The sequence below is a fragment of the Gobio gobio genome (assembly GCF_949357685.1).
Source record: "Gobio gobio genome assembly, chromosome: 1".
Lineage (NCBI taxonomy): Eukaryota > Metazoa > Chordata > Actinopteri > Cypriniformes > Gobionidae > Gobio > Gobio gobio.
In genome coordinates, this window is record NC_137097.1 from 11,411,561 (window position 1) to 11,483,649 (window position 72,089).

General features: G+C 38.7%; 1 protein-coding gene across 1 annotated transcript; it reads left to right on the forward strand.

Annotated features, from left to right (window-relative positions):
• The first annotated feature begins 8,087 nt into the window (after window positions 1-8,087).
• Window positions 8,088-35,780, forward strand: LOC307131156 (uncharacterized protein). Its single transcript, XM_079824644.1, has 3 exons — window positions 8,088-8,388; window positions 9,829-9,901; window positions 34,097-35,780. The coding sequence occupies exons 2-3, from the start codon at window positions 9,891-9,893 to the stop codon at window positions 35,691-35,693; spliced, it is 1,608 nt and encodes a 535-aa protein (XP_079680770.1). The 5' UTR covers window positions 8,088-8,388; window positions 9,829-9,890; the 3' UTR covers window positions 35,694-35,780.
• The last annotated feature ends 36,309 nt before the right edge of the window (window positions 35,781-72,089 follow it).

A 72,089-nucleotide genomic window follows, 5' to 3' on the forward strand; every position in this document is an offset into this window, starting at 1 on the left:
AACGAACTAACAACACACACACACACACACACACACACACACACACACACACACACACACACACACACACACACACACACACACACACACACACACACACACACACACACACACACACACACACACACACTCTAAAACATTGCGGGAGCATTTCAATGAGCAATGGAGTAGCGTTACATGGACGTAGGAAAATTAAGACCCGTTTAAAATTATTTAAGACCTAGAACTCAATACTTCAGCGAATTTAAGACTTTTAAGGCCTTAAAATTTAGATTTTGAATTTAAAGACATTTAAGACTTTTTAAGATCCCGCGGGTACCCTGGAAAAAACGCTCTCACAATATACAGAAAACTAGCCTTCTTCAATCTGTCTCTCTTCTCCAGTGGGTTGGGCTAATCCAAAAGTGAAAACAATGGGGGTGTTCTGAAGACAGTTTGTTACCTGTGAAACAGGGGTGCTCTGACACCCCCATTAGCAATTAGTGCTTTCCACCTGATGAAATGAACGCGGCACGGCAAAACTGATTAAATGAACGCGGCAAAAAATCGACCAATCAGAATTTTGGTCGAGCCAGAACGTATCGACTAATAATCGACTAATCGACTGGGAGATTACAGCCCTAGTCTGATGGACAGGTTCTCTCCCTTATCAATGGGAGTCCTTTTTATAGAATTTTATATCGCTGCTGTTTTTCTAACATTTTCTAACAAACAACTGAAAATTATAGGCTAAGTGAATGATCGAACACACAAGCAGGCCCAACACCTAATTGCCTAACACAGCTGTCAATCAAATTAATCAAAAATGATTTGAGATGTTATAATAATTTTGTAATTACAATACAATTATTTAACAAATATTATTTTTGTATAATAAACATGCAAATGCTTCCCCCCCATCTCATGTTGCTGTTCAAAGTAGAAATTAATGAATATATGGTTAATAATAAAATAATGAATGTTTGTTTCTTTACAGACATTTGTTTATAGACTACAAAAGATTTGTGTGAAGATTCTGTGAAAATGCTACTTTTCTGTTCTACTACACTAATATTATACAGGTTATAAAAACATCACAAAAAAAAACATGAGGGTGAATAAAATTTTCTAAAATTACTTTGAGTTATTCCTTGAAACATTATCATCTGTAAAGTGTACTGCCACAATTTCATAAAAGGAACCCAAAACAGCATTAGTGGGAATGCAATAGTAACAGGAGAGCATTGTAACCCTCACAGAAAGTTACCCTCTTCTGCTGTTCCTTGTTTGCTCATTAGTTCTCTGTGTATATAGTAATATAGTTTCTTTAGAACCTTGTCTAGTGTTGCATAATGTTTGCATAATTTCTGCTGCATTTTAGTTTCATTTTTAATGTCACGTGATTTAAAGGAATCAGATGAATTTACAGCAAGTGCTTTGTATGCAAGAAAACAAATTCTTCTCCACATTAAAAAAAATTACACTTAAAAAGTGCTTTTACTGATAACCATTTATTGCAAGTTTCTATTTGTTAATCTTATGATATGCACTTCTACACCTTTAAAGGGTTAGTTCACCCAAAAATGAAAATTCTGTCATTAATTACCCTCATGTCGTTTGACACCCGTAAGACCTCCGTTCATATTCGGAACACAAATTAAGATATTTTTGTTGAAAGCTGATGCTGAGAAAGGCTTCAGATAGGCCTCCATTGGCATTCAGTACATTTACACTCACAAGACCCATAAAAGGCACTTAAAACGTCGTTACAAAGTCCATCTCACCACAGTGGCTCTACAATAATTTTACGATGCGACGACAATAGTTTTTGTGCGCAAAAAAAAAAATCAAAATAACGCCTTTATCCAACTTGTTCTTGTCTTCCGTGTGTGCCTCCACGACGCATGCGCGAGAATATGACGCAGATCCGGCGTTCGGACACATGACCCAGAAGCGATTTGTTTACAAGCAGAGGAAGACGCGCGTGTCTAAGCTGTTGAATTCTACATTGATCGTGCTTTAGGTCTCGGCGTAGTTCTCAAATGGGGTTAAAGTGTGTATTTCATGGATTCCCGAATGCCGGCGCTACGTCATATTCTCGCGCGTCGTGGAGGCACACACGGAAGACAAGAAGAGGTTGAATAAAGTCGTTATTTTGATTTTTTTTGCTCACAAAAACTATTGTTGTCGCATCGTAAAATTATTGTAGAGTCACTGTGGTGAGATGGACTTTGTAACGACGTTTTAAGTGCCTTTTATGGATCTTGGGAGTGTAAATGTACTGAGGCCTATCTGAGGCCTTTCTCAGCCATCAGCTTTCAACAAAAATATTTGTATCTTCATTTGTGTTCCGAAGATGAACGGAGGTCTTAAGTAGTGCTGGGCGGTATACCGGTTCATACCGAATACCGGTATTTATTTTTGTTATGATATGAATTTTGATGATACCGCAATACCGGTATATGTCGCTAAACAACGTTCGGAACGCGGCGCAGCGCGTCATTGTTTGAGAGGGGACCGATTTCACTGTTGCACTGTACTGGTGAGAGCAGTCAGAACACAGCTGAGATCGCATCTAAAGCCTATGGCTGAATCCGAATCTGAAACCCCTATACCCTCGTTCACTTCCCTACGTTATCACATTATTTGAAGGAGTGAATGAAAACGAGTGCGTGAAGTCGGACAACCGTTGTGTGTACATCGGCTGGACACTCGTTATTGCGGTGTGATGTGGGATAGACTGAGTGCACTCAATAACATCCAATGGTTTCGGACACCACTACAAAGCGCTGTCCCCTCCAAATAATGCCCTATTTGAAGTTATAGGGGGCTATTTCTGATTCAGCCCTTGATTATAGCGGAGAAACTACACGCGGCGCGCGCGAGAGAGCAGTTTCTGCGCGGAGCGCCGTGATGAGATTAACAGCGTTCTCCTCATGGATCATATTGCACATGTATAGACCGGTGCGAGCGCGTTTAAGTTTTTAATGGATATATTTCATATACTCTAGTGCTCTGAACAAGTACCAGAAGCGTGTATGCGCACATATTTCATCACATCTTCAAATTAAATGTGCACTGATTTGGCTACACTGAACCATATGATCACGACCACTATGACACGATCGATTATTCTGCTATACAAAAGACAATGAATGATGCAAGTTAATAAATAAACTGACAATTCAAAGAAGAATGGGCAAAAAAGTAACTGCTTTATTCTTTCTGTTAAACTGATGTGTGTCATTTGTTCAGAGAGTGCTCTTAAATGTATTGCAAATATCCGCGTTTCTCCCTCGTTTTGTCAGTTTGTTGTTATATAGGGTTAGATTTTTAAAATGCTTAAGGTGCCCTCAACTCTGTTTTTTTTTTCTATCCGTGGTCATATTTTAATATTCATGTGCCTGTAATGCGTGTGTTGCAGGTCTATGTTTTATTGTCTCTCCATAGCATAATTTTGTGGGGCTTTGCAAACCTGTATTAACTCTAGTGTGGAGTTTTTCTACAATATTCACCCGTCATGACAGTAAAATAGGGCATTCCAGTCAATCTACTGCAGTATTTACTCTCTCAATCAGTAGAAAATGTGGTTAACACCCGGTCATGCATAGGGGAAAAAAATACCGGCATATACCGTGAAACCGATATAATTTAGAAAAATACCGTGATATACATTTTTGGTCATACCGCCCAGCACTAGTCTTAAGGGTGTCGAACGACATGAGGGTGAGTAATTAATGACATAATTTTCATTTTTGGGTGAACTAACCCTTTAATTCATCTCTGTTAATATTAATTTCAACATTGTCTAACACATTAAGTAACAGTTTATAATAAGTATAAAGAAATAAAGTACTTACAAATCCTTAACCAACTATTAGATCGTAATTAATTCATAGTTTATATATTGTAGTCTATCCATTGTTAAAGGTCCCATGGCATGGCATTTTTCTATTATTTTATGATGTTTCCTGAGGTGTACTTATATTGTTAGTATGATTTTTACATCATAAAATGTCATAATTTAGAAATAAAAGGCATTTTTTCAATACTGATGTTTGCCCTGTGGCTGAATGCCCTGTTTCAAGAGGCGTGTCTGCTGTGAGACTTTAGTAAAAACAACCACTGTTGTGATTGGCTGACATCTTTGCATTTGAAATGAGTGGAGGGGGCGTGGTTTAACGAGGTCTACGAGGCACGAGCTGCTGCCAGAGAGACGGATGGACCTGAGTTCACTTCACATCAGTTCTCAGCATGTCTCCGTTCAGTGAGTGAACTGTTGTAGTTACTAGCATATACTTCAGGTTATTAGTCTATTTCTAGTCGGAGGGGCTGTCACTCATGTCAGAAAGTTAGTAACTTTAGTAAATTATGGATCAGCGCTGACTGGAGACGCGAACCGTTTAGAACGATTCAGTCCGATTTGGTGAACTGATTCGGTTCACTAAAAAGAACCGGTTCAAAAGAAATATCGTTCGCGAACCGGACATCACTAATGACTCACTGGCTAGCCCGGATATGCTCACGCTTACCCCCCTTCTGCTTAATCTCACGCCGCGTTTGGTGCCTCCGCTGTGGGCCAGATGCAGTACTGGGGGTCGGTGATGTTGAAGGCCGACCGGTCAGTGCAGCCCGAGCTTCGGCGTGTGTGAGGTTTATCTCTAAAGATGTTACTCTGCTGATGTTGAGCAGAAACTCATGACTGTATGCTCATTTTAGAACCGATAGACGCGACGAGGACGTACAAAAACACTGACTCACAAGATAGAAAACACGAAAACACCGTTCTGTCGGGAGAGAGAGAAGCCGCAGCGTGTGCACGAATAATAAATTAGCTACACATAAGAAATCACTGATCACAGATCAGAAGGAACTGAAAAAAGGCTTCTGTTTTCATTTGTGCATCCAAACACTGAGAAACTTGCCAGCATTCACTCGTTCACAAGCCATGATCTCTCGAGCGATTGCAGCCAGATTCTCTGGGCGGAGGAAAGGGAGGTAACCGTTCCTGCTTAGACGTCAAACCAGGAGACTTCAGGATTGGCTCGTCTGGCCTGTCATTTTCTCAAAGGCAGAGAAAGACAGCCAGAACTCGGTTTTACACCGATCAACATTTCTGTCCACTTTGGGACAATATTCAGGCTAGGGGAACTCATATTAATGTTGAAATACCTCATAAAATGAAAATTTCATGCCATGGGACCTTTAATATATTAAAAGGCTCTATACAAATAGTTCTTCCTTCATTAAAAAAATACTAATATTTATTTAACTCACAAAAATAGATAATGTTGCATATGCTTTAACAAATGATTAACCTTATACAATAAATGATGTACAGTATTTAAAACCAGTAGTAAATTAATTGTTAATTGGTTATTAGGAGTAAATAGTTCTCAATTTAGGTAATTGAAAATCAAAAAATCTAAAATTCTCCAAAAAGCTTTTGTTTGTTTGCAGAATGACCTGCAAATCTATTCCATCTCTGACATTTTCTGACGGTCCTGCTTTAAAACCCTTAATAGCACAGAATCTGCTCTTTTAAAAGTTTTAAATTATATTTTAATGTCCACAGACAGTGGTGATACCATGGCCTTCGTGCTCGTAGATTTGAGCTCAGCTTTTGACTTTGTGGATCACAGGATTCTTTTATTTCTGCTTGAACAGTCGATTGGCATCACAAGTATGGTATTGAAATGGTTCCAATCTTTTCTGTCAAATAGAAGTTTTTCCGTCAATTTTGGTGTCCATTTATCCTGTGGCTCACGTCACCTGTGGTGTACCCCAGGGATCGATTTTAGCACCATTACTACCTATGGGATCAATTATGAGTAAATTTGGGGGGGGTTTTTTGTACCACTGCTATGCGGACAATACACAACTCTATATACCTGTAAAACGCAAAGATAACTTGGCATATATGAGACTGGAAGCCTGCTTGCACAAACTTAAATTGTGGCTCACAAATAACTTCATGTTACTTAATGACAATAAAACCCAAATCATTCAATTTGGGCCTAAAGAGCACTCCGATGAAAACTCTGTTGACCTCAGCACCCTTACTCCATATCTAACTTCTTATGTTAAAGATCTAGGATTCTTACCAAATTATAGCTTTAAATTAGATAAACAAACCAACGGCATAGTTGGTACCAGTTTTTACCAAATTTGACAGTTAGCCAAAGTTAAAACTTTCCTAAGCAGAAAAAGTTTTGAAACTCTCCTTCATGCTTTTTTCTCAAGGCGACTCAACTATTGCAATTCTTTGTATTCTTGGTTACCTCTCTCTTCCATCTCTTGCCTTAAAATGGTAAAAAAAAAAAAAAAAGCGGCTGCCCGTCTACTTACGCAAGGGATGTTCCAATACCACTTTTTCCAGAAAAAGTCCATTACCAACACATTTATTTTTTGTAAAATACATGTATCTTTATTGCATTTTTGATTTATTACTAATATTTGGCAGAGGAACCAAAAGAATATAAATAAAATGCGTTGGCTTAGCAAATAGATATTTCCTTCAGTTAATTTCATGCCTAATTATGCCTGTTCAAATGTATTGGAGCTTTATATGAACTTTCACTGTTCATATTATTGCTCTATCATATTTTATCTTTAATAGCACAGTGAATATTTTAACATTTTCTTTTCAACTGTTTAAGTTAACTTAAGACATAACCGACTATATTTCACAATGATACTTGCCTATATGGGCATTTTGACATAATTTTTTGTGTTAATTTGTTCGTTAAAGCTCAAGAAGACAGAGAGAGAACTTTATTCACGTGCTGTCTGAGGCAGCTCAGGGCGCTCGCTTCGGATGTCTGCCCAAAGAATACATCTTGAAAACATAATTTGATTACATTACTGTAGAACCACTCGCTATACATAAATCATGTAACAGGTCATGCTTTTACTTGCACATACAATTTAGTTTTAATTCAAACAACACGTGTGCTGGGTGAATGATTTGCAATCAAGAGTTGTGTGCATGCTCTCTCTCTTTACCATCAGTTAACGTTAGTAATATGCTTCTCATTTTACTTTCTTTGCTATTGCTATCAGCCAGAACTACAATCTTCCAGCGATGTCTTACAATCCTTCCAGATCACTCAGATCCCAAAATGGAAATCTTTTGTTGGTACCACAATCTTGCCCGCAACGCAGGGGAGACCGAGCCTTCGCAGTAGCTGTGGAACAGCCTGTCACAACCTGTCAGAACTGCTTCTACATTAGTCAAATTTAAATCCATGTTAAAAACGCATCTTTTTTCTCGTGCTTTAACTCTTTGTAATTTGTATGTTTCTTGTTTTTTTGTGCAGCACTTTGGCCAACTGAGATTGATTTGAAATGTGCTTTATAAATTAAATGGAATTGAACTGAAGTGCTTTAAACCACTTTATTGGTGGGTTTCATGTTTTATGGAGGCTTTGCATAGATTTCTTTACACTGTAGGCCTAAAAACTGTATATTGCATCCCCTAACACTAAGCCAAATTTACATAATTTAACCACGTGATGTCATGAGCATTTGCATGTATTTTTTCTACATTGTCTATCACATGTGCAATTTACTTTTTTTTCTGCATAGACATAAAAACATACAGTTTTGACAAAATGAGAGTTTTATTTATTTTTAAATATATATATATTAATTACAGTGACAATGAATGAAAAACACACTTCTTAACTTTTCTCATAGCTGTATCCATGTTGAAAAGGTGGTGGTCATTGCATGCATGTGACATGCATTCTTGTTCGTTAAACAAATCAGATGTTCAGACATGATAAGCAATGCAAATAAAAAACAAATTTCTTCTGTGAGCTGCATCCTGCTTTTATGAAAATCTTATATGCTTTCACAATTTTTTATATCCCCAATGTTCTAACACGACACTTTGTTTAAAACTTTGTATTAGCACTTTGTTATTGCCTCCTTAAGATGAATCTTGTTTTCCTATGTGTAAGTCGCTTTGGATAAAAGTCTTTTATTTCATGTCTGAAAGCACACACATATAGTTGAAGATGTGTTGCATTGCATACTCACCAATTGGATTTGGTTGGGAGGGACCTAATTCTTCATAACATAGAGTAGTATTTTAGCTGGACATTATTCAGCCAGAAACTCTTCACAGACTCCAGGTGTGTACAAATATTTATACCTCTGTTTTTTCTCTTTTGTTTTGTTTTGATTTTTTCCTTTCTTGAAATTATTTAACAGGGCATTATATTACATAATATTACTCTTGCACACATATACAAATACATTGGTTGTTTAGTAGTACTGCACTGTTTTACAAATAAGCAAATTTAAAATAAAATAAAAAATCTGAGGAAAAAAAACCTTTTTGTTGTCAGTAGATAAGTTGAGATCTTCTGTGAGGTTCAGTTCGGCAGCGGTTACATATTCCAGGTGAGCTGAATTAACATGAACAATTTTTACATTTTAAAAGGTGAAGATTTTAGGTAATTACAGTTATGTGATTTTGGTAATACATTAATAACACAATAATGTGAAGGACTCCAAATAGAGTATGTGCACAAAGTTTTATATTAATATTTAAATACAAATGTGTAACAAAGAGAGTATTGGCATTTTCAGTTGTGAATGTTTCCTTGCTGTAGCAGGAAATGAGAAATTTACTATTTTGATGTTGTATTGGTGCATTTTTATTGGTAACACTTTACAATAAGGTTCATTAGTTAACATTAGTTAACCACATAGTTAACATACACTAATAATGAACTGCACATCTACAGCATATTAATCTTTGTTAATGTTAATTTCAACATTTACTAATAAGTTATTCAAATCTAAATGTGTATTAGTTAACATTATTTAATGCACTGTGAACTAACATGAACAAACACTGAACAGCTGTATTTTTATTAACTAACACCAACAAAGATTAATAAATACAGTAACACATATATTGGTAAGTTCATGTTAATACATGAAACCTTATTGTTAAGCGTTAACATTTTATTAATAGCATATACAATATCACAAAAACCTGACAGATTTTAATAAAATGTGTGATTTAAGTGAACAGTGTGTGACTACACATATATTCTGTTATGCTGTGAAATGTATTGTGTGTACAAATCTTGGCCTGCTTCCAAAGTAAATTTAAGTAAATAGCCAGTTATTTTTAGAACTTAGTGCACACAAAACACTGCAATGATATACATCTAGGCTACACAAACAAAAAAGAAATATATGTTTATCCCATGTTTAGTTAAGAGTAAGATTTTACATCTAATATGATTTACATTTTCAATATCTGCGAGATCAGTATTTTATCCAATTTATTATCACAGGGACAAAACATACTTGTCATATAACGTGTGTGAAGACAAAGAGAGAATACGGCGAGAATCTAATTGTGAGCTGTATTTAATAAAACATTGTATGTATAACACAACATTGTATGTAAAATAACAGGGTCCAAAGGTAAATCCAAAACAAAAAATATAGGCATATCCAAAAGAACTCAAACACAACTGGATAGCTACCCAGCTAGCAAATACATTTTGGAATAATTCTGTTAGTTCGTTCAAGCATGAAAGAGAACTCTTGCAGCCGTGCACTCCCTGTGTGCACGAGTGTGTGTGTCTATCAGTATCTATTTATCACAGACACTAGATTAACAGAAGCGCGACAGAACAGATTTAAGTTCTTATTTTTCCATCTGATCACTCTTGAATGGTTTAATAGCAATTTAATGAATGATAACATGATTATATACTGTAACATATCCTTGCTTTTAACAGAAAATATTCAGATATAACCCCCTTTGTAATCGTTAACATTTTCACAAGTAACTGTAATTCAATTACACTTTTTTTTTAGTAGACTGGAGAGTGACAGAGAAGGTCTTCTGTGAAGTCGACAAATTTAATCGAGTGATCACCATGAATTCCAGGTAAGTAGAAATGTATGCGCTTTCTGCAAGAGATAAATCATGCGGGACAATTTAAAGGGGGGAGGGGGGTGTCCACTGTATAGAGCAATACTCTAATAATGGAATGAAATTAGTGGGCTAAAGTCAGTCACACCTTGACTTTCTTCCAAATAATTGAATTCATAAAATTATTAATACAGGCATATAGTTTCTGCACATTTTTGTTTTTCTGAATTGTGTGAAATGGCTAATAAAAATAGGTATCATGATCACCATTGGTGAATTGGTTTCGTCTTGACTTCTGGTCTTGAGTGACAGTGTTGGGGCAGGAAATCTGTTGATTGTCAAGTGCCTAATAAATACAGATATGGAAAGAAAAAGGTCAACGCCATCAGGTGCCCAGTTTAGAAAAAAAACGAAAAGAGGAGAAAAATACAAAAGATAAAGGTATGCAACTATGTTCTCTCTGTATGATTATTACGGTATCCATGTTAAATGGCCAATTCCGATTTTTAGACTACACTGAATTTTTTTTTTTTTTTTGATGACCCGCTTACAGGGCCGGCCCGTGGCATAGGCGGAATAGGCAAAGGCTAGGGGCGCCATTCATCCATAGGGGCGCCAAAATGTATTACTGATACTATTTTATTCATATTAATTTGAAATATTACCAAATAAAGCGCAAAAAAACGTAACTAAGTCCCCCGCATCTTCCCGGTCCGCCTCATCAATCTCCCCCGCCGCGCTACTTGAAGTGCATCAGAAATATAACACGTGATCAGTTTAACGTTGGGAATTTGTTCGCCTCTCGCCATATCTAATGTAGACAGGATTGCTTTCATTTTTTAGGGTGCTTTTCAGGGTGCATTTTCCAGGTGTAGACACGGTGAAAGTTGCCTGATTATTTATGACGGATTGCCGAATTGTAGTGTCATAAAAAACAGAAGCCCTCTGATGCAGGGAAGATAAGGGAAACACTGCAAAAATGCTCTTCTTATTTAGTATTTTTGTCTTGTTTCTAGTCTAAATATCTAAAAATTCTTAAACCAAGATGCATTTACTAGATAAGTAAAATTATATTTTTTCTTAAGTGAGTTTATGCTTAAAACAAGCTGAATTATCTGCCAATGAGGTGAGAAAAATAATCTTGTTTCTGATTGAAATCTTGTTTCATGTTTCTGTCCCAAACAGAAATAAGATCATTTTTCTCACGCCATTTGGCAGATAATTGTGCTAGTTTTAAGCTAAAACTCACATCATTTTGATTCCCCCCCCCCCCCCCCCCCCCCCCCCAGAAAACAAAGAAAAAATTATCTAATGTCATTTTACTAGTAAATACATCTTGATTTAAGAATTTTTTGATGTTTGGACTGGACACAAGAAAAAATTACTAAATAAGAAGAGCATTTTTTGCAGTGTAAAGACAGGTAAAGTGATGTAATGAATGAACTGTTTATTTAATTGCATAGTAGTAAAATACTAATGTACGCTAATTAATTCCAGTTTTACCTTAAACTATATGCAAGCAGCTGTTCTGGGTTCTCCAGTGGCCACAGATAGTGTATTTTGTCAAAAAATAATCATATCTGGGGGGTTTTAAACGCATGTAATATCACTTTTTTTAATAGCCTAATGTTTTTACTCTACAGTTGTGCAGTTTTAAGGGGACATATGGACATTTTAAAATGTATTTGTCGAAATTAGTAATGATATTTATATACAGGTGTATTTAAAATTGCAACATTTTATGTAATTTTCACATTAAATATCTAAATTTCTCAGTTTAATTCATGGTGAAAACATGAATGTGCATATTAGTGGAAGTTTAGTGCCATCTATTGGAAAACAAACACTTTTGCTAGTTCTCAATAGTTTGTGCATGAATGCTAGATGCAATTACTTGTTATTTGTGTTTAGGCTGTAATGTGGCGTAGGTGCTATTTTTGTATAGTTTAACTATCATCAGCCTTTTAAAAAAATTAAATAATAATAATATCATGAACATAATGACGGGGTAGAATGGACTGGACATCTTATAAAACAACAACAATAAAAATTAAAAAACATCAATGCATTAAAAAAATAAAACAGTACTAGTGTTTCCGCAACTTAGACTGAAAACATGTAGTGCTAAACCTTGATACAAGAGGCACCAAGTAAAATCTTGCCTAGGGCAGCAAATTGGTCAGGGCCGGCCCTGCCCGCTTAACTTACATCATCTTTAAAAAGTGACTTGTATCCGATATCTGCATTTACACAACACTTGGCGAAACAAGAAAAAAAAAAAGCATTATGATATCGTGAAATCAATTTCAATAGCACATAGAGTTTTATTTATTAACATGTAATATATAAAAACTATTGTAATGCAATGGTTTCATCCTCCTTGCATCAAAATAATTATTTAGTAGCCTACAAATTCTTCACGACATGTTTTTGTGCATTTTATTTTGTGCTTTCACTGGAACGAATAGTCTCCACAACGGGACTGAAGCGTGCATCTGTGCACAAGCCGCTGTCACTGACAACGACGGGGAGTAGGCTACTCAGCAAAAGCAACACATTTATTTTAAACAAACGAGCGAGATTAATACTCTGCTAGTTAACTAGAGATGTTTAATTTGTTATAGATGTATCTGAACCACGATCTGATTCAAAAAGTCACTTTTTCAATTACGTACGACCATGGGTGTCACAAGGCCCCAATTAGAGGGGCTTCAGTCCCCCCAAAAAAATATGTGATTAACTTTTAAAACATGAAACTGGCGGGAGGCTTCGGCTTCGTCCCAGTCTGCGTTATCAGTATGTTCTTCAATCCGCAGCGGCGCCGAGCAGAGCACACGTCAGAAGCAGAGGTGTATGTGTGTTCATCTGAGCCTCATTGGTCTGTCACCGCTCGTCAATGTCAAAATATTTGAGAAAACCAATCAAATCAGAGTAGGCGGGCTTTATGTTCACACAGAAGCTGATGAAGGGTGAATTTTAGCAGCGCGTCTCGACACATTTCATATTTGATCTCCTTTAAAGTCAGAAATGTTGAACAAATTACAAAAATATTCTGCCAAATGAATGAACTTTTGTCTAATTTCGTCATTTTTTATTGAAAATAGTCTGTAATGGATTCATAATGTAGTTAACAAACAAAGAAATATTAACAAATTAACAAATATTATCTAACAACGCTCGAAGGAGGTCTTGTCCGGGGTGCAATTCAATGTACAACCGCCACTGACTCGACTCTGGCTTCGATATTTGACTACTGTTTATGATAAAACTTAACCTGACAAGCCAGACCCACATCAAGATGTTGGGTCTGGAAACTCACCATTGACAGGGCTCAATCCGAGGGATGGGATAAACGGTTGTCTTTCAAATTCCCTCTGCACGCAATTGGATAGTGCCATGACCGCCACAACCAACCAGTGCGAAGAAGAAGTGAAGCCGAGCTAACGTTAGTTGATAGACTTTCGCCGTATCCGGTAGGCAAAACTTCGAACATATCTTCTTTTCTTAAGAATGACTTCAGTGCCGTTCTTTTCTCAAATGAAAGCTTAATTCCAAGTCTTCCAGAGTCATGGCCAAAGCCGATTCAAAAGACCGCTGTTTGTCAGCTTTGTTTACGAGTAGCATGCAGAACCTCCGCAACTCTGCCGTGACGTGCCGTCATTATGTTAAGCCCGCCCACCGACTCTACACACGCTGTGATTGGCCTGACCAGAGTTTGGTTTTTCCAGCTCTCAGCTCTACCGAGAGTTGCTAGACTACACTCGCGGCAAAATAAATTTTCTGCCGTTAAGGAAACTCGCTGGCTGTTTAAAGGGAGTTTGGAGTTAAAGTGTAATATTAATCTTTTATATTGTATTAAGTAGCTTGATGCTAACTGTAGCTCTAATGCACCTGTCACACCAGGAGCTATATTTTATTTCACATGAGCTACCAAAAGCATGCTTTTTTGTTTGTTTGTTTGTTAGCTAATAATACTTCAGATAGTAGGTTTTAATGTAAAGTGTGATGAATGTGGGGTTGATGGCCAATCCAGAATGCCTGAATAGGTTATAATGCTTGAATAGAAACAAAATAATTACTATAAAAGGATAATGAGGTTTAAGTCATTCATGACAGACGTGAGTAAAAACAGAGTATGAATTAAGCAGTTGAAAGACTAGTTAGAAGACTGCAAGCATGTGTTTTGCAAGCCAATAACAATGATAACATCTTATCTTAGCATTCACTAAAAACTCACATGACATAGTCTTACAATATGCTTCGTAAAATGCATCATTTTAGAGATTTCATTCTCAGATTTGAAGCAAAAAGAAATGAAGCATGGAATAGTTGTGGTTATAAGTTGTTATACTACATTCACATAATATTTTATACATTTAAAAAGATTTTATTAATATTTTTTATTTTTGTTTTAATGTTTGAGCCTATACGTACATAGAACAAGCTCTAAATTTACTCACGTATTATAAGCCTTCTCTAAAAGATAAGTTTTAAGTTTTACTTTAAATAAAAATTCTGTAGATATTAATCGAATCGATAGCGGTAGGCTATTCCACAGTTTAGGGCCGACTATGGCAAAAGCCCGGTCTCCTTTTCTTTTGAGATGTCATCTAGGAACCTTCAGTAGCGTTTGATTTGATGACCTTAAACATCTAGCAGATATGTTAATAGTCACCAGATCAGAAAGATAGGAAGGTGCCAGCCCATATAAAGCCTTAAAAAAAAGTAAGATCTCTATTTTAAAGCACACCGGCAACCAATGGAGAGAGAGTAAGACGGGGGTAATATGCTCATATTTGCGTGTGCCCGAGAGAAGTCTCGACTGCTGCATTTTGGATTATTTGCAAGCGGTTAATATAGGACTGACTAATACCTATATATAATGAATTACAATAGTCTAAACGTGAACATATAAATGCGTGCATTAGTCTTTCCAACTCAGTAGGAGTTTAAACGTTTTTAACTTTAGCTAGTAGTCGCAGCTGGAAAAAGCATGATTTGACTACTGCATTAATCTGTTTATGAAATGACAAGGCAGAGTCAAAAATGACACCCAAGTTTTTGACAGATGGCTTTACATAAGCAGCTAAACTGCCCAACACTTGATTTAAGCTGCCAGAGACAGCTAATGGTCCAAACACAATTGCCTCAGTCTTACTCTCATTAAGGTTTAAGAAATTATTGGACATCCATGCCTTAATGTCTAATAAACAAGCAGTTAAAGCACAGAGACCAGAATTATCATTATGCTTAATAGGCACATATATCTGAGTGTCGTCTGCATAACAGTGAAATAATGCTCCATGTTTTCGAAAGATTTAACCCAAAGGGAGCATATACAAAGAAAACAAAATGGGGGCAAGGATAGATCCTTGGGGAACCCCGCAGGACAGGCGTGATTTAGAAGATAAATATCCATTTATATATACAGAAAAAGATCTATTGTTAAAATAAGATTTGAACCAGTTCAGTGACCTGACCTTGAATACCTGCACAATGTTCAAGATGAGTCAACAGATAATAAAATAGCATTGAACACTCTTAAAAGAGCAGTTTTTGTACTGTGCTTTTTTCTAAAACTAGACTTAAAAGATTCAAAAACTCCATTTGACTCTAAAAAATGCAATAATTGGACCGAAGCTACCTTTTCAAGAATTTTTGAAATAAAGGGTAAATTAGAAATTGGCCTAAAATTTGAGAGAACTGTCACATCAAGGTTGGATTTTTTTCAACAGAGGTTTAACAACAGCATGCTTCAAATATTCTGGGACAAATCCTAACGAGAGACTCTTATTTATAATTGCTAGTATATAAGGTCCAATGACATCAAAAACCTGAATAAAGCGGTGCGCAGGGATAATGTCAGATACAGATGAGGCTAATTTTAACTTCATAACCAGTTCCTGAAGAGAGGTTAGCGATATAGTTTCAAAAACATTAAAAGATACAGTACAATCTTGAAGGGGGGGGGGGGGGGGGGGGGTCTAATGTTGCGTATTTTGTTTGTAAAGAACCTTAAAAAGCGTTCACACACAGTGGCTGGGTCATCAAAGTGCAGATCACTAGAAGGATTTATAACGGAGTTAATTGTTGAGAAAAGAATCTTAGGTCTTTGATAATTTATAGCTATAATGTCAGACAAATACTTTGATTTAGCCTCCTTCACAGCCCTTTGATAATTAGTTAATGAAGTACGTAATATTTCTAATGACACATGCAACTTATCTTTTTTCTATTTCCATTCTGCGCGCTGACATACTTGTCTCAGGGCCCGTGTATCATTATTTAGCATTGGTTCTGCCTTACTTTTTCCAAAATGGAGCAATAGAGTCTAAAATTTCAGTACACGTAGAATTAAATAACATAAGTTGCTGTTCATCATCCAGATTTTTTGAGGGACAGTCAAAAGAAACCAGTTTACTCGACTCACAAATGTGGGATGCAAAATGCTCATTAAAAGTAGTTCTAAACATACGCAACCAAATAATAGGTTTCTTTTCTTTAACAACCTGGGCCCGTATTCATAAAGATTCTAAGAGTCCTCTCAGAAAACTCCTATTTTATCGTTCTCTCTCACTCACACACACATTATATATTTGTATATAAATCCTTTTATTATTTACCATGCTGTTCATTTCCTGTAAGGTATTTGATTGGCTTAGAATTATAAACATTGTTCCACTCTTTCCAATTACACTGATTGCTGGCATGTCTATTTAATTGGTGGTTTGAAAGTTGGGTTTAATGCAAAAAACATGATCCCTGCACGATCTATAGCGTCTTATTAAGTCACTGTCATCCATTGTCTGCAACACATTTCTTCTCCCTCTTCGTCTTTCTGCCATTTTCTCCGCTGCTAAAGAGACCCTTAAGCCTCTTAAAAGTCCTTGTCCGTGCTCCTAACAAATTTGACCTTAAGACCTCTTTTAAGGGTTAAGATGCTTTCTGAATTACTTTTTTCTTTACTAGGATTTTTTACTTAATTTTAAGAGTGAACGCCCACATTTCAAAGAATTTTCTTAGAATTTTGTCACTAGGAGCTACTCTTTGCATTAAGATTCTTTATGAATACGGGCCCTGATCTGCAATAGAGAAAGTGAACAACACAGGTTTGTGATCCGAGAAACTTAGATCACAGATTTCAAGGTCATAAATAGTGACACCATATGACAAAATAAGATCAAATGTATGGCCGAGTAAGTGTGTAGGCCCTGTAACCATTTGGATTAAGTCAAACGAGTCAATAAGGCTGATCAACTCTTTAGCCAGTGGATTTGTATCACAGCAGACATGAATATTAAAATCACCCACAATCAAAATTCTATCAAACTGTGTAAAAATCCCACCTAAAAAGTTGGTAAACTCATTTATAAAGTCTTTGTTTGGTTTTGGGGGACGGTATATAACAGCAATCGCTATGATTTTTACCTTTTTCAGTTTAAATAACAGTACCTCAAAACTGGAGAATCTCTCAGAATTTAAAGTCCGACCGGAGAAGCAGCTTTTAAGAACGCAAGCTAATCCGCCACCCTTTCCAGTTCTTGCACAGTTAAAAAAAGAACAGTTTGAAGGCACAAGTTCAGAGAAAGGACTCACGTCCTCAATTGGCAACCAAGTCTCAGTTATGAATAAAAAGTCCAGCTCGTTTGTTCTAAAAAAGTCATGTAAAATAAATCTGTCTTGTTTACCACCGATCTTGCATTTATAAGGGCCATCTTAACTTGTACTGACTCATCAACGAGTCTGTGCTGCATGATTTAGTGGACGTATATTTCTGTGGTTTATTCCTCCTCAACGAAAGCGAAAAAGGGTCGACCGACATTGTGCAGGGATTTGTAGAATATCTGGTAACACCGGTTGCATATACTGATGAGTAGCCTCCACAAATCGCTGCGAGACGAAACAACCGCTGACTGGCTGGCACACAGACTCACGCGTTAGCTGCATTTTTAGCTTAACAGCAAATCCTCCCCGCTTTCCTCTTCGTCTGCGGCGTGTCCTCTGAGGAAAATCCCATGGCGCTCTGCGCAAGCAGGCTGGAATAGACACCAGTACAGGTGGAGGTGGAAGTGGACAGTTAAAATAAGTTCCCCTCGAAGCGGTGTTAGATAAAGTTTCTACTCCGCTCCGTATATTAAGGAACGCTTGCTGATCATAGACCACAAGTGTACGAACAGTTTGCGCCAGGAAAGAGCATAAACAAGCAACAAACAACACGGAGAACACAAGAGAGCAGGCGCCATCATGCCTCCAAGCATCAAGTCAGGAATCTTCTGACTACTCACATATTATTGTAGCAGAGTTTCAGACTTTGGCCATGAAAATGTTACAAGTAACAGAAATAAGCTCAATTGTCAGAGCATGTCAAAACACCTTCAGGGCCCAGAAAACAGCTCAGGGTTCAGAAGGTTACTGTCACATTTAGTTACCATATATTTGCAGTAGTTTATATCCAGCTGGACACTTTTAACTTTTTTTAACTGGAAACCGTCTGTAATTCGGGTTGATCGTAGTGCCCGACGAGGCCTTTCGAGGATCGAGGTCGTAACCGGGAATGGGTGCTTTCTTTTCGGGGCGCGCCGCTCGGTCATCTCTCTGCTTGGGGATGAGACGGAGCCCCCAGTGTCCGAGCCTCCCTCTGTACCGCTCATTACTTTTCATACACGAGAAGCGCGTTCCTGGACACAAGAAGTTACCGTGGTAATTAACAATACCTTAACGTGCTGACTTATGTGGACTAATTTTTATTTGAGGAAATCTGTTTATAATATAGGCTAAGCTATTAGGTTTGAATTGATTGGTCCTGCACTGTCTATTGATTCTATTGACTGTTGATTTATCATTTGTGAGGCGCCATTTAAGCACTGAATGAAGGAATGACGGGCGCACCTCTCGCTCCTTTGTAACATCGCGCAAGGCCAATAAGAGGGTGACTTCTAGTGGAGAAGACTGGTAATTAGATTTACGTTAAATTTATGTTCAAATTTTACAAAATAAATATGGGGAAAAAATTGATTCTTGGCCTTTGAGAATCGCTTTTGAATCGACCACATTTTAAAAAACGATTAATCGAAAAATCAATATTTTTTTTTGCCCAGCCCTATTTAATATACATATACTGTGTCTAATTAGAATGCTATGCCTAAGTGTGTAAAGATGGCCATCTTTAAGCATGACCGTTTGGATTTATATGAAATGGTAACACCATTTGTGTCCATTAACTAAGGTTAAGAAAAGTATTGTTCATTGTTAATTTCAACATTACTAATAGATTTTCACATTTTAAAGTTGTCTCTTACATTAAAGGGTTAGTTCACCCAAAAAAGAACATTCTGTCATTAATTACTCACCCTCATGTCATCCAGTTTTTTTATTGTTTGCGTGCTGGAGATAACATTAGGCGATTACGTTGTGTGTAGTGATGTTAACATTTAAGCTAGCCGGTGAGAGAAAATGGCACTATCAAAAAGTCTAAAGAGGAAAGGCGACAGAGAAAATGGGGCATACAAAGAAGAATGGAAAGACAACTGCGTTCATCCTACCTGGTTTTGTGAATGTAAAGCCGGTGTGTCTCATCTGCAACAAAGTTGTCGCCGTTTGAAAAGAATATAATATCAGACGGCACCACGAAGCATGGCACCTTTTTTGCTGGTTGTCTTGTCAATATTTTTGATAAAAAGGAAGCTGAATTTGAGTTGTTATTGGTCACGTGTTGGTGCTGATCCCCCGCGTTATAAGCAAACGCTTCAATGGTTCACTGTTTGTTTTATCATACTATACATTTCATGACGGCTATTTTAGAGGCGTGTCTAGCGATCCATTCCACCGACTCTTTTGAATGTCTTTCAGAACTTTTCAAATGAAAAGCCCACAATTCATCCCAAAATAAACACATTGCTGCAAAAACGTTCTCGTACTTTTTTTGAAGGCAAAATCACTAAATCTTGATAGTGAGTAACTGTTGTTGTTGTAATCTCTCCGGTTCGCACATCCCGCTCCAAATGAACCCGGGTCTTTCTGCATGGGAGTCGGACGCTCTAACAAGGAGCCTAAATGCTGCGACCTTTAGCGTCAGTCACTGTTACAGTCAAAGCAGTGAGATTTACCTGCACAGCTCTCGCTAGCTGGCCTCCGTTACACTATCATGACATGAGAGGAGTGAGATTTACCTGCACAGCTCTCGCTAGCTGGCCTCCGTTACACTATTGCTGGCGGGCCAATTTTGGCCCGTGGGCCACCAGTTGCCGACCACTGCTGTAGAATCACAGGGCTGCTCTAATCAATAAAGTAAATTTAACTAGGAGATTCAGATCACAAAATTATGATAGCGTCAAAACATAACCAACAACATCTGATTGCATTTTCTCTTGGCATGTCTTGCTGTAATAACTTACAGCAGCCAGAGAAAATCTAATGCTATAAAGTCAAGGGTCAAGAGCCCAACTAAAGCAAACACTGATCTACATAATGGTAGCCTGAAAATGGTGACTCTGTCATTCTGTGATTCTGCTGGTTAATTGTGATTTCACTTTTTAACTTTAGTTGGTGTGTAATGTTACTGTTTAACCCTCTGAAGTCTGAGCTGTTTTGGGGCCCTTTAGAAGTTTTGACATGCTCTGACATTTGTGCTTTTTTCAGTTGCTGAAATTACACTGTGTTCAACACAAACTGGGCTACCATAATATCTGACCAACATGTATGTACATGCTTGTATTTTTGAGAGAAAAATGTTTATGCAATGAATTATTTTTTATTAAATTAAAATTAAGGCCTCAAAACACAATAGATATGTGTCCACAAGACTTTTGACAAATGAGTGTTGTTGCCTTGAGTTTTTGCTTCAAACTGATGTGAGAATCATTGAGCTTACTCATTCACATAAAACGTCTCGGGTTACAACTGTAACCCTTGTTCCCCGAGAAGGGAATGAGACACTGCGTCGTCGAGTGACAACACTCTGGGAACGCCCACAGCGTTACCCATCTGAAGTATGAATGAAATCAAGCCAATCTGATTGGTGGTGCGTCATGACGTAGTAGATGACGGCATACCCGGAAAATACATAAGGGACGCTGATGCAAACACACAACAGCACTTGCGATGAAGCGAGCGCTCTGACCGTGATGGGTGTGGCGATGAGACGCAGTGTCTCGTTCCCTTCTCGGGAAACAAGGGTTACAGTCGTAACCCGAGACATTCCCCTTCGAGGGAAATCGCACTGTGTCGTCTAGTGACAACACTCTGGGAACGTTAATACCCACTAGGCCACACCGACATCACCCCCGTCCTAGTGTGAAGCTGGAGACCAGGCACACTAGGACGCGAGCACTCTAGCACCAGGCGTCACCGGGAGGTGCAGACTGTAAAATCTTATGAAGGTGTGCGGGGTGGCCCACCCGGCCGCCTCGCAAACCTCCTGAAGCGAGACGCCAGAAAGGAGGGCCACTGAGGAGGCCATGCTGCTGGTGGAATGGGCCCTCACGGCCATGGGTGAAGGCAAATTGCGCACCCTATAAGCCGCGGCTTTAGCCTGGACAATCCAGTTACTGATCGTCTTAGTCGATGCAGGCATCCCTTTCTTGGGTGAGCCAAAGCACACCAGCAATTGGTCTGACCTTCTCCACTGGGAAGACTTCTCCAGATAAATACTTAAGGCTCTGACAGGACAGAGCAGGTGAAGTCTCCCCTTTTCCGCCGTCAGGTGGGGAGGAGGATGGAAAGCCTGAAGAACCAGAGACCGTGCCCCTTGAGATGGCACCTTGGGTATATAGCCCGGTCTAGGATGTAAGATGGCCCTAACTCCGCCAGGGACAAACTCCAGGTAAGTTGGCGTGACCGCCAAGGCCTGGAGATCTCCCACTCTCCTGAGAGAGGTAATGGAGAGGAGAAAGGCCACCTTAAGGGTCAGGTTCTTTGGCTCAGCCTACTCCAGTGGCTCGAAGGGGGCCTCAGCCAACCCTTCAAGTACCATCGCCAGGTCCCAGGTTGGGACTCTGGAGCGAGCCGCGGGCCTCATCCTCCGAGCCCCACGGAGGAACTGTACAACCAAATGTTGCTTCCCCAAGGGTCCATCCCCTAGAGGTGCTAGGAAAGCCCCAAGGGCAGCTACGTACACCTTCAGGGTGGACGGGGTAAGACCAGAGGAGAAGTGATCTTGGAGGAACTCCAGCGCTGAAGCCACTGGGCAGTTAACTAGGTCCACCTCACACACTCTACACCAAGTGGAGAACACGTTCCACTTGAGGCTGTACAGTCTCCTGGTGGAAGGAGCCCTGGAGCTAAAAAAAAAAGTCTCGAACACCTCTGCTGACAGGCCCGCCTCTAGGTACCGAGCCCCCTCAGGGACCAGACCCAGAGGCTCCATAACTCCGGCTGAGGGTGAAATATTGTGCCCCCTGCCTGCGAGAGCAGATCCCTCCTCAGAGGGATGATGAACCCCCCCTGATGATTGAGATAGCGACCAGGCTAAAACATTACAAAAATTATACAAAAGTATCACATAATGATACAGTGAGACATGTACCATATAGAGGTGTAAAGTACTTGAGTTATTTAACTTGATTACTTTACTTAAGTATTATTTTGGGGGATTTTTACTTTACTTGAGTACAATTAAAAATCAGTACTTTTACTTAATTACATTTTTTTAAGTACAATTTTATTTACAGTCAAAAAGTACTTTTTTGGAGATCACTTCATTCTATTTTCCCTTGCTATTACCAAACCAATTGAATTGCGCTGATGCCCAGTTTAATTTAAATGTTTAATTTAAGTGTATTTATTCTGCCAATGAGATTCATTTTCACATTCCAAGAAATTGGTCAGACATGTTAATTGGTCCTTTGGAAGTGACGTCATGTTGCATCAATTACCACAATGCAGCACCTTGACCTGGGCTGAGTTTCCCAAAACCATAGTAAGCCTAAGTCGATCGTAGAGACCATTGGTGGCAATTTACCTATCGGTAATCCCCTCCCATCAAATGCAGATGAGCCAATGGCAGTTGAGTATCAGCTGCCCTGGGACCGGAACTCGAACATCTTTAGGTGTCAGCGCCATAGAGAAACATTGGAAAATCCGAAGCTCTCATCGGTTTGATGGTGTTTATGCTACAAAAATGGTAAACGTCGTGCCTGAGGTACTGCAACACTGATTCCAGGGATCCTGAGAGGATTTTCTGGTTGTCATACTCTCATTAAGTTACGATTAAAGTTAGTAATTCCCTGCTAACGTACAAACTGACTAACTATAACTAACTGTTCTCATGCAACGGTGTAGGTCAGAAACACGAAGGTCTACATTTCAGTGCATCTCTCCATATTAAACTGATTAAATGTGAATTTATGTAATCTTACCCTGCTGTACATGAACAGTGTCGATCCTGGATGTTATCATCTGCGATCGTAACAAGAGGCTTCTCCCATTTGCATTGAGATCTGTAAACCATCGCTTCCAAATTCCAAATCTCTCACCATATTTATTTTATTCCCATTTTATTTCTGTGAGTTTAGATATGTTTAAAGGTCTGCATAATATCTGTCTTATAAGGACTTCTATTTTGACGGGTATTATAGTCTACGGGTAGTAAAAGGAGAGCTCGCACTCGCAGTTTATCAGAGTTGTTTTGCAGATACAAAGTTCACCACTTTGCAGCGGCAGTGGCTCAGTGGTTCATGTAGGTTGTCTACAAACTGGAAGGTTGGTGGTTCGATCCCCGGTTCCACCTGACCAAGTGCCGAGGTGTCCATGAGCAAGATACCTAACCCCAGCTGCTCCCGACGAGCTGGATGGCGCCTTGCATGGCTGACACTGCCGTCGGTGTGTGAATGTGAGGCAAATGTAAAGCGCTTTGAATGGCCGTAGGTCTGTTAAAAGCGCTATATAAATGCAGTCCATTTACCATTCACCAGTTATTAACTGCACCCCCGAAAAGCATAAGGTCTGTGTATATGTTTGTTTACTGTGAGTGTTTTTGTGTAATTTGCTGTGTATGTTAAAGGTAATGCCACGGAGAGAGGGCTAGAGAGAGAGAGTTTGTGAATGAGACGTTAATGCGCACTTCTTATGCTTTGTTTGTTTGTTCAGCTCTTACAAGGATTTTTTTGAGTGAAAAACGATGTAATAAACTTCATAAACCATCAGTAAAGTTTGGCCATCATTCTGACAGGGTATACGCTACATTCTGTGTCCAAAAACATCTTGGGATAAGGTTTTCACACTGACAGCTGTACATTGTAAGATATAGCAACTTCGTTTGTTTGTCCGAGTTAGCAACAGTAACTAAGGGGGGCGGGGCTTACCGATAGGTCAATTGTTCTACGATCAACTTAAGCTTATGATGGTTTTGGGAAATGCAGCCCTGGAAATTAGAATGAGAGGCTTTTCAGCACTGCAAGATAGCTTTTCAGCCCCAAAAGACGCTTGACACTCACAATTTTGAAAATCAGCTTCTGCTTAAAGGGATAGTTCACCCAAAAATGAAAATGTGATGTTTATCTGCTTACATACATGTAGGTGTCTTTGTTTCTTCAGTAGAACACAAATGAAAATGTTTAACTCCAACCGTTGCAGTCTATCAGTCGTATAATGCATGTGAATGGTACATGACTACTTGCATCATCTATGAGAGTAAAAAAAACCTGCACAGACAAATCCATATTAAACTCTGCAGCTCGTGACAACACATTGATGTCCTAAGACATGAAACAATCGGTTTGTGCGAGAAACCAAACAGTATTTTTATATAATATTTTTACCTCAAAAACGATCTATGTCCGACACACGTCCAACGCGCCATCACTTCTGGTAAGTGTGGTCAATGTACATAATAATATTAATAATAATAATTTGTTACATTTATATAGCGCTTTTTTGGGTATTCAAATCGCTTTACATATAGAAGGGGGAAATCTCCCGAACCAATACCTATAATAGAGTGATGAAGCCAATCGGTATATGGGAATGATTAGGAGGCCATAATGGAAAGAGGCCAATTTGGCCAGGATGCCGAGGTTACACCCCTACTCTTTTTCCGAAGGACATCCTAGGAATTTTTTTAAGACCACAGAGAGTCCGGACCTCGGTTTAACGTCTCATCTGAAGGACGGTACTCTTTGACAGTACAGTGTCCCCTACTGGGGAGTTAGGACCCATACAGACCACAGGGTGAGCACCCCTCCTGGCCTCACTAACACATCTACCAGCAGACACCTGGTTTTCCCAGGAGGTCTCCCATCCGGGGTACTGACCATGCTCAGCCCTGCTTAGCTTCAGTGGGAAACCAGTCTTGGGCAAAAGGGTGATATGGCTGCTGGCAAATGATCAGACAGAGTGCCGGAAGTGATCACTCGCACGTATTTCTATGCCAGATTGTGTACATTGACCTCACTCACCGGAAGTGATGGCACGCTGAACGGGTATCAGACATAGAACGTATTCGAGGTAAAACATTTTTACAAATACTCTTCGGTTTCTCGCACAAACCGATCGTTTCGTGTCTTAGGACATCAATGTGTCATCACGAGCTTAAAGGTGAATAAAGGTGTATCAAAGCATTTCCCTCCAGTCCTATGTAAACTATGGCCCGCAAAGTTTTTACTTAATACGTTATCATATCATGAGATGGCGGAGCACAAGAGAACAACGGAGTCTGAAGTAACTTAACTGATCGCTTTTGTGATCTCGCTCGCCTCAATCTGCTTAATCCTGGTGATGTCAGTGCCCTAAACGATCATATAATGGATTATTTCACATCCAGAGATGAAGGATCGGATGAGGAAGTTACTGAAGAGGAGTCAGTTTAGCAATGCTGCAGGTGCGCTGTGCTTGCTATTCTAAAAATTTACACTAGCTGTGCGATCTAAACATACAACAGGTGATCACAAGTTCAGAGACAGCCCATGATAAACAATAGAAAACGTATTTCACTACTTACTAAATTGCTCTTCTCTTCAGAGTAACGTTAGCTATTCCCCTTGTGTAGAGATGCAGCTGATAAATTCTAGTTTTCATATTTTCATATTCAGTTCAGACCTTTATTTTGAAATAGCGATGAACACTGAAAAAAACCAAACAAAGATTTGTAGACAACCAATTTGTTTTCATGCCAAGAGTTCAAAATATAACATCCAGTCAATTTTTTGAGATAAAATATTCTCGAAATGTTTTAAATATAAAGGGAAAAAATATATAGATTTGCCATTTGAGATGCAGCAGTATAATGCACATGTTCTTTTATATTTATTAGAGGTTGAATTCAAATCAAATACTGCTAAACTGCCTATACTACTTCTGAATAGGATGTCTACTTCATAAAATGTATGAAAATTATGCAAATATATGGTTCAAATAACTCCAACCATATGGAAATGGTGGCGCCCTTATATGGTTAGTAATGGAGCTTGGATGTCATCTAGAGGAAAAGTTTGGTACTGCGCCCAAACAAACTCTTACTGAAAGCTAATTTTTTCATATATCAACCTAAAACTTTGAACACAACTTGTTCATGTTTATGGCTTTGATTGTCTTGTAGTTTTAGAGTAAAAAATGTTTTTGTAAAATACATATTAGTATAAAATATTATTATAAAATATATATTTTTACTTTTTCTTAAACTTACATTTTTATAACTTTTTTTCTATTTTATTTTCATAATTTATTTGACATCTACAATAATAAAAAATGCCAAGTGTCTTCTTAAAAACAAGACCAACCTTAGGTCTATATTCCACAGCATGTTTGAATTACAGCCATTTAAAGTTGGATAGTGCATTTTCATGTCTATGTGAAAAAAGGGGTGGCGGTTATTTAAACCTGTTTTTCTTAAAATTCCGTTCCTAAAAATCATAGCGATCAGCCGACTTTAGATATCCATAACTTCTGTTTCAGACAAGCCTTGAAAGAAATGAAAATATATTTGAAAAGGGCTTGGCCCCAGCTTTCATATGGTATCAAAAGCTGTAAAAGGTAAAATTTCTCTATGTGTTGGGTTTTCGTAGATCACATCACATTTGGTGCCAAAATATGGAACACCAAAAGGGCCGTAATCTGTATAAAGTTTTCCTCTCTCTCACCCTCATCGGTGGGGTGGCAGTGCCACTGGCAGGCCACCTCCGCCCTGCGCTATAAGTGCACGAGGGTAGTTCTGAGCCGAGGTTGAGCTGCGCACAGCGCTGGCCCTTGGCCAGACGATGTCTACCCTGGTCCAAAAACACCATTGACCCGGATTTGGTCAGGAGCTGCTCTTCCCCCGGAGGAGGGCCGGGTGGAAAATCATTGGTAATTCTATTTTGCCACTGGTGTTAAAAACAGCCAGTGGTACCCAAATTCTCAAGAGCAGTTCCAATACCTCTGGGTCTCAGGAGTTCAGGAATGGCAGCGTGTGATGCTACAAAGCCTCGTCGCTCTCATTCCCCTCCCGACAAGAGGGTGAGAATGACAGTGTGTGATGCTACAAAGCCTCGCCACTCTCATTCCCCTCTTCTCAGCGGTGCGAGGAAGACAGTGCGCGACGCTATGCCTCACCGCTCTTGTTCCCCACTGAGGAAGGAGGTGAGGCAGGCCCTCCTTCAATCGGAGAGTGCGCTTGGTGGTGTATGACGCTCCCATGCCTTGTCACCCTCTGGTGCCTCTCCAAATCGCCAACAGGGGGTGCCAGCTGTGGGGACGCACACAAGCGGCCTTCCCACACTCGCACACCCCCTCAGCGGAAGCAGGTAGTGTTGCACAGCACACTCAGACCCCACTTCAGGCCGCTACCATGCCGTCCGAGTCGGGTCCCTGCACGCCGCTACGCTGCCCCGCTGCAGGTACGTCTGTGGTGCTGTTGGTCAGCTTGCACGATCTCTGGGAGCCTGGATAGTGCTTCCCAGCCCGTCTCACCGGCTCATCAGTACCATCAGACTCAGCTATACGATTCAGTTTGCCCGCGGCTCCCCCAAGTTCAGGGGCGTTCACTTCACCTCCGTGTCGAAGGAGGATGCCCCTGTGCTCCAGGCGGAGATCGCAGTCCTACTGGCGAAGGACGCGATAGAGCCGATCCCTTCAGCTGATGTGAAGTCTGGGTTTTACAGCCCGTACTTCATTGTACCCAAGAAAGACGGCGGGTTATGGCCAATCTTGGATCTGCGATTCTCAGAGCTGGACAGTAACTAGGTACATTTAATTGAGTACTAGGGATGCAACAATACAGTTAGTCCACGGTTCAATACATACCTCGGTTTTTACCCACGGTTTTCGGTTCGGTTCGGTTCTGATGGCTTGTCACATACATTTTTTGTTATTCTATTCTTAGGCGACAGGAACAGCAAGAGGTTAAAGAGAAAAAAGACTATTTTTTTTTGCAATACTCTTTCTTTATTTTACTTAAAAGAATTGAAAAACCTTTCTTAAACTTAAAACTTTACTTTAAAAAAACCCTTGTACACATTCCTAGTGTATTGTATAATATAAAATAAATATATATAAAGATTTACACTGGCAGCTCAGAGCTGTACAGCAGCATTTAAGTATGAAATTGAATGAATGAATGTAAAAATAAAACACTACATAGACTTCACTATAAAATATACATTGATTCTTATTAAAGCTACTGTATTAGTTCTTTAGTCAAGAGCAGTGAGTGATTTTGTATTTGTCTTTTGTTGTTGTATTAACATTAAAGGGATAGTTCACTCAAAAATGAAAATGTTGTCATCGAGAAATGAATATAGATTTGGAACAATATTAGAGTGAGTAAATAATGACATCATTTTAGAGGTGAACTGTCCCTTTAAGGACCGCGTGTTCACTACTGCCCTGTTGTCAATTTAAGACCTCCGTGCATCTAATATACAGACAAGATTGCGATTTTACTTTCACTTTAGACATAACCGACTGTGTTTATGTTAACCTTGTGTGTATTTGACAGTTTTAGCGCAGTAAGACTACTTAGTCCAGTAATCACGTGTTTGACAGGCTTTTAGTGCGCGCGCTCTGAAAAGTGCATGTTAAAACCACGCACGCGAATGAAACCGGCAAGGCTTTAAAATGCATGCAAATAATGAACTTTCTTGATTGTGAATAACTATAGTGTTCCGTGAGTATAACTCTACCACTAACGTGTGATGTGAATGTATGTCGCGTTGTTCAGTATATTGGGATAGAGGCAATTGATAATTTGTGAATTGATGAATTTGTAGAAAAATAATTAATTAAATGCGAAACTGAAAAAAACTAAATTCACAAGCGCGTATTGAACCGTGAATGCCGTACCGAATGGTTCAATATTATATTGAAAATTGTGGCATCCCTATTGAGTACTGTACTTTTTACAATTTAGTTGTATCTGTACATTACTTGAGTATTATTTTTTTGGGAAACTTTGACTTTAACTTCTCTACATTTGAAAGACAAATATCGTACTTTTTACTCCACTACATTTCTATAAAGGTCCTCAAAGTCGAAAGTCGTTTCTGTTGCAGCTTTGAAAGTCAGTGGAGGATTTTTTTCTTTTTTATAGACAGCCTATCAGTAATTACTGTTGTATAAGGTCATGTGAAGTTTCCCAACATTTTTTGAACACTGATCAGTTTATAGCAAAATAGAAGAAGGTGGTTCCTCTGCGCAGTGTGTGCACCCATGGCCATACTTAAAAAGTATGTTTCAGTTTTCTGAAAAAATTTAAGATTAGTTTCGGAAAGATTAGTTAGAATATCGGATGTGTATTGGTGTATTGGATCCCTGCATTTGGCCTTAAAGTGACAGCAGCTTTATATAAAGAGCTTTGTAACTTTTAAATGAGTTTAAGGTAGTCGTGCCTATGCTAGCATGTCGGATGGAGCATCACTGATGGCTTAAACCACCATAGTGGCATAATGTTCATTTATACAGCAATGCAACAATAATAAAATAATGCATTGACATAAAAAAAGAAAATTTACTTTTGATATGTAAGTACTTTTAAAAACAAATACTTCTGTACTTTTACTTAAGTAAAAATCAGTTTTTAGAACTTTCCCTTGTATCGGAGTAATATTTGACTAGTAGTAGCCTACTTTTACTTTTACTCAAGTAATAGAGTTGTGTACTTTGTCCACTTCTGGCGATTCTAGAACCGGTCCCTTCACAGGCTGATGTTCAGAATGCCAACGCAGAAACGCATCTTCAGGTGCATCCGTCCCCAAGATTGGTTAGCAGCGATTGACCTGAAGGACGCGTACTTTCATGTCTCGATTCTCCCTCAACGCAGACCGTTCCTTTGCACTGCGTTCGAGGGACGGACATATCAGTATAGAGTCTTACCCTTCGGGCTGTCCCTGTTCCCCCGTGTCTTCACGCAAGTCGAGGAGGCGGCCATTGCTCCCTTGAGAGAGCATGGGGCACCTCAGCTGGGTGGGGATTCAGGTCAATGGAGAAAAGAGTAAAACAAGAATTAGAGAGGCAAAATTAGAGTCATTTTGTGGCTCGAAAAATAATAATTCCCATTTGTAATGCCATTACCCACTGGTGCCTTTATGGCTCTTTAATCAATATACATGTTTCTAATCTAGTTGCTCAGTTTTGCATTTTAATAAATATTTAGATATGATCAAACACTAGATTTCTTTAAATGTGAAAATTGTAAAATGTTAATAACGTACATATCCATATTTCCTTATATGTACAGTAGGCTATGAATTGATACTGAAATCGAAATCGATATACGGTCAGCCCCTCAATACCCCCCCGCACATGTTTTTCACAAGTCATCGGTTAATTTCCACTTCAACATTTTAGTCATGCATGACTGTATTTGAATGTATTTGCCCTGTTTTGATCCATTTTCCTGAGAAATTTATTTATTTTTATTTTATTTTTGTCTTCATTATTTTGTTTTAAGGAGATAAAATGGTGCTAATCAACCTTGATTGACATGGCAATATAATTATATATATTTTTTTTTTATTATTATATATTATATATAATTATATTATGGCAGTTCAAATTTTGGGCGTTTTTTTCTTAGATTAAGTGGGTTTTAGTGAGCTTTTGGGCTGGAAATCGTCAACCCAATCTGGCAACACTGTGAGAGAGCTCTGAGATCATCATAAGTGACGTCCAGCAAAAAGAACACAGACAGAGATCGCTTTGAATGTCATTCAGCTCTTCAGATCAGCATAATTCAGTGAGAAATTAATAGAAATGTTATTCTGTATGACATATTTTGCAAACGTGATCATAAATCTATATTTGTCCCAATATGCGCACTGTTTCACAAAGAGCCCGAACGGATGCCGTTTAGTGCATGTATGTGACCACAAATAAAACGGCCTGGCTTTTGATTCTTGTTGATATTTAATTCAAAATATTGTTCATTACAGATTGGTTATTTTGCACTCCTGACATAAATTAAGAAATGAATGACACTGTAACATCGTTTTATCATAAACAGTGGTCAAATAACGAAGCTGGAGGCTTTAATCTTTATAATTATACCAAGTTTTTCCAGATTAAGTTAGAGTGTGATGTTTTAACGAGCAGTGAATGTTGAACGACAGTAATCTGGGGCCGTCGGCAATACCTGACTGCAAAGGGGTTAAATAAACACCACTCTGTGGTTATATGGGAACCACCAGCAGGGTGTTAGAGTTAATTAAGGTAATTAAGTGATTAATTGAGGATGATTGTTTGATTATTGAAGACACCTGAATCACTGAAGGAAAGAGAAACACAAGAACTACAACAGACTTCCAGCCTGAACTGAAAAAGCTCTCTTATTACAAACCAGACTGACAATATTTATTTTATTTGTCTACTGTTCTTTTTGAGAATTAACAGAGATTTAGATGTTGATGGTTTATTGAAAACTTTCGGTCGCCATTATGGTGAATAGTGTTTCCTTTAGTTGGGCAGTTTGACTCTTGGCTTTGTATGCAAGTTCTCATATAAACCCAAAGTGGTGTTAATTCAACTGTCAATTTAGTGTGTTAAGGCTACAGGCAGGTGAGGGTTTCTTTCAGGGTTGGAGCCAAACTCTTCAGGACAGCAGCTCTCTAGGACTGAACTTGCCTACCGCTGCTCTAAGTAGAGGGAAACAATGGTGTAATTGTATCGTAAGGACCAACTATATCTTTAAAGGTACAGTTATATGTTTTGTACCCCAAGGAACAAAATTGTACCTCCACTGTACCTTTTTTCCTGAGAGTGTAGCAGTGACAAACCCTACCTTGCAAACTCTCTCTAGAACTCTGGGGAAAAGTGTACAGACGTAACCTCTGCCATGTCTGTACCATGGCAAACGGAACTAGATGTGTAAGGCAAAACCAAAACAGATGCCCCAGCATTGTTCAAATATTTAGATATGCACTGATCAGAACAACTTAAATAAGCCACATCAAATTAAATTATTTTTTAACTATGGCTGACACATATACATTGGCAGCACAACTGTTATTATTTAATAACAAAGTTCTTTTCAGCAGTTTCAGTCAATGTCTCATTACTGTTTATTAGCAGGCAGACTTAAATTGTTTAAGAAATAGTCTTACCGATTTGATTAAGACAAATGGCTGAAATGTTCATGATAATGGAAAATTGTAGTGTTTAAATTGTTAACTCAAAAGTAAGTTTTGAGTTAAAGTAATTTTATATATTTTAAATTGTTATGTAGCTTAATGCTAATTGTAGCTCTAATGCACCTGTTGCGCCAGGAGCTTTATCTATTTAATCTATTCTGTTATAAGATTTCACATAAGGTTCCAAGAATATGCTTTTTTTTTTGTTTGTTTCTTTTGTAGAAAGACTTCAGATAATATGTGGCTTAGTGTAGTGTGGGATGAAAGTGGTGTTTTGGCCAGCCATAATGCCAGAATAAAGGTGATAGTGGCTGAATAAGAACAATAGAGCAAGTCCATCTCGCCAGACATTAGACAATAGACTGCAAATGGGTGTTTACAGGGCAATAACATATTTGATTAGTATTTATTAGCCATCTCCAAAAATCCTCAGATATCATCCTCAGATTTGAAATGAAGCATGACCACACTTGTGGCTTCACTTTAGTAGTTGTGGTTATACGTTGTTATACTACATTCACATAATATTTTCATACATTTAAAGATATATTCTTAATATTTTTTATTTATGTTTGAGCTTATATATCTCCATATTAATAACAGTCTGAGTAATTCTGAGTCTTGAGCTGTAAACTCTCAAGTGTTCTCTTTCTAAATATATGTTGGTTATGTGTATTCAGAGTGACTTGTGAGCAGCAGCCTTTTTATTTTGGGAGTGTCATTTATGCCTCACTTACCAAATGGGGGGTGTCTGGTAAGGGGTTAATTCACGGGACCGGACACCAGTTATTTTGCCAAGAGATCTCTTTTATTTAAATATATGCCAACACATAGGAGAGAAAGAAATTTTTCTTGACAAAAAGCTTGGTTTAAGCTGTTACACTGTAAAAAATGTTTTGGTCATAAATATTTTATCTTTGCTCTGTGAACAGTGACAATATATTTTTATTTTGTTACTGTACTAATCTTATTGTTACTTATTATTTTGAACTGAAAAAATCGTCACATTGCCCCAAGAGAAATAGCAGTGTCCGATTCGTGAACAAACTGATTGTTTTCAATAAACTGGTTAGCAAATTGCACTGAACGATTCACACTGAAGGAGTCGCACTGAACAAGAAGAATGATGACATTATGTTTCATTATTTTCTTTCCCTGTTTATCAGTGTAAAGCTGCTTTGAAACAATCTGTATTGTATAAAGTGCTACAGAAATAAAGGTGACTTGACTTGAATATGTTCACCAGTAATGTTTTTTTTTTTTTTTTTGTCCTGTAAGGCACGTTTATAAAAGCTACTTATATGTCAAGAAAAATGTTGAACAAACAATAGTCCTGGCTTAATGTAAGAGCTTTTTGTGAAACCAGGACTTTATTTTGTTATCTTCAGTTGATTTCTTTTAAGGCTTTGGCCGGAAGTCAGTTGTAGTTGTGTTCTTGTTTCTCTTCAGTGATTCTACTTGTTAACAGCAAATGTTCATCACTAATGGTCAATCAACATTCTGTTAATCAATTACTTATCTAATGAACTCAAAAACTGTTAAATGTGGACAATTAGGTTTTAACAAGTAGGCTTTAATTAATGTTAATTAGGCCTGCCTTGATCTCACACATAATGTTTTTTTTATGGGTATTTCTATTCATAGAACATTTAGAAACATTTACCTCCTTATTTTACAGAAAGCCAAGTCTTCCACCACGCAGACACACTCTTATTCATGAAGGTCCTCCAAAACGATTCAGGCTACATACAGAGCGAAAAGTGCTTGATGATAATGGGAAAATACGAAAATGGACTTTTGGGTTAAAAGACATCAGCAAACAAAACAATATTGTTCTGCTAGTAGGAGAAACCGGTGCTGGCAAGACGACTCTCATTAACAACATGGTCAACTACTTACTAGGAGTGAAGTTTGAGGGAAAAGAGTGGTATGAAATCACAGAAGAAGCAGCCAGAGACCAATCAGAGTCACAAACCTCTGAAATCACCATGTATGAGGTCTGTCCTTTAAAGAGTGCCATGTCTCTCACCATCATTGATACTCCAGGTTACGGAGACACTAGAGGACTGGAAAAAGATCTGGAAGTTGCTGAGAATTTATCTATGCTGTTTCAGAGCAATGATGGAGTTCGTGAGATTGACGCTGTGTGTTTTGTGATTCAAGCATCTAAGAATCGTCTCTCAGACAGACAGCATTACATTATCAGTTCAGTTCTGTCTTTGTTTGGAAAAGACATTGTAAACAACATTGTGTTTTTAATTACACACTCTGATGGTCTGCCACCCAAAAACGTCCTCGGTGCCATTAATAAAGCTAAAATCCCTTGCAGACGAGACCGCAATGACCAACCTGTTTATTTCTTATTCAACAACCGGCAGGCCGACGGCCGTCACACTGGAGAACGCCATGTTCGTGCACAAAGAGATGCCTGGGAAGACAGCATGGAAGAGACAAAGCAATTCCTACAGTCTCTGGATAAAAAGAACAGAAGAAGTTTAGAGTTGACTTCAGATGTCCTGAGAGAGCGCATTCAGTTCGAAGCATCCATTTGCAACTTACAGCTGCGAATTCAGGAGATGGAACTGAAAAAGGCTGAAAAACTTCAGATTCAGGAGACAATAAGACAAAACCAGAAAAAGATTGAGGAGTGTGAAAATTTTACCATTAAAATCAAACAAACTGTCAAAGAGAAGGTTCCTATTGAAAGCACATCATGGAAGAGCAGGAAGGCGACGACCTGCACCGTCTGTGAGGAAAACTGCCACGAGTTTGACTGCTGGTGGGTTTCTAATCCCAGCAAATGTGAAGTCATGAAAAATGGATACTGCACCGTGTGCACAGGGAAGTGCCATCACAGCAAACACGTCAAAGAAAACAAGAAATATGTCATCAACTCCTCAAGCTTAATTATGGAATTCAATGATTTTAAAAATGAATATAAAAAAGTTCAATGGCAAACTAAGAGGATTTCAGCTGTAATGGATTATCTTGACCAAGATCTGAAGGAAATTGAAACCAAAAAGGATATTCTTCTGTTCAATGCTTTCAAGACCATCAAGTATCTGTCTCAGATCGCATTAAAGCCAGACTCAGCCTTCACTCTTCAGCATCTGGACTTCTTCATCCCCAGAGTGAGGGAGGCTGGGAAAAAAGACTGGGTCCAAGAGCTGGAGGAAATGAGGAGAACCGCTGAAGCAGAAGAGGCAAATAAAGATGCTCTCAGTTACCTGAAAGCTGGTATGGCAAAACTTGAACTTTTCTTTGGTGGGCAATGAGCAAAGATGAGTAAAGATGAATCAATGAAAATAAAGAAATTCACTTACAATCAATGAAATCAATGCAGGTGACTTTATGTAGATCTGAGATGTAATCATAGTATCGAGCTGTTTTGGTGTTTATTTAAAAGGTGATCCAATCCGTTAGTTCATGAACTGTAATAATAAATAAATTTGTGTTGTTATTTTGGGGGTATTGGGTCATAGTTTTAACAGAAAATGCTGCATCCATGAACACGGATGCGATGACCAGCAGATTTCGACAGAGAGGTTATGATTCGAAAGTTTTAACAAGGGCCACAGAGAGAGTTTAAGGAGAGATCAGACAAAAATTAAAATTAGCCCATGATTTACTCATCCTCAAGCCATCCTAGGTGTATATGACATTCTTCTTTCAGACGAACACAATCCGAGTTATATTAAAAAAGTCCTGACTAATCCAAGCTTTATAATGGCAGTGATTTTAGCTCTGTTTTTGAAGTCCATAAAAACTGTATCTGTCCATCAAATAACTGCTCCATGCGGCTCTGAGGTGTTAATAAAGGCCTTCTGAAGCGAATCGATGCGTTTGAGTAAGAAAAATATCAATTTTTAAAACTTTATAAAGTAAAGTTCCAGCTGATCGCCTTCCGTGGAAAAGTGTTGAAAGTACCTTCAAGATGTGTAAGCAACGTCTGACGAGTGTACCTTGTAATGGAAGCCTTTTGAACAGCAGAGGCACTTTCAACACTTTTTCCATACATTGAATACGGAAGGCGGTCGGCCGAAACTTTACTTTATAAAGTTTTAAATATGGTTATTTTTCTCACACAAACGCATCGATTCGCTTCAAAAGGCCTTTATTAACACCCCAGAGCCGTGTGGAGCAGTTTTGGCTGAACTATTCCTTTAAATCTATGGATAGGAAACAACTACTGATTAAGAAGAAGAGTGCAACAATGTTCTAAAACTTCTAATCCGGTTTTCTTTTCAACAACTTCCAGCCGTGAGGCAACACAAATCAAACGTATTATAAATTCTAATTGGAACTTCACTGAAAGTGATAGCACTCTAAGGGATGTTTTGATAGAAAAACCAATGGTTAGTTACTGTACACACAGTACTGATGTGTCTTCTGGGAAAGTGCATCCAGTTAGGTTTTTTATTAACTGCAATTCCTCATATATTTTTATATAAGTCAAATTAACAGGAAATTGCATTTAGAATTTCTGAACACAAATATTCTATTTGTGTGTACCCATGTGGTAACACTTTACTTGAAGGGGTGTGCATAAGACTGACATGACACCTTCATAATCATGACATGACACACATCATGAATATGTAGGAGTTTTTATGCATGTTTATGGCAACTGTCATTAAGTGTCATTCACTCAATTATGTCATTTTTAATGCAAAGATGACATTATTTGAGATGTCTTAGTTATGACTAGGGTTGGGTATCGTTTGGGTTTTTTTCGATTCCGGTGCCAAACCGATACTTTTAAAACGGTTCCGGTGCCTAAACGGTGCCTGAACCGATACTTTTTTTTTTTTTTAAATGGCCACAAAACGAGGTGGATAACATTAAATGGCTTTTTATTTATTTATTTAAATTGAACCATTTATTAAAAGTTTAATGTATACTTAAATGTATGAATACAAATAAATACAAAACACAATTGACTTATTTACAAATTATAATTTACTTATTTACAAATTCACAGTAAAACCTAATAGCCACCTAACCCAACTACAACAAGCCTAATATAACTCTAAATAACAGTTACAGTAATAACAGCAGTAGGCCTAGTCTGTATTCTCGGTCTGCTACTAACCAGCTTCGAGCTTCAGCTTTATTTTGAAATATGATCATTTTCTCTGGCTAAATATTTTAGAACGCATCGCCTTAATGTTTCCATGACGACGCGTCATGTTTCTCACATGACACACAGCAGCCGCAATAGCGCTGACAGCTCAGCTGTATCGGGTTTATTTCGTTTTTTCTTTTTATTCAAAATATTCACAAACTTCTTAACTGTGTCACGAACTATCTGATGTTCAAATGTGTGAGTCAATGTGTGTTAGTTGATCTATAAAGCGCAATGGGCGGCGCCATGTTAGTTTGCGCCTCAGAATCGGATCTGTCGGATTTACAACACTTGAGTTCATTCTCGTCTTACAAAATACATGAAAGTAAGTGACCAGTGAACTGGAAGAAGAATAGAGTAAACGATATAGCTACTATTTAATGTGTATGCATCTGATGTGAATAAAACATGTAACGTTAGTCAAATTATAACCGCCTGAAAGGATTGTCATTGCCGCTTTCATAGACATCAGTGTGTGTTTTTCGCTAGTAGCCTACTTATGAGCATTTAAATGTCTGAAACCTGGAATAAACATGATGTCGTTGAAAACACTGAATAGTTGTCATGAGTTGTGATGTGACCAGCGCTGAGCGTCTGTCTCTGGCTCGGTGCCAGCCAAAGCACCCGAAAGCACGTTTGAATTTTGGCACCGAAATGAGGAATCGAAATCTGCGTTCTGATTCGGTCCGGTACATACCGGTTATATAAGTACCGGTGCCATATTGGAACCGGATTTCTGTACCCAACCCTAGTTATGACAACTTGACATAAACCAATACATCATAACCTGTCATAAACATGACATAGCAGATTAATTATCATACTTAAGAAATGACTTAGCTTTATGGGTTAACCTTACATTAAACTGTCATGTGGTTGGTTTTGACGTTGGCTGTCATGAGGCCATTATAATGTCATGAATTTTTTTATGACCACTTTTTTTTAGTGGTTCAAATTGAATTTGCCATTAAAATGTCATTAAGTGTCAATACTCTGTCAAATTATTTTATAACAGTGTCATAAATATTTTTCTTGACCTAGACTATGGCGTCATAGAGGAAATCGAGTCATTGAAAACTCACCTCAAAATGATAGAGTGGCACCACTGGTTAGGTGTACGCCTAGACTTGATGTAAAAAACTTGATCCATGATGTAAAAAAGCATTTCAAGAAAATATAAATGTGTGGGATGCTGTAATTAACTGTTTTTGCAGTGATATGGACCAAACGCTGCATGGCTTAACCCACCATTGTACTGTTTTCATTTAATTTTGGGTGAATCAGTCTCCAAATGCAATAAAATATAATTTTATCCATTTTAATTATTATTATTATTATTATTATTATTATTATTGGATGATTGATTTTATTTCTCGAACACCTATTCATATTTTTAAGACATTTGAAATGGTCTATTATCTGACCTTCTGTTGGGGCTGGTGGAGGAAACTTTAAAAAAAAAAAAAAAAACATTATGAACTGAAAAATATTCATGACGCTGTTATAAAATAATTTGACAGAGTATTAACATTTAATGACATTTTAATGACAAATTCAACTGAAAAAAATTTATGACATTATAATGGCCAACATCAAAACCAACCACATGACAGTTTAATGTATTGTTAACCCTATAAAGCTAAGTAGTTTCTTAAGTTTGATAATTAATCTGCTATGTCATGTTTATGACAGATTTATGACAGGTTATGTTATCTTGGTAATGTCAAGTTGTCACGACAAAGACACTGACAGATTATGATGTATTGGTTAGTCATAACAAAGACATCTCAAATAATGTAATCTTTGCATTAAAAATTACATAATTGAGCGAATTACGCTTAATTACAGTTGTCATGAACATGCATAAAAACTCCTTCATATTCATGACATGTGTCATGAATATGACAGCCATTTGTAGTGGTGTCTGAAACCATAGTGGACGTTATTGAGTGCACTCATTCAATCCCACATTGCACCGCAATAACGAGCATGTTCAGCCGACATACACACAACGGCTGTCCGACTTCACGCACTCGTTTTCATTCACTCCTTCAAGTGAACTATATTAGTGGACCAAAGTAGGGAATAGTGAATGAGGGTTTAGGGGGCGATTTCAGATTCAGCCATTGATTACCTGGATCAGGTATGTGTGATTAAGGTTGGAACTAAACTCTGCAGGACAGTGGCCCTCCAGGACCGAGTTTGCCTATCCCTGCCATAAAGTTATTTGAATGTAATCCATCCCATGTTCGATAAGAGGTGGAAATAGACAGCAACAGCTTCTGCAACAAGAGACTTTTTGGATTCATATTTACATTTACATTTAGTTATTTAGCAGACGCTTTTATCCAAAGAGACTTACAAATGATTGCAATAGAAGCAACTAGGACAGTCAAGGGCAACAATGTGCAAGTGCTGTAACTAGTCTCAATTAATCTAGAACAGAACACACAGGACTTTTTTTTTCATTTTAATTTTTTATTATATATTATTAAATAGACAAACAGAAAATGAATAGAATGATAAGTGCTATTCTTGATTGGTCAGGTGCAGTTGTAAAAGATGTCTTTATATGTTTTTTGAAAGTGGCCACAGACTCGGCTGCTCGAATTGAGATAGGCAGGTCATTCCACCAGATGGGAACGGTCCAGGAAAAGGTCTGTGAGTTTTCCGTGATTTCAGGCCTCTTTGGGATGGCACTACGAGGCGTTGTTCATTTACAGGACACAAGCTTCTGGAGGGAGCGTAAGTGTGAACAAGCGAGTTTAGGTATACTGGTGCAGAGCCAGTGGTTGCTTTGTAGGCGAGCACCAGTGCCTTGAATTTGATGCAAGCGGCTATTGGTAGCAAGTGCAGACTGATGAGGAGAGGTGTGACGTGCGCTCTCTTTGGCTCATTAAAGACGATCAGTTGCAAGGGTTTGATAGTGCATGCCGGAAGGCCCGCTAAAAGAGCATTACAGTAGTCCAGTCTGAAGAGAACAAGAGCTTGGACCAGTAGTTGTGTGGCATGATCTGATAGGAAGGGTCTAATCTTCCTAATGTTGTATAACGCAAATCTGCAGGACCGGGTTGTTGCAGTAATGTGGTCAGTGAATTTTAGATGATCATCAATCACAACTCCAAGGTTCCTGGCTGTCCTGGACGGAGTTATGGTTGATGATCCTAGCTGAATGGAGAGATTGTGATGCAGTGCTGGTTTGGTGCAGTGCGCTCAAGTGTCTTTGCAATGAAAGGCAGAAGGGATACTGGTCTGTAGCTTTCTAAAAGTGCTGGGTTTAGAGAGGGTTTTTTAAGCAGTGGGGTTACCCAAGCCAGCTTAAATGCTGTGGGGAAAGTCCCGGTGTGAAGAGAGGTGTTGACAATGTGAGTGAGTGCAGGAGTAACAGAAGAAGAAATGGCCTGAAGGAGGTGAGTGGGGATAGGATCAAGCGGACAGTGGGATGATTGGATAGGATGAGTTTGGAGACTTCAGCGAGCAGAGAGAAGGAGGGTAGCGTGTGTGTGATGGTTGTTGAGATGTGCGTGTCGGTTTGTGGTGTGGAGAGCTGTAAGAGCTGATGAAGGAGGAGGAGGAGGACAAAGGAGCAAAGAGAAAGTTTTGAAAAGTGCACGAGAGTCAGAGGAATTGTTGATTTTGTTGTGATAGTATGTAGTCTTAGCAGTGCTCAATGCGACCCCTGGAGTTAATGAAGAAATTGATTTCTTACCATTTTTATTATCATTTATATTGTTGATGTATATGTTTATATTCATATTGTGATGGGTATGTAAAAATGTTCTTTTTTTTCATTATAAATAATTTTCCCCATTATTTTTTATTATTATTTTCTTTTATTTATTAATAATATAAAATTTCTAAATAAAAAATGTTTTCCATCATTAATATTTATTTTTATTTATTTTATTTTTTTGTGATTTCACTTAAATGTATACTATGCTTTGTACCAAGAGGCTAGTCTAATAAGTTTACCAAATAAGCCAGGCTTATTTAAGTTAGTCTGACTCATTGTCAAATGATTTGGTTTCATAAAGCTAATTTAACATAGCTCAAACTCAGTCACTCTGGCAACTTATGCTGGGAAAATAACCTGGTCCGGGGCAGGCTAACTATCAGGATAAGCCTGAGTTGTTGATTAACCAGAGTTCCTCTATCAAAGACCAACTGGGAATATGAAGGAATCCCCATTACCATTAATAAATCATGTTTTTAAATGCATTGTTAATGTATTGGTTTAAAATAAACAAATAAATAGATGTATATGTCTTTGGTGGGTGTGAGTGGTTTAATTAAAAGTCTATAAAAAAGGACCTCAACCCGTGTGTCGTACTTTATGAATCATGGCGTGTCCTTTCATTGATGAGGTGGTGGATGAGGGAGTTCTCATAGTACATAGAGCATTCAGAAGGAAACATACTTTCAGGAACAGGTCAGACCCTTTGGCCTTTCCAGGCAACCACCTGTTTAAGCGGTACAGGTTCTCGAGGGAAGGGATTGTATATATCTGTACATCACTAGGGCCGTACATTGCACATAATGCACGGCACAATAAAGTGCTCTCTGTTCCACAGACTGTATGTATATCGTTTCGATTTTTTGCAAGTGGAACATTTCTATACACTGTTGGAGATGCAGAGAACATCAGTAATTAATCTGTTTGCCGCTCTATGTGAATGGTGTACCTGTCTTGAAAAAGACTGCTGAATGTCTTTATCAGCTTCCCTGGCCACAAAGCAGTTTATACCATTATACAGGCCTTTTATGGAATCGCAGGTAAGTTTAAATACTAATTGTATAGGACTCTGTTAAGACCAGCAACACAAAAGAGGGATCAAACAACAATGTTTATTCAATGCAATTTTTTTTATAATTAAACAAAAACAGCAAACAATGACAAAAATAAACAGAAGTCTAAGAATAATAAAGGGAAAACAAAGAAAAAACCAACAACTATAACAAATTATTGATGCTACATTTGTAAGAAAAACATAAGGAAGAGCAACTCCTGAGAAAACTCCCCCAGAGGGTGCCTGCTCCAAAATATTGAAAAAAAGGCACAGCACTCCTTTATACTCTATATAGTCTTGTACTTTATACTAGCTAATTATCAATTAGTATGGGAGAACCAATCAGAACTACAAACAATTTGTTTTCATCATCTGTTCATTGAAATTTCAGTTTTTTTTCTGATGTTAAACTTAAGTTATATTGTATAAAAAGTTGTAAAAGTACTTTAAGTAATGTATAGAGCCATTTATTTTCATTTACACATTTTCATTTACATGACAAAATAAATGTATTGAAGAATTTGTTTAATGTACAAATTATAACTTGCATTACAAAAATAAACAATTTACAGAAGAACCACTTCTCTTTTATTTAGCATACACATTTCAAGTTACATAACGAAAATAAACAATGTACAGTGGAGCAATTACTTTGTTACATTTACAAATAACTTGCATTACAAAAAAAGAAATAATGTATAGGCCTATGTTTTAAAAAATAATATAGAAAAACATTTCTGAATAAAAAATATCACAAAATGCAAAGGCTGCACTAAGAAAAATAAAGAAAGAAAATGCAGCTCTCAAGAAAAAAATGAAAATTAGGGACACAAATTTAAAGAAAATCTTCGCCAAAGACCAAATTAAGGCATTAGGGTTACAAACCACAAAAGGGATGAAGTGGAGCAAAGAAACAATTAAGAGGGCATTGAAAATTCGCTTTGCAGCCGGTCCAACAGGCTACAAGACCCTCCAGGAAATGCAGATTCCCCTGCCATCAATAAGAACCCTGCAAAGAAGAATGGAATGTATTAAATTTGAGCCTGGTGTGTTGACGGAGGTCTTTGATTTTTTAAAGCTGAAGGTAGATAGATTGGCAGACCTTGAGAGGGAGTGTGTGCTATCTTTGGATGAGATGGCAATCACTCCGAGTGTGGAGCTGCACATGCTCACAGGCAAACTCTACGGTGATGTCACTTTGCCAGGTCACACAGGAGTAGCCACACATGCTTGTGTGTTTATGTTGGCTGGGAACAGACAAAATGTAAAATGTGTACCTTGAATGCAATGTAAGTCGCTTTGGATAAAAGCGTCTGCCAAATGCATAAATGTAAATGTAAATGTGGGAACACAACACGCTGGAAACAAGTGGTGGCATACCATTACAGTGGCTATTCAACAAACGGCGCAGAGTACAGGCCAATCATTTCTGAAATAATAGAAAGGGCAGCATCAATTGGGCTACATGTGCTAAATGTCACCACTGATATGGGTAGTCCTAACCAGGCCATGTGGAAATCCTTCGGGGTAGACCATTCCAAAACATCTGTGCCACATCCAGCAACACCAGACAGGAGTCTCTATTTCATGCCTGATGTCCCACATCTGGTAAAAAATCTGAAAAGTGCTCTTGTCCGTGGACAGGTGTTAAAAAATTCCAGAGGATGTTGTTAACAAAGAGAACCGACCTTCCAACGAGGTTTCTATTAAGGACTTATTGTCCTTTCAAGAAGGGATGGCATTAAAAATAGCTCCCCATCTATCAGCTGCAGCCATAGAGCCAAGTCCCTTGGAAAAAATGAAAGTTGGTCATGCTCTTAATGTATTTAGCAAGGCAACAAGTGCTGGACTGAAATATATGGTGCAGCAAGAAAACCGCCCTCTTTCCTACCTGACTACAGCGTGGTTCCTGGAGCAAGTTGATCACTGGTTTGATCTCATGTCATCTCGCCATCCAGTTACAGCCCTGAGCAGGGTCAAGATGGAGGCATATGAAAAGGCCATCATCTTCCTACAGGATATCATCCATCTGTTCCATGGGATTGGTCATATCATCCATCTGTTCCTTAAGATTGGTCATAAGGGAGGTTGGAAGCCTGTTCAAAAAGGGGTGATAATGGCAACAAAATCAATTTTGGCCATACAGGAGGAAATGCTAACAGGAGGACACAGGTTTGTGTTAACTTCAAGGTTCACACAAGACTGCCATGAAAATACATTCAGCTGTGTGAGGTCTAAAAATCCCACACCAACTCCAGTGGAATTCCATCATGCACTGAGAATTATATCTGAAGGGCAGTTCCTCACCACCATCAGGTCTGGGAGCTACCAGGAGGACGACAGCAGCTTTTTGGCTGACTTCCTTGACACAGTGGAACAAAATGTCACTCCATCAGTCAGAGTGGAACAGCTGATGGTAGAAAACAGAACAGCACCTGACCTCACAAAAACGGAGAAATGTATTCTCTTCCATCTTGCAGGCTACATTGTACAGAAATGTATTCTTAAAACACGTGTAATAATCCTCATTTTACCACTTTACACACACCAGCTGTCACGCGCCCAAACGTTATATTTAACTAATATGCAACTTTCCATACCTTGCAAAAAAAGTTTAGAATACTTTTCTCTAATTCCATAACGATGGATGAAACGGAATTAAAATAACAGATTTAACCATTAATACAGTGTTCGATAATAACTTTATCCAGTAGCCGATCCAAGGCTAATCTGTAATCTGATAACATCACTAATCTAATTTATTGATGAATAATCTACACAAGCAGGCTTTAATGTACAAGTTATTATGATTAAGATGTGCTGATCATTTAAAATTATACTGATTAAACGTCTTACCTTTTAAAAGTGCATCACAAACGGTCTGTTCTGCTGTAACTCTATGGCGCGGCTGCTACTTCCGGGAACTATTGAGAGTCTCCACGAGCCGCCATTGCTGTAAAAAAACGTTCCATTGGAGTCTATGGAGTTGTCGCAACTCTCTCTCTCTATGGCTCTGCGTTTGGCCAATGATTTCATTTGTCATGGCCGTGTTGTACTTATACACGGCATCGTGTGGTGCCCACATGAAAAAATACTATAGTATATTATAGTAAAATTACAGTAAAATTACTCTAGTAAATACTATAGTGTTTTTGAAACATACTATAGTAAAGATACTACAGTAATTTGTAGTATATTGTTGTATATTATAGTATTTACTACACTTTGTTAATTTACTGTAGTATATTTTCTATAGTATGGTTCAAAAACACTATAGTATTTACTAGAGTAATTTTACTATAATATACTATAGTATTTTTTCAAGTGGGTGGTTACAAAAAAAAAAAAAATATGTGAAAGACGAGAATGTATTTATAAAATCTTTTTACATTGGGTATTAAGTTTTCTGTGACGATTGATGTTCCCTGCTCAGCCTTGATCGATGGATCGATTATTGATTGTTTTTCCCTTGGTAGTGTTCACCTGCAGGGGGAGGGGGCGCTGCTCAGACAATACACAGACTCTGATGTTGAAGGAGCAGCAGCTCCGGGTCCTGTGTTTTATTCATATTTATATCTCCCCTCATCAGGTATGAAACACTCAAATGCAATAAGAGTATGTTCATGACATGTCAGAGTTATGATGTATGTAAATGCCATCGTTTAAAGAGTTAATGAGTTACTTTTGCAGAAGGTGTAAAAGTTTCCTTCGAGTTTCGTCTGTGTATTGCCTGCTGAGCTCGCCGCCGGGCTCCAATTGAAAATGAATGACTTCCGGCCACTTTGACGCTCTCGCCGGCGGCGGTGTGAACGCACCATTAGGCTTGCCGTTGAAAGTGAAAATGAAACTCATGAACAGAAAATTTGGCAGTACTTTAATTCAAAAGAAGGTGATTCAAGTCGAGCTACATGTTCAATTTGCAATGCCGATTTGTCTCGTGGTGGCAAGGACCCTAAACCACACCCGCTGTTAAAACATTTGCATATATGAAACATCTGAAAGAATACGAGTTGCGATCTGATTCACCAGTGCTGTCCTTCAGTTGCTTATGAGTACTGTGAGGGACATGAGTCCTGAGATGGTTCCCCAGTGCTGTCCTTTGGCTGCTCATGAGTACTGTGAGGGACATGAGTCCTGAGATGGTCATGAGATGGTTCCCCAGTGCTGTCCTTTGGCTGCTTATGAGTACTGTGAGGGACATGGGTCCTGAGATGGTTCCCCAGTGCTGTCCTTCAGCTGCTTATGAGTCCTGTGATGGACATGAGTCCTGAGATGGTTCCCCAGTGCTGTCCTTCAGCTGCTTATGAGTCCTGTGATGGACATGAGTCATGAGATGGTTCCCCAGTGCTGTCCTTCGGCTGCTTATGAATACTGTGAGGGACATGAGTCCTTAGATGGTCATGAGATGGTTTCCCAGTGCTGTCCTTCGGCTGCTCATGAGTACTGTGAGGGAAATGAATCCTGAGATGGTTCCCCAGTGCTGTCCTTTGGCTGCTCATGAATACTGTGAGGGTCATAAGTCATGAGATGGTTCCCCAGTGCTGTCCTTCGGCTGCTCATGAGTACTGTGAGGGACATGAATCCTGAGATGGTTCCCCAGTGCTGTCCTTTGGCTGCTCATGAATACTGTGAGGGTCATAAGTCATGAGATGGTTCCCCAGTGCTGTCCTTCGGCTGCTCATGAGTACTGTGAGGGACATGAATCCTGAGATGGTTCCCCAGTGCTGTCCTTTGGCTGCTCATGAGTACTGTGAGGGTCATAAGTCATGAGATGGTTCCCCAGTGCTGTCCTTCGGCTGCTCATGAGTACTGTGAGGGACATGAATCCTGAGATAGTTCCCCAGTGCTGTCCTTTGGCTGCTCATGAATACTGTGAGGGTCATAAGTCATGAGATGGTTCCCCAGTGCTGTCCTTCGGCTGCTCATGAGTACTGTGAGGGACATGAATCCTGAGATGGTTCCCCAGTGCTGTCCTTTGGCTGCTCATGAATACTGTGAGGGACATGAGTCCTTAGATGGTCATGAGATGGTTTCCCAGTGCTGTCCTTCGGCTGCTCATGAATACTGTGAGGGACATGAATCCTGAGATGGTTCCCCAGTGCTGTCCTTTGGCTGCTCATGAGTACTGTGAGGGACATGAATCCTGAGATGGTTCCCCAGTGCTGTCCTTTGGCTGCTCATGAATACTGTGAGGGACATGAGTCCTTAGATGGTCATGAGATGGTTTCCCAGTGCTGTCCTTCGGCTGCTCATGAGTACTGTGAGGGACATGAATCCTGAGATGGTTTCCCAGTGCTGTCCTTCGGCTGCTCATGAGTACTGTGAGGGTCATGAGTCATGAGATGGTTCCCCAGTGCTGTCCTTCAGCTGCTCATGAGTTCTGTGAGGGACATGAATCCTGAGATGGTTTCCCAGTGCTGTCCTTCGGCTGCTCATGAGTACTGTGAGGGTCATGAGTCATGAGATGGTTTCCCAGTGCTGTCCTTCAGCTGCTCATGAATACTGTGAGGGACATGAATCCTGAGATGGTTCCCCAGTGCTGTCCTTCAGCTGCTCATGAGTACTGTGAGGGACATGAGTCCTTAGATGGTCATGAGATGGTTTCCCAGTGCTGTCCTTCGGCTGCTCATGAGTACTGTGAGGGAAATGAATCCTGAGATGGTTCCCCAGTGCTGTCCTTTGGCTGCTCATGAATACTGTGAGGGTCATAAGTCATGAGATGGTTCCCCAGTGCTGTCCTTCGGCTGCTCATGAGTACTGTGAGGGACATGAATCCTGAGATGGTTCCCCAGTGCTGTCCTTTGGCTGCTCATGAATACTGTGAGGGTCATAAGTCATGAGATGGTTCCCCAGTGCTGTCCTTCGGCTGCTCATGAGTACTGTGAGGGACATGAATCCTGAGATGGTTCCCCAGTGCTGTCCTTTGGCTGCTCATGAGTACTGTGAGGGTCATAAGTCATGAGATGGTTCCCCAGTGCTGTCCTTCGGCTGCTCATGAGTACTGTGAGGGACATGAATCCTGAGATGGTTCCCCAGTGCTGTCCTTTGGCTGCTCATGAATACTGTGAGGGTCATAAGTCATGAGATGGTTCCCCAGTGCTGTCCTTCGGCTGCTCATGAGTACTGTGAGGGACATGAATCCTGAGATGGTTCCCCAGTGCTGTCCTTTGGCTGCTCATGAATACTGTGAGGGACATGAGTCCTTAGATGGTCATGAGATGGTTTCCCAGTGCTGTCCTTCGGCTGCTCATGAATACTGTGAGGGACATGAATCCTGAGATGGTTCCCCAGTGCTGTCCTTTGGCTGCTCATGAGTACTGTGAGGGACATGAATCCTGAGATGGTTCCCCAGTGCTGTCCTTTGGCTGCTCATGAATACTGTGAGGGACATGAGTCCTTAGATGGTCATGAGATGGTTTCCCAGTGCTGTCCTTCGGCTGCTCATGAGTACTGTGAGGGACATGAATCCTGAGATGGTTTCCCAGTGCTGTCCTTCGGCTGCTCATGAGTACTGTGAGGGTCATGAGTCATGAGATGGTTCCCCAGTGCTGTCCTTCAGCTGCTCATGAGTTCTGTGAGGGACATGAATCCTGAGATGGTTTCCCAGTGCTGTCCTTCGGCTGCTCATGAGTACTGTGAGGGTCATGAGTCATGAGATGGTTTCCCAGTGCTGTCCTTCAGCTGCTCATGAGTACTGTGAGGGACATGAATCCTGAGATGGTTCCCCAGTGCTGTCCTTCAGCTGCTCATGAGTACTGTGAGGGACATGAATCCTGAGATGGTTCCCCAGTGCTGTCCTTTGGCTGCTCATGAGTTCTGTGAGGGACATGAGTCCTGTGACCCTCCATGATTCATTTATGCTGCATGGCTTCCTGTGGTGTCATGTGTATATCGGGGTCCCACCTGGAAAGGTTAGTAATACATGGTCAGTACGTTTACATTCATCAGACAAATAAACTAATCTCTTGTATAGTAATCAAAATGAACATACATCAGGCAGCGTCTCACAAAATCCAAAAAGTCTTGATCAGAGTGCCCCAGAATACTGGCCAGAGGTCTAGATTTGGATTTGGCTACAGTCTTGTGTTTCCCCTTATGAGCTATAATAGAACAACACACAATACTAGTTCAGCACATATAGCAGACTAAAAACAACTGGAAAAAAATCACATCATGTGTGTTTTGAGCTCACCAAAGAACACAATCCAAAATTCAGATTTTTCTATATCTTCAATGGGAGGCATTCCAAGCACCTAAACAATAAAACACAATCAATATAAACTCTGACATTACATGAATATTCATGTTTCTGAAAGCAGACTTTCATACACTGCCTTTACCTCTGTGGTGGGAAGGCCCTTTACCTTCCCTTATAATCTTCCCTTATAATTATATGTGGATTGTAAGCCAATTTGCTGTCACTATGGAGGTATAAAATGCGATAGACCTGTGCTTGAGGTCAACGTCATTTGCCGACGTCACTGACGCGCGCCGCAAACACTTTACTGTGGCTGCTTCCGGCATCAGGTGTGGACATGAGAGAGGTAGGAACGCTTGGTGACTTTATGAGATTGTTTCTAAAGTTAGTAACTAATTTTCTCTGGTCGTGTGTGTTTTTCTTGCACCTTAGTAAGTTCTTGATTGCTTGATTGCCATTTCCTCTCGTAAAGTACGAGCCAGCTTTTCCGTTTCTCACGCGGGTCTCGCACTACTACTGTGACTGCCGTTATTAGGTGTGTGCGCTCTAGGGATGGCAGACGCGAAACAGACGTTTCGGGGCTTTGCCGAGATCCCGAAGCGCAGATGTTTCGAAACACTGCTCCGAACTGTGATTCGAAACACCCATGTCACGTGACTATGGCTAAATGAAGCTTCAAAGTGTTTCATCAGGTGGCGCCTGCCGAAACTGCGTTGATTAAAGGGGGCGGGAACAAAACACACAGTCACACATCTGTAAACCTAATTCACCACAGTTTAAAAGTGAAGTTAATCCATCTTCACCTCGTGGGTTTTTGTGAGAGGAGAGTGATTTTGTGATAGCAGTGAGATTTATAGTGCGCTTTGGTTAGTTATATTTAGGCTAGATTTAAATTAGATATATTGACTGATAGGTATAGACAGTGACATATAGTATAGATATAGTGACACATTCATATAGGCTAAGTTAGATAGTGACAGATAGATAGCACAGCATAAGTTAGATATATAGAATTATATAGATATAGATTCAGGTGATATATAGATAGATATATTAATTGAATATATAAAAATGGAGGCTGCACGCAAGAGATGCCGTACATCTGTGGTGTGGGAGCATTTCCATTTGGAAGCACCAAATAAAGTGAGATGTGTGTATTGTGATAGGCAGCTAGCCTTCTGCAACAATACATCATCCATGTATTTACATCATCCAAAAATATTTGTGCATGCCAGCAACAAGTGTCCCTTGTGAGAGGATTTTTTCAAAGGCTGGAGAAATTATATGTAAAAAAAGAAGTCAGCTGAGTCCTTCAACAGCAGAGCAATTCATATTTTTGAATAAAAATGTTTTGTGACAAATGTGACACATTGTGGCTTTATTTATTTTATTAATGTTCATTTTGTATAACAAACAAATATATATATAGTTCTTTACAATGACGAGGCTACAGGTTACAAAACCAAGATCATGTACTTGTCAGACAGATGTTAAAAACATTTTTTTTTACATGGATCATTGTCAAGGTATTTCAGATCAACACATGGAAATGACCACTAGATGGCGCCGTAGAGACGGGTGTCAGATTGATTCGAAGCTTCGAAACAATATGACACATTTGCTTCAACTGCTTCAGTGCTTCACGAAGCCTCGGTCTGCCCATCACTAGTGCGCTCCTGATTATGCACGCATCATTCGTCATCGGTATGTAACAGGCGTTTACTAGGTTCAGGTGAGACCTTTATAATAATAATATTAAATGGTGACATTCTATTTTATTCCAGGTGCTCTCCTAAAACGTTGGAGAGCGTAAGCTGATTGCTCGATCGCCATTCCCTCTGGTATGGTTCAAATCAACGGATTTGTTTCTCCTGCAGATCTCACGCTGTCGTGATTTGCTAGTTGGGCGCGTTTCACGTCCTGCCCACGGATAAAGTTGCTGTCTTGGTTTTGTTGATTTTGCTTTATATTTTCTTTTTGTTTAACTCGTCTTTATTTACATTTGAATAGAATTGATACTCTTTGCCTTTGTATATCCTAATTTAGTGTTTTCTATTTTGCAAAGAGCTTTATCCTTTTTGGGGTTTGTTTTGCAGTGCATTTATTTCGTGTGGTTTATTGATTTATCCTACTAAATGTAACTATATTTTTCTTATGTATTTTTCTATTTTTTTGGTTTGTTAGGCTAATTATTGTAATTTGAGATTGGTTTATTTTCTGTAAACTGTTAAAACCAGTTTGCCGTATGCTCCTGCAAACTGTTAAACCCAGTGTCGTGTATTTTCCTGCAAACTGTTGAGATCAGTTTTGTTTATTTTTCTGTAACCTCAAATCCATTGTTTTGTATTTCTTTAAATCTTTTTGTTAATTCTTATTTTGGGTTTAATTTAAATTGACATAGGGCAATTCAGCGCCTTAATTATTCTGTGTGCATTTTTAGTGACTCTCTTAAGCTTTCTCTGTTCTTGTGTCACAGGATCTGGGTGCCAAAGGCAGGGAGGCTGGCTCTATTCTCTTCTAGGTGGTGGTGGTGTGGTGTTCACAGTGTGCCGTGTCCATCCGTGGAGTATGGTGTGAGTGCGTGTGTTTGCGTGCACTGGTGAAAGGAATGATTTTTCTGCTAGAAGCAGCCTAATCTTTGATAGCCTGACCCTGCTGGTAAGCCCCAGTTAGCTGGTTTTCCTGTGACCTTGTTAGAGTTAAACCCTTATGATGAGCTGCGCTTGGCTGAGGCCTGACATATTTTAAGGATTGTTTTAACGTTGTGTAACTTAATAAAGTCAACTCTTTTGTATTGTCACCCATGTCTCTGAGCGATTATTGATGAACGAACTTGCGTGTCCTTTTAGAGACACTACATTCTCTGGGTGTAACTCCCAGAGTGGCGTAGTTGGTAAATTATCCTCTGTTTACACCTCAGGGTTGCCATATATATATATATATATATATATATAGTGAATTATATACACAGTGGTGCTCTGCACCAGTGGACACCCACCACAAAGTGATTTAAAAGGTTGTTTTTTTTTTAATAACATATATATATATATAAAAAAAACTTTAGTGTGGGGCGGGGCGGCATATTTTGGTAAATTTTCAGCCCCTTAAATGAGATTTCAATTTAGATAAATGTTCACTGTAAGAATCTAACTGTTACACTAACCTTAACCTTATTTTAACTTTTTTTTTCTTCACCAGATTATTGACCGTCAGATCCTCGAGGCTGTGCTGACCATTATTGGAGTGTCAGAAGATGACCGCATGCTTATCCTGTTGGACAGTAATTTGGAAGACTACACTGTACCAAGTCATTTTTACTCTGGCAATGTAAATGACTTGGTACAGCAGCTTCCAATTACAATAAAGTTGAGCACATACATCATCATGTGCTGAGACTTGAACACCTGGAGCAAGTTAAGACCGCGGATCCAGTTGAGGACCCAGAATCCCTGGACCTCCTCGAGGCTGCAGAATCCCAGGATGGCGAAAACGCTAAATGAGGATAAATTTGTTTGTCATGATCATTGACTTTTATTTTGATTAGGTTTTCTTAAGTTCTGATTATTTAATATTTCAAAATGTTCTAAGTATTCTATTAAAACAGGATTTTCTGGGTGGGGCTAAAACGGTGGCTCGATGATGCACTGGAGCCACAGAGCCTGGCTCCTCCCCTAACACGATCATAACTAGAGCACATTCGCATCAGTTTGCCCGCTCGATCGCGAGTTACTGTCAGTACTGTTGGTTACTACAGCCTACAACTTACAAAACAGCTTTCAAAACAAAAACGATGATAAAGAGGTGGAGTAATTTTGTGAACAGCTACCTTGATGGAGAGCTGAGGATCACCACCAACACCTGCCTCTGCAGTGACTTTATACCAGATCGTTTTACAAACTTTCACCGGAGACAACTGGGATTCACTGATAATCTGCCCCGGCCTTCATCCTCCCGTCCCGCCGACATCTGGTGCGTCGTGATCAGTGAGTGTTGTCTTGTGTGCTCATGGCAGCTTTCCCCGCAAGTGGGCGTGGTTTCGGCGCTGACAGCGGACACACCCCCAGCGTTTGAGAGCAGAGAATGCTGCTAATTTTTTCAAGTTTTTGATTAGCTATTTTATGTACTTGCTGGAATTTTTTATGATTCAAATTTGGCTGGGTGGTTAATAACACATTTATCTGTGGTGTGAGGAACTCAGAACACATGTTTAGTTTCGACTTTACAGGGAATTAAAGAGTGTGTATAACGCGCAATGAATCTCTCACTGACAGACCGATTGAACAGAGAGCACATGGCAGTGAAAACTCCCGCCCCCAGTTGTTTAATTCTCCTGTAACTAATCTAAACTAATCCGATTGGTTATTGCATCATGAGCACACCAGAGATGTGTGATTTGTTGTAATGCTCAAAAAGCTTAAAAAGTAATCGTGTATATAAAAGTAAATGCCATGTGAGCATTTATAACTGTAATGCCGCAACACTTAATTTAATTTCACTTCAGTATATTTATTTTGATTGTGTAGTAGAATTTTTTTAACCCTGGTCGAATATGCATTTGTCCTTTCCTCATTACCTTCACCTGGTTACTGTGACAACACTTATCCATCACCACATTAGCTGTTCTTACAATATAATTTTCTTACTATTGCAAGTTGTTGCTATAACCTAAATGTTATGACTAAGATTTTAAAATATACTCACTGATAATCAGTGAGGCTGTAAGTGTAGCATAAAATTCTAATTATAAGCAGTAGCTCACTGTTTGGAATTGTAGCATTAGACATCTATCTATCCATCTATAGTAAATGATACTGGAAAGTGATAAATCGTGGTAAACTATGGTAAATCATACTAGAATGTGGTAAATCTAGTACTGAGTACTCTAGTAACCTATCTGTCTGTATTGACTTCAAAACTGTCAAACTTTAATTGTTTAACTACTTTAAACTTTTTAGAAAACCTTTTCAAACTTTTTGCCTCGGCTTTCTCAAGCATCTAGCAGACAGAGAGGTTGAAGCTATTATGGCAGCAAATATGCTATATTGTAATATAATTTGCGTGCTATATTGTAATAATGAATAATGTCGATTAAAAGAACACAGAAAAACGTTTTTGTGTGGGGTCATTCTTGGCTATACCGCACAGATCGTTTATAAATTAGTAAATTGCAATTATGCATTAGAAAATCAAAACATTGTTATTTTAGTAGAATGAAAAACAAAAGCATTATAAATCAATATCTTACTTACATTGTATCTGCGTGCGCGCACACATACACACAAAGGGTGCGCGCCGCAGGAGTCCCGCTTAAAAGAGGTGCACAGCCACAGTCTTCTTCAGTTCTCCACCGCTTTGGCTACCAGAGAAGGCGCTATTTTAAGGTGCTCAATTATAAGGTGAGAATGAAGATATAACATGTATTTATGTATTTGAAACACTGTGTATTTAGAAATGTTAATTTACAAATAAATTATTAAATAAAAATTATTTTAAAAAAGTCAGAAAAAAAGCCCTTTCCATTAGCTGACAGGAAATGTCATTTTCTGAGGTAAAACTTAACTTCATTAGAAATTTTTTCAATGACTTTCAATATATAAATCAACTACATGAATAAATAAATACAGTCCTGTGAAATATTAAGTAAAAAAGAGAGAAGTCCTGTCAGAGTATTAAGTTTAAAAAATGAATCCTGTCAGAGGCTGCTCTTTTTCCACTTCCTGGCAGGAAATGTAATTCTCTGAGGTAACTTAACATTTTTATCATTGACTTTCAATAAATAAATCTAAACTATAAATAAAACGACATGAATAAATCAATTCCTGTGAAATATGAAGTAAAAAAAAGATAATTACACAAATTAAATGACACAATATAAAGAAAACGAAAAAGATATTATGCAATAAAGTACAGTAATAGAAAATGAGTAATAATATGTTATAAGTAGACTATATATACAGGTCATGTATATGATATTTTCATGTTTTAGAAAGTCATTGAAAATATTATGGCAGTTATAACCATAAACTTTTTGTTTTGTATTATTCTTAGGATGGCAACCCCCTACAGTCAACAAGCACCGCTAAAGGTCAAGTGTGTGGGTTGCCACAGGAGCCAAAAGGCTTTACATTTCGTCATCAACGACAATACAATTGATGTTGGAGCCTACAAGGTGACCACACTGTCAGCCCTTACTGATGGACAGACGTGGTACACCTCAATAAAAAATGGAAGTGACCCGGAGTTTGAAGAGGGTGGGTCGTATATCATCAAAAATTTCACCCTCTCAAAACAATATGGCCGGCAGTGTATTTTTTTAAACCGGTCAAGCAGGAAATTTAAAACATCCCCAGTGGCCATAACCGAGGAGGCAGAGAGAGCTGCTAAAGAGGTCCTCTATCCTCCTTCTTTAAATTTAAAAGCACAATTGAATATCTAGTACATTATCCTGGTTTACTTAACCTAGGTAAATGTAAGCTATTATAACTGTGTTTCTCAATCACAGTCCTAGAGTACCCTAACACTCTTATTTGCGATACACATTTAGGTGAATTAACCTTGATTGGGAATACAGAGAAAATATTCAGTGTTGGGGATACCTGGACCAGGACTGAGAAACTCTCATCTGTGACACTGGGCTGTTATTTTCCAGCTGCAAGTGGCCAGGATGACTTGGGCCCAGTATCCCCTCCTGGACCTTTCTTTGAGGTCTGGAACAAAACTTCTGCAGGTGACTTTATGGAGAGAAGAGGCGTTGATGGACCTGTACGTCTGGGATAAGGTGGAGGTCAGCCACCTAAGGGCAAAAATTTGGCCTAATGGAGGAGGCAAATTTGACTCCTCCAACCATACGACTGTCAAGGTAAACAAATTTACATTTCAAAGGTTATCAAAGACAAGTAAACAGTCATTAATAAAAATGCAAGCATTGAAATCTTGTGAATCGTAATTGATACATTTTTACTGTTTATAATAATCTAATTGTAGCCTCCGATCATTCGAATATTGCACTTTAATAATTATTTAATCAACATCATCCTCAATAAACCCGTCTCTTGCGTGTTGCCTCCGATCCTTTGAATATTCCGATCTATTTTAACCTCTGACCTGTAAAGTTGCCATAATGTGTAAGGTCGCCTGATGGGGTTTGGGTTTCCTTGCCACTGTTTCCTCTGGCTTGGCGTGCTCAGTTGGGGACACTAAAATTTTTCAACTAAACATCGAAATAAATCTAATTAATAAACTAAATTAACCATATAAACTAAATTACTGATCTAATTATTGATCTAAAGCCCACACTGTCACCGTATGGAAATTGAAATGGTGACATCAAATGGCTATACAGCTTAATAAAATTATGCTGCATTATTTTCCTGTTTAACACTGTAAAGCTGCTTTGAAACAATCTACATTGTTAAAAGCGCTATATAAATAAAGTTGACTTTGTTTTTACATGTATTTGTATTGTAAACCACATTTGTAGCTATTTGTATATTAATACTGTAATATCTGGTATAAATGTTTCTGCAGCCATATTTCGATGAGCTCAGACAAACTTTCACTTTCAGCAGATGAACTGAGAATGATTCTTCTAGTAACACTGGACATATGACAGAGGATTAACTACATGCTTACACATTTGTTGGATTATTTCACCTTTGGGATTCTGAACAGGACAGCGCTGTATTTCATCGTGCTCCCAGACTAAAACGTTTTACCGGTGAGGCCGTTTCAACCTGCTTTATATACACATATTTCTCATGTCTGTGAGAAAAGAACCTGCTGAGTTTCGGTTTATTTATGAAACATGTTCAAGAGCCATTAAAATGATCGCTCACACGCATCCATGTCTATATAGCCCATTTGCTTATTATTTATTAAATCCAGGCAATCGGCTAATGAAACATTGATTAAAATTAAGATACAATTTATATAAAATGAAATTAACTTTAAAGTTAGGTTTTAAACAAAACACAACTTAATCAAGTGATCAAAGTCATTTCTGACCCAAAGATAAAAGAGTGCAAATCATATTTGCACTTCTTTATAATCAGTATATCTTAGATGAAATTTTAAAACAACATTATAATATTTAAACATAAATATTAAACAATATAATTGTTTATTATATGGTCGGGTTTAAATCGGGCTCAGCCTCATATTACAGTTAATGTGTCGCCCGGGCCCAGACACAACATGCTCTAGACAGGATTTTTGACCTCTAGACAGAAGCTACAATAGTTTACTTGAAATTAAATGTTAATTAAATTATACAGTTTATTGTGTAACGAAAATATCATTAATGGAAATTATGACTTTTCAGATGAGGGAGATAAAGTACGCTTCTTTACAACAGACTAAAACATATTACCAGATAAACACCCCGACATAAACATTGTCATAATTCGTAAACATTAGTTCATAAGAAATCGCTTGGCATAAATGTGTGATATTCATTGAACTGCTCTGAAGCGCTGTTGGGCGAGCCTGTAGAATGTCACGTGACAATGCTGCGCTCATTATAAACACTGGAGGTAAATCACTGCTCCCTCACTCTTCCAGATGGCTAGTAACAGTGTACCTCGGATCGTGGGCAGCTCCATTATCCGTAGGCTACACGCGCACATCTGTGGGCAGCAGGGCCTGGACAGGAAACTTGGTCTTCGGGCCAAGGTCACTTGGGAAGGGAGAGGAGGCAGACGCTGGGAACAGCTGCTGCCAGTCCTGCGCTCTCTCTTGTCCAAGGATCCAGCTCCACAGATGCTCCTCGTTCATCTGGGGGGAAACAGTTTGTGCAGGGAGGGCCTTACCCGCCTGGAACTTTAGAGGTCAGACTGGCAGGACGGCTTACGGCATCAAGAGGAGCCGAAGGTGGCTGAACGGAGCGATGCCTGCCTTCTTGGCAAGGAGACAGATGTGCTGCATTCGCCACCGAAACATCGGGTTCTCTCACCTGTGCAGGGACGGACTCACCTTAGCCAAGAGGGAAACAAGCTTCTGCGGAGCAACATCCGCGAAGCTCTGCAGGTGGAACTCAGAGGATGAAGCCGTCACCAAGCCAGCAACAACGGCTCTTTTAAGAGCCACCCACTCATTCAAATAAAGAGCATTTTTCCAGGTGTGTGGAATTATTTGTTCTTCAAGTGTCCTCACGTTAATGTTCTAAATATAATTGAAACGGTTGCCATATGTGGCTAAAAATAACCTTTTATAAGCATCGCTAACAACATGAATTAAAGCAATAAGCCCCCAAAATGTTCATAATAAACCAAAAGAAACATCTATAAATGAAACCATAAGCTACTAAACATATGATTACTTTTATAAATATGTTTTAGTATTTCATTGGTGTGGTGAATGTTGTGCAGTAGCCTACAGGTTTGTGGGATTGTTTTTTTCTCTCCCGCTCCTGTTCCCGCTTAAAATTCACTCTGTCTGTGTTTACCGGCTTTCCGCTTAAAATTATTTTCTTCCCGGTCCGACCAGACCAATGCCTCTAAATTTAGACCTCTTTTCCTGATTTAAATATATTATAGATTAATTTTTTAATTTTTTCTTATATTCTCAACACCGTAAAATGTCACAGATAAAGATGGGCTAAATTCTTTCACTCAAAATTATAAGACAAAAATATAAATAATTAAATATTGTGAATGGGATGCAAAGAACATTATTTCTGAACGTAGAACGCCACCGCTGCAGAAAGTTCAAGCGCGGATACGCTGTCAAAGGGTGTCGAGAGCGGCTGGCCTAATTGTCAGACCGCCCGCTCCCGTCCAAAGTACACCAGAGTTACCGACCGCTATCATCTTTGATTTGGAAATTTACTCCTGCGCCGCAAGGAATCTGATCGGGTTGCAGACATTGCATGCGTCTAAATCTGTCTCCCTGGTTCAGTAGTCAGGGCAGTGATCAGGACATAAGTCAATGGGCTGACTCCCTGATTAAGCTGATTAAGACGCACCCCTATATTGATAATTCCCTATTGGCGCCATTGTCATAAGTAGTGTCAATAGTGGCGCAATTATTAGAGCGTATTTCGGTTTTGACGCGACTGACGTGGGATAGAATCCGCCTTTTGAAGAGTTCGCCTTCTTCCCTTTTTCATCACAGATCTCATTAGAAAGGTATTTATTTTTAGTAAAAATGATGACAATTAACACAAATGACAGTTTTATAAAAGTGAAATAAAGTACCTAAAATGGAAATAAAGTGCCTAAAATTAGGGAATGTGGGTGGTGTGTTTCTTGCTTGACTTCTCATTATGACAATGCCTCTATTTCTTTCTTTTTGTTGTAATTATTCTACTCATTGTAAAAGTAAAATACAATGTGTTTGAATCTATAATCCCTTGTTCATAATTGTGACCATAATGTCTGCCTACAACAACGGTTGACAACCTCTAAGCCCGCGAGCTTATTTTTTAAAACCTATTAGCGCCCTTAAATTTAAGTAGAGCCCTCAGTAGTGTAGTTAGTGCACATAGCACTGTTTTGGCGCGATTGACATGGGTTCAAATCCGCCCTTGACAGAGTTCGCTCTTTTGCTATCACATATCAAATTGGAAAGGGATTTACTTTAAATAAAACCATTAAACCCAAAGACAATGAACACAAATGACAATTTTCTAAAAGTGGAAATAAAGTTCCTAAAATTAAAAAAGTTTATGGATTCCAGAATGACTGGGAAGATAATTTACTTTTCACATGTCACTCATATTACATGCTTGTCTCTTCTGGTTAGTCGAGTCTGTACATAAACCCAGAGAAACGTGTCTATACGTGAAACAGAAGCTAATGAAAATACAAGAAGATCACCATGGTAACTGTGTTACCACACCCTGGCAACCGTGTGGGTGTTGTGATTACTATTCACCTTTACAAAAACTTTGGCGCACTACTGACTACTCCTCCGGCACCGTTTGTCGCAGACCCATGAATGAGGTGTCAAATCGTGCAGCTTATTGAGGAGAGGTGTGCTATATCTTTTCTAAGCGATCGGGTGTACAATGTTTGTTTTCGGCAGGCGAAAAATTGTCCCAATTGAGTCCCCATTGACTTAACATTGAGAAGAGGTTTGTGTGATCATTTCTCCGCCTCAGAACCTCAGAGACTTGGGGCTGGGCTCATTTGAATCGGCCTATCAAGCAGCTAATAAGTAGTACATTCAAATTTCATAGCCACGCCCTAGCAACCAGTTACAGCACCCTAGCAACCGTATATCAACATTAATGAGCCATATATCAGCACGAGAGCATTGTAGAAATACAGAGTTGGGCTCTTTTGACTCAGACTGGCCAATAGTCTTTCAATATCACCCCATTAACTGTATAGATGTAGTACCCTAACCACCTGATTAGGGGAGATATAGAGTCAATAAAAGACACAGGAACACGGCTGCTGCAATATCTTCTGAGTCTCTGTATTGTCTGACATTAATGCAAATATTTCTGCATTCTCATATATCAATGAAAAGTATAACAACATATCTCTTTTAGAGAAAAACAATATACAGACAAATAAAATATAGAATTACTCACATATAGCTTCTCAACAGATACAGTCTCCATCAATTAAACGAATAATTTCAATAGACTTGAATTACAATGCATATTAATAATACGTACTGCATATTACATACAATATTCACATATGATACTCTACATTTTAAACATATGTGCCGTTTACCATATCTTCAACTCTTTTAAACTTCTTAAATTAACTCAGGAATTATAGCATATCAGCAAAACTAATCTCTTTACACACCATTAGCATGAACACATATTACACTTTCTCTTCTGAACCAACAGATTCCTTTTTTTTTAAGCACTGTCACCTGTAACTTAACTGTTAAATCAGTTCTCAAAAACACCAATGTGGTATTAATTCACTCCGTTTTCACATTTATATGACCGCATGGTCTCTGCCATTAATTTAACATTCGCCAGTTGTACATGTGATACACACGCGGGAAACTTGAACCGAACTTTTAGACACATATATATATACAATGAATACACTTCAAACAATGACACTTGCCATTTTTCACAGCCTTGACTTATATAAAGTGTATTTTTACTACAATTTGCTAATATCATACCTGATTAGGGGAGATATAGAGTCAATAAAAGACACAGGAACACGGCTGCTGCAATATCTTCTGAGTCTCTGTATTGTCTGAGCAGCGCGCCCCTCCCCCAGCAGGTGAAAGTCCCAAGACAAAAATAATCAAATGATCGATCATCCATAGTAGGCAAGGAATACCAATCGCCATCATCCAAAATCATACACTGTGCATTAATGACATTCAGTTTATTTTTCAATGACGACATATTCTGATGACACTAATTATTATTAGTTTTGTATATTTTTATAACCACCACATAGACACATCCTAGCAACCATGTACAGTACCCTAGCAACCGTACAAACACATTAATAAGCCATATCTCAGCCCCAGACCATCGTACAGACATGTTGCTTGGCTTTTTTGCATCACAGTAGCATCCGAGTGTATTTTTTTTTTGCCATGGCAAGCACCACTCACATTTTCTTCAGGAAATGTACATTCTAGTTTGTATTTACTCTTGTGTGTACTGTATGTTCATTCATCATCTTCACTTTATTTTTCGTGAAGCATTATTTTGTTGCGTTTCTGCTATGATAAATAGACATCCACTCTTACATTGCGGTAACGGACCCCAGCTATTGAGAGTTGTTGAGGCTGATGATGACTGCTAGAGAATGCGGTGTTTACTGTTTAGTGTTCTCCGGTTCAAGACCGACTCGGAGCAGAGCAGTTAGGATTGGAGGGTGAGCTTTGGAGGCGGACAGGGATGTAGTGGAGGCTAAACGCACGTAAACGCCGTTTACGCACCTCCCAAAATTCAGAAATTGCGTTTACCCACCTCCAAAGAGCGTTTATCCACCTCTAAATTGATTTTATCCACCTCTAAATAGCCTACAGTTCCTAAGCCATCTTAAATTAAGCTTACGTCGTTTTAGTTTCATATTGTTCATTTTCATTGGTTGTTTGTTGTACAGTTAGACGAAGTCTTTCATATTGCGCTGCAACTGTCAGTGTGAGTCGTGGGAAGTTCGGATCATTTTACTGACTCGGATCTTTGAGTCTCGTTCAGCAAAATGAACTAATCTTTTCTCTTTCCGTCTCTATGGGACTGACAGGAAGAACAAAAGACTCGGATCTCACCTGTCGATTCAGAATCAGAACCCATATGTTGCGTAATGTGCATGCGCGGTCAACACAAAATGAACGAATCACTCTCTGAGACAACTCGGTAGTCCCGAGTCATATTAAAGAGTCGTTCAAAATGAACAAATCATTCATGAACGACACGCAACCAAGTTTCAAACATGGATATCCAGCAATTTTTTAAGCGCCGTCAAGACAGCAGCCCTCCTCCTAATGCCAGCAAACGGGCTCGGCTACAAGCCCAAAGTGAGTGAGCTCGGAAAACAGTAACGTTACTAAATTTTATGTTTTTAGGGTTAATTTGGTTCACGGTTAGATTCATGCCACCGACTCAACAAGTCACCTCTTCCTTTTCCCATTAGCCAATGTAGGCCTACAAGTAAAATTCAGGATACATTATTATCAGATAAATAACTGGATGTAATTATATGCATTCTCTGGTATTTAAACCACTGAAAGTTTGTGACAACAAGCTCCCTTTGCTAGTTAGCTAGCTAACGTTAGTTATTGTTATCGCTACAGCCGTTCGCGGGTACGGTAAACGTTTCTATGGTAATAACAGCGAATTGGACCAATCAGGCGTCGCTGTTAAGCTTAGGACTGCGGGTAGTGTAGTTTTTACTTACAGACCTCTAGCTACAGAAGCAGAAACTTTCGTTTCACAACTCGTGGTCAGTCTACCAGCTCAGATGTTTTAGACATAATGGCTGATAATCTAAATCCTTATGGAGAAAAATCAATGGTAGTTTTACTTCCTGTTTGCGTCTGTAGATTTCTCATAAATTCATCAAAAGTTTACATTCTAAATGCAATCGCAAGTGATCGCTGTCTGCACCCTCATCATCAACACAAAGCTCTCGCTCTTCTTCACCAAATTCATCCTTCTGTCGTTAATCTGCACCTGCCTCATTAGCAATTGGCAAAAACTGTAATCGACAACTATTTTGATAATCGATTAGTCGGCTTGAGTAATTTTTTAAGACAAAAGTAAAATTCTTTAATTCCAGCTTGTTTAATGTGAATATGTTCTAGTGTGTTCTCTCATATGTGACAGTAAACTGAGTTATGGACAAAACGAGACATTTGAGGACGTCATCCTGGGCTTTTGACAAACACTGATCCACATTTTTCGGACATATTATAGACCAAACAACTAATCGATTACTTGAGAGAATATTCAACAGACAACTATGAAAATAATCCCAAATCTAATCATTATGTACAAGTGCATTGCATTGGAACCCCTGGATATAAGCCTCCCCTCTCTATCTCTCTTAAATATTTTTGTTCTCTCTGAGAACAATAGCTATCATCAGGATACACTATACACCGGTAGGCAGTGGCCCACCTTACAGTGACCACGATGCGGTCACCCAGAATTTATAGTTTACCCACCTCTTTTTTTACCACTACACCTCTGGAGGCGGAGCAATGAAGAGAGGGAGGGGTGTGTTTGTTTGGGTTGATTTCAAATAGCAACAATATTCAGCAACAACTTTGAGAAATATCACTTACCCTAACTTTAATTAGTTAATGCACTGTGAACTAACATGAACAATTTTAAATAGCAGCTCAGCTCCTTATGCAGTGTGTTCACCAATGTTCACCAGTCTTTATGAACAGATGGTGCTAGCATTAAACTCACAAATGCGTTGCATTACAAAGGCACTTGAGAGGACGGCATTCCTGGTGGGGGAACATGGTGGAAACAGAATTGTTGTGTCCATACTTTATAGGCTGTGGCAAGATGTGCATGAGTATTTATTTATTAGTTTAGTTTAAAGACACAGAGCATTACAACCAAATATGTCACACGACTTAAGGCTATCTCGAGAAGAACACTAAAGAAAAACAAGGATGAACAATAACAACAAGTGGATCTGATACAAACCATTATCATAATCATTAGAGCATGTGTCCTATGTTCATTTATTAATAGTTCATTATCAACATTTCATCCATTTTGGGAAATCAAACTGAGCTGTTCTGTTCATTAGAGGATTATTTGCACTTCATTTAATTGAGCACGATGAAGTTGAGGTTGCACCATCCAGCTGGTTGGAGTTGAATAATGAGGAAAGACATATAAACATAAATGTTCAACATTTAACAGGCATTTAACATAAACATGTAAATCTGAAAGGTATTGAATTCCTACTGCACAACCTTACCAGATGAGCTACGCAGTGCCCAGTTGGTTAGTGTCCTTCCTTTGTATTTATATTTTTTCCAATCATTTCTTTGTGAAAATACTGTAATATGGTTACAGAATCAAGAAGTTGTCATTTTCAAATGATTTATTTTTAATGTATTTGCTCAAATAAATATAAAGTATATCAGATTTATATCGGCATGGGCCATTAGTCGACCACTAAGAAAATAGTATTAATATAATATCACATCAGATACAATAATGCCATATAAGCAGTAAATGTCTTATATAGACGATTGTGCAGTCAGCAGTGATTGAATATCAAATAAATATATCAAAATATATGTAATGCATCACACACTTATTCATACTGAACTCATATAGTTTACCTCCTCAATCACCCACATTGACAGTATTTGATACAGGGGTCAATGACATGTGCTTGTTTTTGTGTCCAGGTGCATTATTTCCTTTAGAAATAATTAAATTTATGACATAAACCTACTTAGTTCAAATAATACATATTGTGTATATAACATGCAGTTATTAATCAGTGTTATGAATTTGCCAAACATTGAGCATCTCAGCTGTGTGGCCGTAAAACTGATCATTTCAAGTGTAAGTTAGTACACTTTTCATGTCAGGTGACATAAAAATAGTCAAAAACACATTAATCAAAAACATTACATTAGTTTCGAAAAGATTTAAATAAAATCATATAAAGCCAATTCACACTAGGGATGGGCGATATGGACTTAAAAATTTATCCCGATATTTTCTAGTATTTATTGCGATAACGATATCAATGACGATAAATGTAGTATCATTCCCCATGTTTTTGGATACAAGTGAAAGCTGCATGCATTCTTGCGAGTTTCAGAAAAACAAACAATGATCTAAAGTAAAACGTACATGTCATCAAATAGGCTCCTATAATACATAAAAAAAATATATATTATTATATATTATATATATATTTAATTAATTATTTTTTTAAATGTAAAATTCCACACCAGTCTTTTCAGAAATGGAAAAGTTGCAGATATAATTGTCTTCTGTAAAAGTGCAGGTAATGTTTAAATAGTCCAACTGTGCTAAAAAACATCACACAATACAAACAATAATAATTCAAATCAATGACAAGTTTTACATGTAAACTGATTCTGTATTTATTCATACACTCATGGTGCAAGCAGTGGTAAAAATAGCAGAAACAGCAAAAGTAATTATCCCAACCATGTCTTTAGATTACAAAAAAGTTACAAATAAGGATTTAATGATAGAACTTCAGTAATTTGAGTTGATAAGATAATACCACGAATTCTTCTACTAATAAAAATAAACTTTTAAACTGCACTAAGGATTAATGAGCTTCTGGGTTCATGAATATTAATCACGTTGTCAGCGCTCATTCTTACTGATTTGCTGAAATCAAAACAGGCACCGTAATAGGTGCACGCCAGCCAATGAGATCCCCGTCGGTGCATTCGTTTCTTCCTGTTCATGAAAGGCTGAACAATTCCAAATAAACGCCATTATTTTACAGGAAAATACAAAAAAGGATATTGTTTACATGTAGCACGTCAATTCTGTGTGGTATAAGACTCTCTCTCGCTCTCTCTTTGAGTGTGTGTGAAACACTGAGCGCTCTCAGTCGCGCGCCTCACACTAGTGTTAAATGTGCGTCAAATACACTGCGCATTCATTGAGTTGAACTGAAATAGTATGCTTTACCGATCGATTGAGACAGAGCGAATCTCTTAAGCGCTCAGTCCAAGTGCTCAGCGAGTGAAAATACATCTGTATGTACAGGTTCAGATTGCCCTCAGGTAGCCCCTCGTTAAGCTATGAACTCTTCCGCCATAGTTGTTTTCGCTCTGCACGTGAGATTCACAGAGCTGCCAACTTTTCAAAAAAACTTAGAGTGAGATTTGGTGGGGCCAACCAAAATTTTGCCGCGAACAAAGTAAAAATTTCAACAAAAAATAAAATAAATAATAATATTATAATAATAGCTATATATATATATATATATATATATATATATATATATATATATATATATATATATATATATATATATATATATATATATATATATATATATATATAATAGCTATATACACACACATCACAGAAAACACTCTCTGCATCAGCATTTGAATGGGGTAGTATTGGTTTTTGTTGTTGATTTCTTTTTTGCCTTTGATAGATAAGGTTGATAATTAATTATTTCTATTAAGACAAAATGCATCTATATGACGCTTTGTATATAGTATATCCTATAGACACACACACACACACACACACACACACACACACACACACACACACACACACAATTTTAAAGCACTATGTAGAGGCATGGTTTTGTCTAAATAGAACAAATTGATTATACATCAACCTACTGCATACTTTTACAGGGAAGAAAAAGGAAAATAACTGTCTGTCCTGTCTGTTGCTCTTCTGTCTGTTGTGTGGTTCTTTTTTGCTGTGGCTGATCTAAAAAAACAGTGTTGTAGTAAAAACTACTTTGAGTAGTTAAGTTATATTCAAGCTACCCTTTTGAAAATAGCTACACTACAAGTTACTATCAAAAAGTAGCTGGCTACATTGAAACCATGTTTCTTTTTCTTCTTTTTTACAATGAGATTGTTACAAATAGCCTAACTGAATAATTGTTCATGAAGAATGTTATAATATTTGGGGTTTCAAGCTTTATAATGCAATGTAATTATAATTTCAAAGAGTATAGGCATTCAGGGTTATTGGGACACTTTTCCCCAGTCATTTCAATGGAAAAAACTGTCAGAATCATTACACACAATACTCAAATATAGCCTATATCTCAAACTGGCTGCCCAAGTGCAAAATGGCTACAAATTTAACATCAGTGCAGGAACAAAATGTATGCAAATCAACTTTGCGATGCTGTTTGCGAACGTTCGTTGGAACTATGGTTTCGGGAAACACGACTCGTTTAACTATGCTTATAATGACGGAACTTGTGAGCATAGTTAGCGAACGACACTTTGGGGAAACGCACACCTGAGCGTCACAGCGCTCCACTTCGCTCATTACAGGCTCGTTCTCGTCATAACCCAAAACGGAATGTAGCTTTAGGTCGCGCAACACCGTATTTATTTGCCCATTTATCTTGAACCCCCTCACCGAAAGCATGATCGGCTCAACATGTAGATATAGATATATAGATAAACTCATCTTTCAGGCATTTGACAGACCGGGTTGGCACTTCAGCGTGAGAAATCGGGGGTGTGGCGTGTGAGCGTGTGAAACCAATCAAATGCGTGTGTCTCACGGCCAATGCGTGAGAGTTGGCAGCTCTGGATTCAGATTCAGTGCCGCCGCTCCCATTGCGCGGCGCTTAGGGCACCGAGTGCTGCGGGGGCACCACAAGAAAATTCTCTCTCCAACCCCCGTTCAGCTATACAAAGTGACGAACGCAGCCACCGCGGCCATCATAAAGTAATAATGCTTAGGGCATCAAGAGGCGGTGGCACGGTGCGGATGGGTCGCGCTATCAACTAGGCTTTATCGTTATTATCGCGGGAAGACAAATTCTTATCGTGGGGACAATTTTTACCGGTATATCGCAAACGATAAGATATCGCCCATCCCTAATTCACACACAACTACTAAATCACACAAACACATCACTATGCCTGCAGTAAAAAGCTGTAAACATGCAGTTATTAATCAGTGTGTTATGAATTTGCCAAACATTGAAGCACAGGAGAGAAATTCATCTCCACAGGAGTTTACATAACTCACATAAAAACCTTCACACTCATTCCCTCTGTTAAACTACACTAATGCAGATTAAACACCTTCACACTCATTCCCTCTGTTAAACTACACTAATGCAGATTAAACACCTTCACACCCATTCCCTCTGTTAAAACTACACTAATGCAGATTAAACACCTTCACACTCATTCCCTCTGTTAAACTACACTAATGCAGATTAAACACCTTCACACTCGTTCCCTCTGTTAAACTACACTAATGCAGATTAAACACCTTCACACTCATTCCCTCTGTTAAACTACACTAATGCAGATTAAACACCTTCACACCCATTCCCTCTGTTAAACTACACTAATGCAGATAAAACGCCTTTAAACTCGGCTCTAATGAAAGAGAGCACACTCATTCACACATTTGACCAAAACACAGATCAATTAATCATCGGTTCTTAACCTTTAAGACGCTTTTGAGCACGAGAGAACAAACACCAGAGCTCCCGCGGACTGAAGCGAGAGCGCGCAGCGGGAGCGCGCCGGTGACGACACAACTGCGACGCACAAGCGATTTGAATATTTCAGGTAAAAGAGCTGGGTTTGAAATAATTATCATTTCATTATTATAGTGTAAAACATTGGGGAAGTGACCGCATTATGCCCACATATAGAACAAAATATAAAATAGAAAGCATTAAGTAATTGAAAATAGTATTTTATATCACAAATGTATGAAGTCTGTTCTTGTATTTTTTATTTGGAGAAATGCACTGTTAGCTAACTGTGTGATTTATATATGTACATTTCTGAAATTCATAACTTGAATCAGAGGCAAATCTTGACAAATCACCTTTGATAACAGATCACTCTAAATTGTAAAAGTTAAAAAGTTTGGGGGAAATTTCAATATTATAAAATATATCCTGACAGAATCTGTTCTGAGAGGAGGGTTTCTGGCAAGAAAATGTGTTTTCTGAAGTGATTTTGACCTCAAATCAAGTTATATTAATGATTTTTAAAAAGTTAGGGGGAAATTTGAATTTAATAAAATTTATTCTGACAGAATACATGTAAAAATGTGTCGTAAACACCATACACCCATGAAAGTTAACAAATCTGACTAAAATGTCACGCTAACATCTTAAGTATGTTAATGCTGGCATTGTATTAAACTGTTGAATTTCTTCAATGTGCTGTTTTAGACATGTTCTCATACACTGGAGGCCAATGAATGACAGCTGCAAATTAGCAGAAAATATTGCAATACGTGTCTTATGGTTATTATAACGTCAAATACTTTCTGTTTTAGCATTGCAATGTTGACAGCAGGTGCATCACCTAATTCAGCTCCCTTGGAGAGACGGAGTGGCAGTGCCAAGCAATTTCTCAACACTGGTGGTTGGTATTCATTGTTTTGTTTGCTATAGCAATGTCAGTCGTCTATGGACTAAAGGTCTACTTTAAGGCCCAAATTATGTAAAATTGCAGAACCTGCTCCCATTATATACAGTATATAGTTCCACTGTTGCTCAGTTATGCTCACATGACTAGGTTCAAAAGGTCTTTTTCTGAAGAACACAAGGTTCAACAGCAATATTCAATGTAACCATTTAACCTTAGATCACTCCTTCACAAACATGTTCTCTGCGCAACTGTTATTACAAATGTAACTATATTTCAGATATTAGCTTCTTTAAAAAAAATAATAATAATTGTCCCGTCGACTTTTGGCAATATAGGGTGTAGCCTGTGTCCCACCCACCACCTTACAGGACACACCCTAGTCCTAACTCAAGGTGCTGACTTGGGGTGAACAGCCCTCTCTTCCCAAATAGCCAGCAAGTCCCGCCCAGAGTGCTGCACCAGAGCTAGGAGCCAATACGACAAAAAGGCCAATTCATCACAGATTTCGTATTTATAAATAATTATATCTTGGTATTAGTTTTGCTTTGTCATTTGAACGTGTATTTGACTGTTTCATTACAAATGTAACTATATTTCAGATATTAGCATCTTTAAAAAAAAAAAATTGTCCCGTCAATTTTTGGCAATCTAGGGTGTGGCCTGTGTCCCACCCACCACCTTACAGGACACACCCTAGTCCTAACTCAAGGTGCTGACTTGGGGTGAACAGCCCTCTCTTCCCAAATAGCCAGCAAGTCCCGCCCAGAGTGCTGCACCAGAGCTAGGAGCCAATACGACAAAAAGGCCAATTCATCACAGATTTCGTATTTTAAAATAATTATATCTGGGTATTAGTTTTGCTTTGTCATTTGAACGTGTATTTGACTGTTTCATTACAAATATAACTATATTTCAGATATTAGCATCTTTAAAAAATAATAATAATAATTGTCCCGTCGATTTTTGGCAATCTAGGGTGTGGCCTGTGTCCCACCCACCACCTTACAGGACACACCCTAGTCCTAACTCAAGGTGCTGACTTGGGGTGAACAGCCCTCTCTTCCCAAATAGCCAGCAAGTCCCGCCCAGAGTGCTGCACCAGAGCTAGGAGCCAATACGACAAAAAGGCCAATTCGTCACAGATTTCGTATTTTAAAATAATTATATCTGGGTATTAGTTTTGCTTTGTCATTTGAACTTTTATTTGACATTGTTTCATTACAAATGTAACTATATTTCAGATATTAGCTTCTTCAAAAAAAAAAAAATAATTGTCCCGTCGACTTTTGGCAATATAGGGTGTGGCCTGTGTCCCACCCACCACCTTACAGGACACACCCTAGTCCTAACTCAAGGTGCTGACTTGGGGTGAACAGCCCTCTCTTCCCAAATAGTCAGCAAGTCCCGCCCAGAGTGCTGCACCAGAGCTAGGAGCCAATACGACAAAAAGGCCAATTCATCACAGATTTCGTATTTTAAAATAATTATATCTGGGTATTAGTTTTGCTTTGTCATTTGAACGTGTATTTGACTGTTTCATTACAAATGTAACTATATTTCAGATATTAGCATCTTTAAAAAAAATAAATTGTCCCGTCGATTTTTGGCAATCTAGGGTGTGGCCTGTGTCCCACCCACCACCTTACAGGACACACCCTAGTCCTAACTGTGCGTTCACACCGCCGCCGGCGAGAGCGTCAAACTTCGCTCTGGCCGCCCTGCCATCGACTGTGTAGAAAGATTCGTGGACGCGCTGCCGCTCTGACGTAGATCGAATGCTTGGTCTTTTTTGAAACGGCATTTAAAGGGGCTGCAAAGCAAACATTCATGTTGACCGGCATTTGTGCTGACTGACCACAAGTAGGGTATAACCGTATAATATAACCTCATGAAATCATTTAAATGTGAAAGTTTAAAAAAAGCAGATCGATGGAAAGAACTTAACAATTATAGTTACATGTTTGCTAACGAAATAAACCAATTAAAAGCCATTAGTGTGGTGGATAAATAATGTTGCACGTCTTCTTATCAAACC